General features: G+C 47.9%; 3 protein-coding genes across 11 annotated transcripts in view; 1 reads left to right on the forward strand and 2 right to left on the reverse strand.

The window, feature by feature from the left end:
* LOC144145796 (uncharacterized) overlaps nt 1–3255 on the forward strand; it is an 11572-nt gene extending 8317 nt beyond the window's left edge. The window contains exon 4 of the mRNA XM_077677536.1: nt 2283–3255. Within this exon, the coding sequence (XP_077533662.1) occupies nt 2283–2492 (210 nt within the window). The 3' untranslated portion in view covers nt 2493–3255. The remainder of the gene's footprint in view (nt 1–2282) is intronic.
* Nucleotides 3256–17244: 13989 nt separating this feature from the next.
* Nsyb (neuronal Synaptobrevin) lies at nt 17245–45759 on the reverse strand. Of its 9 annotated transcripts, none has more exons than XM_077677539.1 (7): nt 45623–45727; nt 43222–43262; nt 41527–41650; nt 36836–36914; nt 30513–30592; nt 28423–28474; nt 17245–19728 (listed from the first exon to the last, which is right to left on the reverse strand). In XM_077677539.1, exons 2-7 carry the CDS (start codon nt 43227–43229, stop codon nt 19682–19684), a joined length of 390 nt encoding a protein of 129 aa, XP_077533665.1. In that variant the 5' UTR covers nt 43230–43262; nt 45623–45727; the 3' UTR covers nt 17245–19681. The 9 variants fall into 9 exon arrangements, with proteins under 9 accessions (XP_077533665.1, XP_077533664.1, XP_077533666.1 ...); XM_077677538.1 differs by lacking the exon at nt 36836–36914 and adding an exon at nt 36037–36115 and having other exon boundaries at nt 45623–45725; XM_077677543.1 differs by lacking the exons at nt 17245–19728; nt 36836–36914 and adding exons at nt 20511–21041; nt 36037–36115 and having other exon boundaries at nt 45623–45723.
* Nucleotides 45760–70107: 24348 nt separating this feature from the next.
* The window catches only part of Tmtc2 (Transmembrane O-mannosyltransferase targeting cadherins 2), a 337657-nt gene continuing 336097 nt past the window's right edge, over nt 70108–71667 (reverse strand). Inside the window, exon 14 of the mRNA XM_077677548.1 lies at nt 70108–71667. This exon is cut by the window's right edge and continues 3938 nt beyond it. The gene's annotated coding sequence lies outside the window, so the exon portion shown is untranslated.

A 71667-nucleotide genomic window follows, 5' to 3' on the forward strand; every position in this document is an offset into this window, starting at 1 on the left:
TAATAGCAAAATTAGCGGATTTAAACTGCAGGAGACAGGTCAAACTGCTCGCCTATGCTGAAGACATTGCCGTTGTTTGTTCGAACAAAGAAAGCGTGGTGTTCGCCGTGGAAATAGCGCAGCATTTTGGTGAGGTCACGGGAAGTCTGGTTAATTGGGGAAGTTTTGGCACGCCGAATGGCTGTCAACGCCAGCGACTTCTGCTAATGTAACTTGGGTCACCACCCCAGTAAAATATTTGGGAACTCCACTGCAATATTATCGCGACAGTGAGCCCTACTTCCGGGGGCAAGTGCAAGCACTGAGGAGAGGGCGGAAAAATTGACCACAATTGGGCTCCCGGCAGCCTCGACTCGTAATCTTTTCTGTGTTGCGAAGCTTTGGTTTGTGATGCAAGTATTGCATTGTTCGCGTTTGAATGCACAGAAGCTGGATCGCGTATTTGCTCTTTTTGTGTGGGGGTGCACTTGGGAGAGGAGCAGTAAGGACGAATTTTATTTCAGCGCACTTTAAAGATCCCCATGTGGTCAAAATTAATCCGGAGTCCTCCACTACGGCGCGCCTCATCGTCTGTGTAGCGTCGGCGCATTACACCTTATAACCGATCAAGCAGGACGAATTTGTTCCGGCGAATCTGTGATCGTGGTTTAGGGCTGACTCACCTGTTTGTACGGCAGCTTGTAACGCGATTTTTGTTTTTGCTCGGCGCACTGTAATGCAAGTTCGGTTAATGCGTGCTTTTCCAGAACTTGTGGTTTCTTCAAGTTGCATGCCAGGTGGTGTTTGTGGATATTTTGAAGAAAATGTTTGGTCATTCCGATTTTTGGCAACCCGTTTTTTGATGCAATATCCGGCCAATGTAACTCGGAAGAAATTATGTAAGGATGTATGTGACATAGTCTTCCCCGTGCCACTGTATAGAACACTATACAGTAATGGTCCTGGGCAAGACGTGTTAAAACGAGAGAAGCGAATAAAGTGTCACCTGAAGCAAAGACTCAGTCAGCTCCATCTGTGAACAACCCAAAACTGTGGAGCATGTCTTTCTTCATTGCTGGGCCGCAGTGTTCCTTTGGGATGTCCTCCAAAGGACACTTGAAAAAGGTTCTCCACTCAGCCCACACGGCGTACGTTTTTTGTGCTTGATAGAGAAGACGGTGTGCCATTTAACAGTGTAATGTTGTTAGGCCTGTACAGCATTTGGCGCTCGCGCATGGCCTGGCTTCATTGTGATGTAGACGCGCGACCAACGTGACAGCATTTGCGGGGAAGTGTCGCACAGTTCGTTGAAGTTCAGAGAGCGAAAAACTCTCGACCAGAATGGTTGTCAAAAATTGCCACCCTAACTGCGCTTAGGGGACTTTAAAAGACGACACCGGCCGTTGGAGGCATGGCGGCATTGCTGCCGATTTTTCATTTTCATTGTACCTGGTGTCTTTCATTACTGTCGAAGACCGGGAATAATGAGAAAAAAAAAGGCTGTGTGGCAGCCTGGGTTCGAACCCGAATCGATACACCTTCTGTTTTTTTTTTAACTTTTTATTGCAAATTTTTTTCTAAACTCAATTCTACGCGTTGTTTTTTTGTTAATAATGGTGATTTGGTATGTTTAAAGGTTGGGGGTGCAGCTTATGAGCACGGTTAATTAACGTTCTGCATCGCGCAAAGAGACATGTCACGTGGGCCACTGTGCAGAGAAGCGTTTGGAAATACGCGGCCCGGAACATTTCAGAATGAGTAAATAGAGAGTTTTAGCAGTCCGTCTGTTCCGTCATGTACGTAGTTACCGTGTTGACCGGGACATGACTGCGCCTGCGAGCGCGGAAGGGCGAGGAGGTGCACTCCACCGTGACGAATGCGCGGACATGGCGAAGGCCCGTCCGCGGAACTAATGCCCCTCGCGACGAATGCACAAGTGCCCATACGGGTCCCGGTCAACACGGTAAATGCATACACGACGGAACAGACGGACTGCTAAAACTCTCTAATAGAGAGTTTCAGCATTCCGTATGCTGCTTCTGTTCTGTTCGTACCATGCTGGCAGGGACCCGACTGGGCGCTTACGAATTCGTTCCGGTAGGGTAGATTAGTTCCGCGGGCCGGCCCTCGCCATACTCCCAAGTTCGTTAGGTCGGGGGTTTCCTCCTCGCCGTGCCTGAGCGCGCAGGCGCAGTCGGGTCCCGGTCAACATGGTGCGAACGGCACAGACGGAGCATACGGAATGCTAAATCTAGTGAGACAGTGACCCCTTGCACGTTCTCCATCGTATATGGTATCCGCAGGGCCTGTTCCTCTTCTACGCATTCGTGTGCAACCGCAAGACGTTCTGCCTGTACCGGTCGCTGTTCTGCAACGTGCGCCAAGGTGCCCGCGCCAAACTCAGCAACTCGAGCTCCGTCAGCTCCGTCTCCACGGTCACCAGCCAGGCCAGCCTGTCCTCTGTGCACTCGACGAACTCGGCGCGCGTCCCCAGTGCCGGTGGAGGCCCGTGAAGAACGTGCTCCACTGGACGGAAATCGATGACCGTCGCTCGGGATGAATTCCGTGTTGAGTGGAGCTGTTCACAGCTAATGCAAACACGCGCCACCTGCGCGATTTCACTTGGGTAGAAAGACCCCGCACAAGGACTCTGATTCGTAAACTGCGTCCCCAACAGAAAGGTTATACTATGCGTTGTGTTTGCTGTCACAGGCAGATGTGATACTGCGAACTGATAGTGAGTTTCTATAGCCCGAGCAGCAACTGCCCCTTGTGCTCAGCCTGCACGAGTGGCTTTCGACGTACATTTTCGAAGGCGTTGGAGACGGGCGACGTGTTGAGGATTTTGCCTCAAAACTAGCAAGATGAGTGTTCGTTCGAAGCCGCCACGCGCGCCTTGAGCAAACTGGTGAAGTTTGTTTCTAGTCATTAATTAGTGGCTTGACAGGCGCCGACGTTGCCCCAATTAATGGCAGCCTGGAATGAACTATCGCGCCCGACACGAGATGATAGCAGGAAGCCTCGTGAGGCCTGTCGAGAAAAACTGCGTGTATCTAAAGCAGAAACCAGCGCCAGAAGCTTCCACGACATTTACATTTTATCTAAGTTACCAGTTGTGATGGAACACGTTCCTAGGTTTCTGTAAAAGCGGTAAGCGTCTATGTACTGCTCTTTGACTTGTGGTGCTGATAGAGACGCTGCGCTTCTTGCGGGCCGTCTCATTGTTTTGGGAAGCGCATGTATTTTTAATAAACGTTTACTGTACCTCTTTTTTTACAGAGACTTTTTTACAGCTTACTTTGCGAATCAAACAAGAACATGTGGGAGCGGATAATGGTCTCGGCCGATGCGGGATAAAGGCGCTTGGAAGTCGTGAATATACGCATACAGTGAACTGGCTCCACCGACGATAAAATTCATAATGGACCGATTTTCAGTCACGTATTACCGACCATGACGAACAAGCAGCGCGAAAGGGACATAAGAAGGATTGAGGACGACACAGCGCCGTGTCGTCGTTCATTCTTTTTATGTCCCGTCTCTTTCGCGCTGCTTGTTCGTTATGGTCACTATGAGCCAACTAGCCCAACTTACCATCCTTCTACATATCACCGCCTGCTTCAAGGTTGAAGCGAACTCACTTCGTCGCGGATCCGTTGGAGCAACGGACCTGCACACTGACAGCGAAGTCAAACCAAATCTATCTCTCAAAAAAATTAAAGCCGTTCCACTCAATGTGAAAGCTGTCGGAAGTGCATCGCAGTGATTCGCCATACTGGGCTGTGGCGCCGTTATCGGCTCACTGCTACTATATACCTAATACAATTCAAATTTCCCGCCTTCGCAGTGCTCGCGCGCCCCTGCCTGAAACTGCACCAGCGGGAGTTCTGTTCTTTTTGCGCTTGCTTTTCCTCCCGCACGTGCCGGCGTTGCACTGCCACTTTTTTTTCGCTTACGTAAAAACCAACCCAACCAGCGTTCCTGACTAAATGAACGCGGGCGCTGCGGGTTAATTACGGTTAATTCTGGCTCGAACATACCTACAGTTTTCTTTGCGCTAAACAACAGGGAGATGTATGACAAGCGCCAGCGGTACACGAGTTTCGAACGCTTATGACTATATAGACCACTTGGCTTTCGAAGCCTCTAGGTTACGCCACGACGACAGCCGCTTCGACGGAACGCCATGGGTCTCTACTTGGGTACGGCGAGCGAGCTACGCCGACAAGGCGAGCCCCTAAAGTGCTCTGAAATTAAAAATTTAGAGCCACTACGGTGAAGATGGAAGACCGGCGAATTTGTACTGGTGCAGGCGGGAGTTCCACAAGGTTTAAAACTTCGCGCTGAAGTACGTAATTACAAAAAAGGCACGAAACTTGACGCAATGTTTGAGTCGTCTTGGCGGCCCATTGTCATATAATTGGTGTCGGGATAGTTTTGATAAAACAAGAGTTATAGGCGCTTTCTGTAACCCTACTCCCTCGGTAGACGACCACGTATTTACAGCAGACGGTAATTCTGCAATGTTCACAACTTGTCTGTGAACTGCGTAGTTACGGAAAGCGGATGAAACTCGGCGTAATGTTAGAGTTGTCTTACAAACAAATTTCAGTGTAATTCTTCAGTGTAATTAGATTTAGCGCTACACTCGCATTTTGCACCAGGTCTGGAGACGAAAATTCGTGTTCTACGCGGCTCTGTATGTCGACGGACGCAGGTTTGGTCGGAACCTAGCCATACACACCTTCGCTGTAAAACAGACCGCGTTTTAACCTGGCTCGTAATTACGGCCTCCCGAGCAACGAGAAGGGGTTGCATGATGCGCGCTCAGAGGCACCGTAGGTCAGAGAGAAAGTACTGGGCTGCGACAACCTCCCCCGAAAGGCATGCCTGTCGTCTGACAGGCTGCACAGACAGGATCACAAAGAGTGTCAGCGCTCTTATTAAAGAGGGGCCCGGTGATACGCGAGAAGAGAAAACTTGAGTGGATTTTGAAGAGTTTTAGAGCGAGCTCCCTTACAATGTGGCATAGGTCAACAACTTAGCAGAGTGAATTTACCCGTGAAAGTTGGCCTCAGCAAATTACAGAAAGCTGGAGGATGGCCTTTAAAAGGGGCTCCACCGCGAGCTCAATTATAATGCAGTGAAGCTTGAAGCTAGCAAAACGGAGTTCCCAGCAAAAAAATTGCGACTAGTACGCAAAAGAAAACAAAAAAAACGATGCCTTTAAAGGGTGCTTCACGGCAGGCTCATTTGCACTGCGGTGAAGGCTGCAGGCGGCTAAGCGCAGTAAGCAAAGTTACCGAGTAGAATAAAAAATGGTTGCGGCTTAGCTCAGCAAACCTTGGATATGCAAAGCAAAAGCCTGGCTTAGTCTGGTTGAGTCTTGGTTTCGCTTGGTTAACCTTTGATGTAGCTGTATGCCGACCACGGCTCAATGTCGTTCGGTCCCTTGCAACGCTCACAGGAGGAGGCCCAGCCTCGCTTTCATTCTCGGCGAACGCGGCGTTCCTCATTCACGGCGAACGAGGCGAAAAATGAGTCACATACCCCGAGAAGACCAAGCGGCGCATGCGTGGAAGGCGACAGTTTTGATCGGCTGCCGATCAGCGCAGCGGCCGCTCGAAAAACGACTTAAAACAGGGCCTTATGCTCAGCGCCGACAGCGGGCCCGGCGAATCACGCAATCCGCTGCGAGGGCTGTGTCACCGGGGGTGTGTCTCCACTCAAAAGGTCACCTTGCGCATCCTCCACGATATAGCTGGAAGAAAGTAGTAAAGCTTTGCTTTAAAAGCAGCCTTGTTTGGTTTCAAAGGGTGCTTCACGCCATGGGCGTCGGCAGGGCGGGGGGGGGGGGGGCACTTGCCTCCCTCTCCCCCCCCCCCCCAAGCCACACCAGCACAATTTCCCCTTTCCCCGCCCTCTCTCTCTCTCTCCCTTCAGTACAATGGGCTTGCCCCCCTTAAGACAAATACCTGCAGGCGCCCATGCTTCACGGTAAGAATACTAGGCTGGGTGAAGGTTGAAGATAAAAAAACTAAGCCAGAAAAGCACATTGGGACGACTCTGAAAAGGACAAGACTTATAAGCCCAAGCACCGCCTACCAAAAAGATCATAAACTGAGCAAATAAAATGGCTTCCTTCCGTGCTGCGCCTGTATACTCATAGTCTTCAAATGATTTACGTTGACGGGTGCGTGTGTGTGCGGTAGAAAAAAGGGGGGATGGACAGGCGGTGGAAGGTCGGAACTGATACTCTCACCGGCGCGATCCGAATTCCGCATCGCTGGCATAGCATATGTTGTAGATGCAATTAAAAATAACAAATGTTGCGTCTTTGATACAGTTATAGCAAGTGCTTGGAGACAGAGAGAGAAGCGGGTTCATGTCGTGGGGGTGGCCTCGGCCCAGATGTCCGAAGCGACCTGTAGCGCCCTTTGCGTGAGGGTCCATTGATCCACGAGGCAAGAGCTGGCCAAGGCCTGCCCCCAGTGTGTGGGGGGTGGGCAGGGGGAGTAAGGATGTGCGGGGCCCTCGCACAAAGAGTGGTATAGCGTGTCGAAGATGCGGCATCTCGAACACTATGTGGAGAGGAAGAGGTGGGGGCGGGAGTGCTGTAGTTGCGTGCGATGCGGGAGGGAGTTGGTTTAGAGAGTGCGCCACATCTGTGCTTCCTCTATAGTAAGTTTGGCGTTAGGCGGGGGTAGTGCTCTGCATGTGAGGTGGTAGTGTTGTGTGATGTCTCGGCATGTGGTGAGGGCGTACCCAGTGACCTCGAGTGCTCCGTGCATAAAACCAGAGAACTGCTCGCCCAGGGTATTAACGCTAGGGCCTGCTGATTAGCCACCTCGTTGGTTCGAACGCCGGTGTGAGCCGGATCCACAACAGCATAACGGGCTGGTCGGGAGGTCTTCTTAAGAGAATTTTTAGCGCCGAGGCTGAGATGTTGCCCTTGTCATAGTTGCGTAGCGCCTGCTGCGAGTCCGATAGGACGATGGTCGCTGTTGGCGTCTTGGTTATGGCGACAGCCAAGGCTGTTTCTGCTGCAGTGGTGGGGTTTGCCGTAGAGACAGAGGCTTTGTTGGTTGCTTTGCGCGTATGACTGGCAAGGTGAGTGTTTCAACAATACTTCATAGGGCCTAATTAGTATTACCCAGCGAGCGAAAAAATGTTTTGCCCGAAAATTGGGATTTCGTGCCTCTTCCCATTTAGCATTTTACCCTTACCAAGCTTTACATCAATGTAAAGGCCGATTCGCGTAAAAAACTAAGGAGGAAGATGAGGAGGAATGTTCGTTGGCACCAGACAATACCAGCCCTTTCGGCCCTGGCGTCCTTTATGAGTGCATTACCCAATTTCCCTAGCACGTCAAGAGCAAAACCAAAAGAGCCAGTTTTTTGGGAAATGGTCCTTCAGGGATGCCTATTCTAATAAATATCAACACCTTGTTTTTTTCTGCAGCTGAACGCTAGAAAGAGGAAGGCGTTGCAGTGAAGACCAGCTAGGCTGACGCCGGGGTGACTACAAGTACCGAAGTCTTAGTTTGAAGACATGGATGTAAATCTAAAGATGCTTGCACCACGAGCTTTATTATTTGTATGTGCTCACCGCAGCTTTCTAAGATTTAGGAAAACAAGCAAATAGTTTTCTGCTTCATTTAAAAATTTTAATTACATGATGATATAATTAGATGCCCTGCCTGTAAATCGTAACTTCCTTCCACAACAAGCTCATTTTTTTAGCTTCTAAGCTCACAGCGTCCAAAAGTTAAAGGGGCCATGCAGACAAAATACAAGTTTGGTTGATTCAAAAAATTGCCTCGTTATAATAACACCGACGCCACTTTTAGGCAAACTTCACTCAAATAGGCTATATAATTAGGAAAAAAGAGGATGGCCATGCGACCCACTAGCTCATTTCCCGCAACAGAGTCTACGATGTCATATGCCCAGCTGTACGATTGGCTGAAGCTGGAAAAAGCAAACGCAAGTTTGGAAGGTCTTATTAAGCTTGCATTACGAGCTTGCATATAGCAGTAACAATGGTGAGGTAAACAACTGAAGTTACGGAAGTACACACGTAAACATAGAAGCACCAGTGCTTACTGCTGTTGGTATTGCGCGCACTATGCTTATTTTAGCTGCATTGCAGTCCGGCGCTTTGGAGTTGTCTAACACGACACTGGGCAACTGGCGTAAGCGACATGGTCTTACGTGACCCTGTTAGTCGAGCATACCCAATGTTTCACGAAACGATTACTTCCAACCGTAACAAAACAAGCCAGGTGCAAATACGGACAGGAACAAAGCGTGGGCGGAAAGCGGTCCTGCGCAGTATAATGGCGCCATTTATGAACAAGGCGTTTCGGAGTTCGCTGCAGGCTAAACAGCGCACTAATGTTCGCTTGAACCCCTGATATGGATACACCAACACACACGTCACGAGACACTCGATTTAGCGGGAGAATCAAAATTTTGGCTTGAATTGATCAACTTCTAAGTAAATAAAGCGTCGTTTAGCCGGACAAGCGCTGGGGGCACTACAAAACGCCATGATCTCTCGAATAAAACGAACTTGTGTTTCGTCTGCATGGTCCCTTCAAGAAAAACACAAACAATTTTTTTTTAAATCCAGGTCTAAAAAAAATCTAGGGCTGAAGGGGCTATAATTCTCTTATTGCTAGTCCCTGACCGTATGAGGGCCCCTTGGTCTTAGATTCCCCGGGTTGTGGCGGCCAGGCGGGCGTGGTTGACCAGGTGAAGCTGATAGGATGGGTCCGAGCTGGCCAGCATGCATGTCCACTGCTCGAGGGTAGGGTAGGGAATGGGAGTCAGCGTAGGAGTTTGGAAACATTCCCAGAACATGTCGTAGGGAGTGATGGGGATGCAGTATTTCCAGGTAGCGTAGTAGGAAGTACGGTGGATGACGTGGAGAAGTGCACCATGGGGAAAGGTGACAGGAAAAGACTGACTTTTTTTAAAGGAGGATGTTGCAAGACGGCAATCTTCACAAGCACTGATTAGAGATATCGAGGATTTTGTAATAACACATTTTATCCCTTTTCATAAACCAAGCCTTAGAATTTAAAAAAAAAGGACTACAAAGGATTCTAGCGTCTAATACTAGCGGCTTGAGAAGAGATTTGGTGAGTCAACCACTGGATCAGTACTGGTTCAGATAGGCGTAAGTTGTCCCGTTTTTAATGAAAGTACAAAAAAGAAAGAATCTGAGAATTACTTCATGCCCTAATTAAATAACAAATGAGCATATGCAATTGTTCATGGCAGTAGATTTGGTTACACCATTTTCGAGAACCAGTTTTAGGCTCTCGTATAACTAACCCTGGCTCGTATCATTCGACTCTCGGCTGGCTCTCGGAGACGTGTATGGAAAGTCCTTGCAGTTCGTTTTCTACTCCGGAATGCCGATAGATCTCCTGACTCGGGTAAGACCACTGGGAAAGGTATTCGCTCTAAGGGCTGTTACTATTCAACATGCCGCTACTGTGTGCGCGCGTGCTACAAGTTTGGTGTAGTGCGGGGAAGATTCGTTTGCCGCACGAAAGCCCACCCTCCGCAAACAAGTTACGACAAGCGGGGTCGTCTTAAGGCTTGACTCTATGAACAGACTCCGCTCGTTGAGATCTCCTTTACCCCCTCAGACTCAACGTGCACCCGCTATAACGAAACCGAGAAGGATTGTTCTTGTTTGTGTGTACTTTGTTCGAGACGTGCGCAAAACGCTGGAAGGCAGCAAAACCGTTGCCGCTTCTGTTATAAATTCTGCCCTCCCGGTGGCTCGTATCAGTCTACATTTGGGGCTGAACGAAGTGCCCCGCTCTGCACGTCGACCTCATTCTGTTCCTGTAGCGTCGCTGTTCATCTCTTGCCATGCAGTTAAGTTTTGCTCTTGACTCTTTGTCAACCCCGAGGCAGCGCTTCTGCTCGCCGCTCGTTCACCACGCTACCACCACATGACGGCGGCGACGGAGCTTGGTACGGGGATGCCCTCGTCAATGCAACAGGGACGAAATCTCCAAGTCAACGGCCGTCGCTTTAGTACGAACCATGTGTGTGTTCCTCGGTTCGGGTGTCCCGTGGAGGAGGAGAGAACACTGTAAATCACAGAACGTCCCCCTGATTTGCGCCTGCTCCAGAATCCAAAACGCCACGCAATATTGTGCGCGTCGTTTTGGGCCCCGGACCAGGCGCAGATCACTGGGACACAACTATACAGACAACAAGCTCCACACTTCATTCTTTTAGGTGCATGAAGACCCCATGAATTACCGTGAGCGCACTTATCAGTTTCCCACCGAAGCCAAATTTTTACAGCTCATTACTTATCATGCATCTTGACCTGGCCCTTTACGCCAGTCATCTTATTGCCTTTTGTTTCATTTCACGTTTATTTTTACTGAAATGCTTTATATTTACTGACACTGCACTATCGTGCAATAACATTTTTTAGTTGCGAAGCAGCTTATGGTCGAGCCTGTTCCCTCCGCCGTTGTGTGGGCGCCATTGTGCGGCGTCCACACCCCCACTGCGCATGCCTGGCCAGGCACCGCTGATGACGATTGTGGCAGGATGCCCCTAGGGATTGGCCAACCAAAGAATCCATCACGAGATAACTTCGCGTTCAACCACCGTCGTCATCTTCCTGTAGGGGAACCCTGAGTAGTATGCCAGGCATTCCTCCTCTCCTCTCCGGAATTCCTCCTCTCCTCTCCGAAGCTCCTCTCCCCTCCGGGATTGCGCAACGAATGGCAACACCTGCGGCTCCGCGCGCGATAATGCGAATCAGCTTAGGGTTAGAGACGCGACGGTAGCCGCTGCATACTCCGCTGGGGGCGCCACTGTAGCTCCGCTGTATAAATGTCGCGCGCGCTCCCCTCGTTCTCCTCCCGCAACGCCGCGATCGAACTGAAAACTAATGGGAACTTGAGTCGACCCCATGGATGCTTCGCATACTACTCAGGGTTCCCCTACGGGAAGATGGTGAAATTTTTTTTTTGCGCTCTTTGCCCTTAGTCGGTCTTGCGCCATAACAATCCGAACATCATCATCATCATCCGATCAGTGAGACGCGCTACGTAATTTCCACAATTTTCCGCCCGCACAATGGATAAATTTTAGTGTACTTGGCGCAAGTTTATAGCAGTCACGAAGCCAGCATATCAGGGACCGAAAATATCATATTTATCGGTTTCCCCAAAAAAATTCGTTCTGAATATGAAGGTTGGGTGGATTATAGTTGGTGCAGATAAGATAGTGGCTGCGATCGAGAAAATACAGTAGGCGCCTAACACTGCGCGGAGGCACGGCGCCCGCACTTTTATCGGCACAGCGAGGGAGGGAAGGCCAACACGAACAAGAACAAGACAACTGTATGAAGGGATCACGACGACAAAACACAAGTTAGCTTCCTGCAAGACTGCTTTGTCCTGATAACAATGTTGCCAATTTCAAGCAACCTGGACACTAAAAAAACAGGTGAAGCAGCGGCGATTCACTACCCACTCCCTCCAAGCTTTATAACGTCACAGAAACCTGTTCAGTAACACTTGAACTGGCCCAGTTATTGAGTCTACTGAGAACGACCAGCATTAATTTGCTTATTTTCTCTTACCCTCCCTCCCCATTCCTTTCCCCCATCGTGACCAGTGGTCATCCTTTTCTATTAAAGGTTTTCTCTCTCTCTCTCTTTGTGGTAGCACTTTGTTTGTTCAGGCCTAGAGGAATATTTACGGTACATTTACTACAGCCATATCTTCCTAGTGTTCAGATATTGGGGAGAGGAGAAAATTTTAACAGTAACATTGAGCTGGTTAATGGGCGGACCCGGGTCCTCATTCCAGGACAAGAGAGCAAGAGCAATTTTTTTCAATACATAGAAAGACACCCCGGGTAGGCCAGGATTTTTGTTCTTTATGTATGAAGGGGTTGGAACACAATAAAAAGGTGCTTGGACATATTCATCGGTTTCAATTCTTGTTATACTGGAAATACTGCGTTCGTTAGCAAGTTTATCAAGCCTTCAACACCGCAATTTCGTAATAACCATTTGAGTTAAGAGTCAATTCATTACGATAACGATGGTTACGATAGAAATTCCGGGCACAAAAGCCGCCTTCGAGTACTCTGGACAACGTCGCCTGCGCAGTTTCGGGGTATGCGTGGTACAGAGCACAAACCTTCTCATTGTATTTTCATGTTAATAAACATGCACTCTGCGGATATGCACCTTCTTGCATGCGGTCATAGCCAATTTGTGAAGGGATGGCATGTCAAACAGCCTGAAGAAAATATCCACATGAACTTTGTGAGCCTCCCAAACATCCCCAAACCTCCTAACAAGACGTTTGTGGCGGTGCAGAAAAATTAAGATGTGTTGGCCACAGAAAGAAACATTCATTTGATACAAGTAAACAAGAACAAAAGAAATAGGAGACAGCCGTTTTATTTCCTGCTGTGCACGATATGTCAAGTGTGGGGGCCCGCTGCTTGTGTAGCATATATCATAAGAGCATCTCAGGAATAGGCTCCGGACAGGCGACACGGAGCCCGCGACACCCAGCGCCCCCTTCGGCAGATATGCGCAACACTGGGTCGGTCCCCGCAAGCCGGTACGCTGCTAGCTCGGGGGCGCTCTTCTTTTTGCAGCGCGAATTTAGCATATTAGTCGCCCCTTTTGGGCTTAAAACGAAGTAAGAGATTGTAAAGTAATCCTGCCACATACTGCATGTGAAAGGAGAAGGATTTATTCGGTTGAACTCGCGTATAGGAAGGCATATATAAAGGCCGCATAGGAGTGATGCCCAGAAGAAAAACGCTTGTACAGCCTGCCTGCGGGGCAAACCTTTCTCAAGATCAGCATGTTTCGCTTCGAAAGTAAACGTAATTTATATTGTTTAATTCACAAAAGAGGAGGCTTTGTCTGCAAATATATCAGACGCTGCGCGATGTTTTCGCGCGGGGTATTCCATCCATGTGAGTGCACTTGCATGCGACTGCAGAACTATGGGAGTTACATATAGGTCTTTGATCCGAATGTGATGCTCCATACATGTAACAGTATGAAATTCACGTTTGTTGGGGTATAGCGAAACTGCGGACGTTAATAAGTGCCCGCTTCGCCGAGAAACTTTTGGGCTTCCAGTTCAGTACGTTAGTTGCATACATGTAAACACGCCCACAAAAAAGAAAATCTTCACGAGAAGGCTAGCACAAGAAATTCCTTTGGGCAGGGATGGGAAGGGGGAGGTGTAAGCAGAACATCTAATAGGCGTATCGGAATAAATTACGGAATATTCATATTCGGGTATTTTTTTCTCTCCACGCCAACGGGTTCGGCAGGAGACCTCCGTTAGGAAGGAATAGTAGCGCTTTTCCGTCAACACCTTCATAACAAAAGTCACGGGAGAAAAATTTAGTTCCCTGAGTACACCCTTCACTGGTCCAGAGTGACCGCAATAACGACAGATGGGATAAATAAAGCTTGTCCTCCTCCTCCTCCCCGAACGTGAATTTTTTTTTCCTGTGTACATACTGTTCCAAATTTTATTTCGGCACGTCTTCGCTCTATTTCTCTTTGCTTTTCAGCGGCTTAGACAACAATTTCATTGTTTCTTTTGCACGAACAGGCGGTGATTTTATGCTATCCAAAAGCTAAGTGTCCGCGCCCCATATGTGGTTATATGTATTTAATTCGGCGGTATAAGTACGTGGAATATTAGATGAAGCAGAGTAGAACCGCTGGGTGATAAAACTTTATCTGTGCGTGGGGGCCCTCTTTGTTACCACATTTAGAGCGCACTTATATGTGTATTGACCGCCTGCTAACCAGCCTGATCGTACTCCACGGCAGCATGTAATCCACTCGCTTAATGCGGGCCTTTCAAGATTCAGTAACCATGCTCGGTATCTGCGAAAAAAATTCCCCCGCATTTCCCCGAGGGGGAGAATGTGAAAGTGCGAATGCACGGTTGTCGGCCCGCTTGCGGCGCTTGCGCTCGGCCCCCGCAGCCCACCGCCTCGCCGCCTTCTCTTCCATCTCTTCCATCGGGTTTGTAGTATCACGTGTACACCACGCAGTTATCAAGCCGCTATAACGCCGCTGAGTCGCCAACGCACGCCGCTGACGACGTAGTTTGAATGCGTTAAAGATATAAGGCGCGTTACTCACACTGGTATCAGCGTGGCGTCCGTGGCTTAGTCGGTAGAGCGTCGCGCTGCGGCCGCAAAGTCCTCGGATCGAAACCTGGCGCCGGATGCTGTTTCTTTTATAAACATAGAGGAGCACTGCGGACGCCGCCGCCGCCGCCGGCGGTGGATGGTTTGGGGTCGCTTATAAAGTGCATTCGCACTTAAAAAAAAACAGAGAAGAAGAATCCGCGGGAGAATGCAAAGCCTTGAACGCATTCTTCCCAGTTGTGCTAGCCTGCGGCTCGGCAGCGAGGCGACAGTATTTTATCAATTCCCCGTTTAATTGCGAGGCTTCCCGCGACTATATAACATTTTGCACGACTTTGTTGCACTATGTAGTACATATACGTGCAAATAACGTTACAACTAACTTTTTTTTCAAAGTTGCGTTCACTGGCGCTGAAGGCGGTCGGCGCGGCGGGACCGCCCCAGAGTTGCGCGTGTCTGTCGCGGCTGGCGCTGCGCTCGCGCGGCAAACTTCGCTGTCCTGCGCATTTGAATACTTATTGAGAAGCTCCGACCACTGAACCTGGCAAATAAGCTGACAAGGATGAGTCACACACTATCTTTTGACCGATACTCTGAAGAAAGTTGTTCTCTCTCCGTGTTGCAAGCTTGTGCGGGATACAGCTTGAAATTATTCAGAGGTGTCAGAAGCTTGCAGAATAACTGAATTACTGGAAACACGCTTTTTAATGCACTAAAGCATCAAAGCGGGCGATTTCTAGTGCAGGCACTGCTGCCCCTCACAAGCGGAGTGTAGCAGACAGCGGAGCGTGACCCCAAGCTGACGTGCGGTAGAGTTCCTCTATGAAACGCTAACGTGCGGAGCCAGAGAGCGCCTCCAAAGTATCTCACCGGCAATATTTACTTATTTGTAAACTTCGATAAATGAAATTAGGCACACAGTTAGAGTCCCCTCGGCAGGTAGTTCATATAATTTTTTTCGGGATAGTTTTGATTGAACAAGTTATAGCTATTTTCTGCAACCATTGCACCATGCGTAAACAGCCCCTCATCGTCACCCACGCGCACATAAAGGTGAACCAACGTTTAAATGTTCGGTGCAACCGGTCCGTAAGTACTATGTGCGTACATAGACGGGATAACACCGGCACAAAACGTCGCTCTGAAACTCTTCAATGTGTTCATGTCTAGACAAGAAAATCACCAGACTAAACGTCCCTCCAGAAGCCCTTCAAGAAGGCAACACAAAACACTAGCGCTGGAGACAAAAACTTCAGAGCCGATCCACTCTGAAGACGGACGCCAGCGAATCTTTAGCTATGGTGGGTTTTCGAGTGCCTGCTGCATCCCCTCATGCATATCTGCACTTCCCCTTTAAATCGATGGTGAAAACCGATTACAAAATTGCTGGTTGGTCCCCCTATTCTGGGATACCGTTGGATTTTGCTGTCACTCTTGCCCTTGTGACGAGCTCCTATTGAACTTTAAAATATTTCCGTATACACATTTACATGCTGCAGTGCACGCATTGAGGCCGAATTCCCGCACTTCTTTCTCCGAGTAAATGACATACGTCATGTATCTGTTCGCTGCACGTCACAAGATGACAGCCTACTACCGCCCCGCCCCGCAAATTTATCCTTTTCCTCCCACGCTCCTCCCCACCCATTTCACTTTTCCCACAATAACACAGTGGATGTTTGCTACAGTAAATTTGATACTCCCGCGTACCACTGCTTGCGTGCCAGCTACTGGAACCTTTTAAGTGCGAATGCACTTCTTAAGCGAGCCTGAATCGTCCGCCACCGTAGTCCGCATAGCAACAGCTGCGGGTGCGCGCGCTCCTCGTCTTCCCTAGCAACGGGGGGAGATGGGCGCGCGCTGCCTGGCCGCTGACATGGCACATACCCACGTGGGGGATTGGCCAGGAATCGGGCGTGAGAAGGGCTAATGCACCCGCTTAAAGGAGTACTGACACGAAATTTCAAAGCTGAGATCCGCTCTAGCAATCAAGTACAACGACAACACAAATAGGTGTCTGTGAATAAATGCATCTTTCTTTCTTTGTAGTTGTGTGTGTGTGTGTGTGTGATCTCTCTTTCGCGAACATTACCGAACCGCGCAAATTCAACTCTTGCATTCGCACTTTCACATTCTTCCCCTCGGGGAAATGCGGGGAATTTTTCGTCACTGTTAATACTTGGAAGGCCGCAACACGGTCTTGGCTTGGGCGCAAGCCCATTTGTAGTTCTGGGTCAAAATGTTTCGAACATGTATTGATTTTTCATTTGCGGTCTTGAAAATAAAGCACATACATTTTCAATTCAAAGAACACCACTAGTGCCAGTTGTATATTGAAGTTTCACCTGAAATATGCCCATTTTCTTTTTGCTGAACACCGACAAGTATGAAATATACCAGATTTAGCAGTTTGGAAAGGTTTTCTTCTCGTTTCGCAAATTTATTGAACCTCTGGAAGAGGCGTTGGAGGTGGCGAGGAGTATAACGAGCCACCCACCATCCCTTTTGGCATGTGCTCGGGCATTATATACAACAGATTTTGTTTGCACACATTTCATGGGGAAACCAAGGCGCGCAGAGGAAGCACGAAATTGGAAGGTTTTTCAGAATGGTAAAAAGCATTCAAGGTCAAAACAGAGTTACGAAACAGAGTTACCGTATGCTGCCTTGACATCTTTAAAATTATTTAGAGGTGCGACAGAGCACTTGCAGTGGGAATTGTAAACGACTGAAAACCAAAATACCACCCCCTCCACCATTACAGAATGCAAATGTAATGCTGTGTATGCTGCAGCTGCAATTCGAATTCACATACTTACCTGGAGCCAAGTTTCAATATACACACAGAAATAGTTTAACGGGACAAACTGATTCAAGACTAGGTTTTACTGGTCCTTTCACGTCCCATTGAGCAACTCCCCATTGCAACGGCAAGGGCTTCAGAGGGGGCGGAAGTGCCATTGGCCAAGGCAATGTCATCACCCCATAAGTTCCATCCCCACCCTGTTTTTAATCAAAAACATGCAGCCTCAAAGGAGGCAAAAATTCACACACACACACACATCCGACAAATGATTCAAAGGCTAGTGCTTTTATTATTCTCTCCCAAGACTATCCTCGCAATATCTTTTAAATAATCAACGTCATCGTAACACCATGCACCAACTCTCACATTCGTCAAAGAAAAACAGAGCAAAATGGTACAACAGAGTGGTACAACAATGTTTACAAAAGGAAAAAAAAAAAGTGTGAAACGAAGAGCGTTGACACCAATCAACCGCGCGACCCTCGAAATAATCCGACCTCGTGAGGGAGAGAGAAATACGTGCATACACACGTGCGCACAAACACGCGCGCTGCATATATGCCTCTATATTTATACACATTTACATGAAATAGTTTTGTTTGTTGTTGTAATTGCAGTTAGCATACGCAGCTATACAGCGGCTGTCAGCGCTTTCAACTCGTGCCGGAGCAGAGACTCCAAAGTGACAAGCAGGTGGAGAGTATGCACAGACGCGCACAGACACACGCACACAGGGGTGAGAGCCAGTCTGAAAAGGGGAACTGCAGAGTTCGGGAACACGTTTTTTTTTTTTTTTGCCGAGGGACACGGCGCACATTAGCTCGCTAGGCAGACGCTTTCCTTTATCGTTAAAGGGGGAGGGGACTACCGACACACGGTCTCGTACCAACGCTCAAATAACAAAACCTTGACAATGCTGCTGCAGTGCGACAACTGGTTTCTCAATCTAGGCAATTAAAGTTAGTGTCCGAAGCCTCGGATTGCAAAAGCACACCACCTTCCAGCGATTTCACATCCGTGCAAGGTCAATGGGCAGGCTCGATCAAAACAGATGCTACAGCGAGCTCATCAATGTATCCTAATAGATGTTGAAACTCCACGAGGGGCGAGACGACCCAAATATGGCTGCCACCAAATGAAGGCCATTGCTCAAAAATATATGGCTCAGAGTGCTGCAACTGCCAGTGAACAAGCAGAGTGTGTTGTCTGTTGCCAAGTTTGCGTTCAAATGCAGTCAAATCTAAGCCACCAGGGTCACCTGCCCACACTGCAGCAGCCCTACTAAAGTGGCCTAACTGCAGAGCGCACACAAACTTGACGTAACCGTACAGCGACATGACCCCCCTAAAGTCGTAGCCTACACATCTGCACACGCAATCATACCCCACTGCTTGCCAAACCCCTACAACTGCGCGTACAATGCCACGCAACCTTTGCCTTCGTCTAAATCCTACTACTCTTCTCGCTGTGCTCAATTCATTGACGGTGTGTACCCTATGCACTAAACTTCACGCATTCTTAAGAAAAACAACAGAGTAAAGGAATGTGGAATGCCGTGTGAACAGCGTGCATACTGCACAGCGTGAAGTATGCAAATGAGATTGGTGAAGCGTAGCGGCCCAAGGCAGTAATTTGCAATTTCTACTACCCACTGAGCCTCCCCTGCTTTTGCAGTGTCCTGCGAATTGACACCACACCTGCTTTTTTTCCAAACTCAATCCTCTAACAAGCCACCTAATAGCATCATTTCCCAAAAGCTCGCCCACCCAGTGAAAACATTTCACGGCTTTCCAGATCTGCTGCAAGCTCAATGCTCTGGGCCTGTACACTAATACACTTTCAACAATGCATCAGGCTGTACGATAGTGCACTTTCAAAAAGGGAGAAAAAAGCGTGTTCCATTCTTTCGTGTCAAAAGTGCCAGCTGCTGAATCGAGGTCCACAGCAAATGATCCAGCCCGGTCTCGCCAAACACTACACAAACAGCAGATATGCAAGCGCGGCTCTCCAACACCCTTCCGCGCACATCCAAGCCATGGACCTCGAGAGCTCTTTGGACCAAAAACAAAATCCTCCCCTCGTAACACTCGTTGCTACATTATTTATGTACACGCAACACAGAGGGGGGGGGAGTCACAGCGCTGGCAGTCTTCGAATAAATACAACTCGGCTCGTGGGTAAACGTGCCAAATCAAGTAGCTCACCCACACACGCACGCATGCATACACACTTGCTGCAAGCAGAAAACCAAGCTCAATGTTCCCACGTCAACTGTGTACACGAAATTCATTGTAAGCCAACAACTGTAGTAGAAGCAGCGGCACAGGGGCTCAAATTTAATACCATGCACTCTAGCCACAATACCTAGTGTTGCTTAGGTGGGATAAAAAAAAAAGAAACCCATGTGGCACTGCAGTCTAGGATCCCCTTTAATTACAAGACAGGCAGCCCTACCCACACTTACAAGCGGAAAAAAAAAAAAGCTAACCACAGCGTTTGAGCTCACAAAAGTCACAAGAGGAGTGTCTGGGAGAATTTTTCAAGGTAGCGCGGTACCCACTGGAAGAAGCAGAAACGAAAAAACAAACCCTGCTGTGTGTTCCACTCCCATGTGTGTAAAGTTGGGGGGAGGGAAGAAGCAAAGAAAGACAGAAAAAAAAAAAAGTTCTGCGGCCTTGATCCATGAGGACAGCGAGGGCGTTTACTTCTTGGCCTTTGTCGACGAGGAGGAGGAGGTCGACGCGTAGACTGCAACAAAACAAAAGAGTGGGGCACAAAACCAAAGCAAGGCACACACCAAGCACACAGAAGAACCCCCTCCCAATTACCCTCGCACTGAAATACATGACTAAGTAATCGTTCATTTTTATCTGCCCCGGAAGCCGCGACATCGCAACAAACGACGGCGCACGTGGCCGCGCAAACTGCAACACACGAAAGCTTTGCAAACAACGTGGAACAAGCCCATTTCGAGGAAATATTCGGTGGGAAAAAAAGGCTTAAGAACAAACTTTGCTTGCCACAGCCAAGCTGTGGCAAGTTATGAATAAATGTGTGGGCTGCAACTATTTTACGGTCTCAAGGGGCTCGACTTCGCCACGACAGCTTGGCAGGTGTAAGCTGCACAAACGTGCAATGCAGAACGGCTCGCATCATTACTCACGTGCGGGAGAGCAGTTCAAACTAATCTCCGATGATAACCAAAGTGATGCTACCCGAGTCCAGTAACCTACAAATGGCAAATGAACTCCGAGGGCGCTAACCACGGTATGGGCAAAGCTTTCCGGGAAAACCAACAACGCAACTCGCTGCCCGGTGCAGCCAGCTTGAGACATTTCCAAAGCAGTGGAAGTTGAGACTCACAGCAACAACCTTGGTCACACAAGTGAGGCCAAATGCTCAGAACAACCACACGTGTTCACGCAATTCAGAGTAATGCCCAAGGTTTAAAACTGAGTGCCCGGCCCTTCTACTTTTTCATGATCAAGCTCTTTCGGGGGGGGGGGGGGGGGGGGGGGGGGGGGGGGGGGGGGCCTCTTTTTCTCAACACTCCAGGCCCATATTTGATGTCTTGCCAAAAATGACCGTGCAAGTGATTGCACCCGCTTGAGTTAACGTATAAGCAGAGTGCCTTATTAACATTTGTTTCGCAACACAATCATGTGACAAAAATGTTACCGAACGCAAGCTTACGGCTGCAGCCAAAGAACAGAAACACAGCTGCACAAAGGTAATGCCGCCACGCACATGAAAATAAAACAAGAAAAAATACAGCTTAACAAACGAAGCAACGCGAATGATGAGCATCATGGTGGGTCGATCCGGTGGAAGATGAATTTCTGTCTCCTCGGGCGACTCCACGGATGCTGCCAGGCAAGGGGAGTACAGGGTGTCGGCCGCACAGCCAGCCTTGTTGTGTAGAGTGCGGCACGATATAACCCGGCCAAACATTTTTTTTTGTCAGCTTTTGTGCAGTGTTGTGCCTCCTCCTCTTCTTTCCTCGGCATCCTTCACTAGTGCTCTTTCTTTCCCCCCTCTGTCTTAGCCCGTCGACGCCCAAACTATGTTTAAGAACGGGGGAGGGTTGGGGAGAACAGGGAAATGAAAAAGAAGGGGAGGAGGGATGAAGACAAAAAAGAAAAAGAACGTTGTAGCAGGAACGGTGAAACCAATGACACCCACTACAACCAATGCCACCAACACCAAACCCCACCCACACATGCTTCTAGTAAATCGTGCCCATTCGCCTGTAAAATACCCAGCTGTAAATACCACATGCACAAAAATCCTTTTAAAAATACAGCAAAGAAAGAGACTAGAGCACTACAAAGGAAATGACCAGCGATTCTTTCTTTCCTCGAGAAACGAGCTCCCAACGTTCAAGTTCCTTTCACAGCATGCACTTGTGCACAGAGAAGCAGCAGTGAATGCCCCACGGCATTTTGCTTCCTCCACTTCCTACCCTTACAGCCAACCAAGCACCCACCTGGTGCTAACAGCCAGCAGAAATTTGTTAACAGAGGATAGAAGTTAGTGGCCGCGAAAAATTATGTGTGAGCTAAGAATTCGCTTTAGCTTTACTTTAAACTGCACGGTCTAATAACGGCAAAAGTGAAAAGTAGGCTACTGAGCGTTTTGAAACAGACCCGAAATCTAATTTCAAAATGGCATCGATGTCCGCTTACTTCTGACATTTGGTTCACCCAATGAAGTCAAGTTTTTGCAACAGTTGTGATTCACTATAAGCAAAACTGCAGCAATTCCAAAAGCTCCCCCTCACAAATCTCAATTTGCCTGTTGTGTGCCATACAAAAACATACCCCATGCTCTAATTACCATTACCATTTACGGTGATAACGTCAAACAACAACAAAAAACAAGAATACACTATTAAGTCAGGCATGCAACAATTTAAGGCCAAACAAACAGACAATAGTGACTAAACAATGACCCATCCTATTCATGCATCGACGTGTATGTCTACCAAACTTCCGCAGTCCAAAAGTGCCAAGCAAAAGAAAGCCGCTGCTACAGAGAAGCTCGAAGAGAAACAGAGAGAAAGAGAATGATGACGGCTCAAATCCAGTGACACCACGGCACAGCATTTCGCGCAACGCTCTCGTCCTCACGACACCAGTCGCAATACACGTGGCTGCCTGAGGACCACGGAACAAGCGTCCATTGAAAAACAAAGCATCCTGCAAAGGCCTGCATCTCTGGGGGGAAGTAAAGACAGACACGAGCGGCAACCCAATCTGACATCCATGTTCACACATACACATGGGCATGTGTAGTATTTTGTCCACACCAACAGCACACCTGCCACAACTTCACACAGCAACGCGAAAAGATCAGCATGAACAGCCAAACATTTTCAAAGCTTGTTCACGCAACACCAAGCAGCAGTCCCGGACAAAGGCAAAAACGGGACAACGTTGTGTTCAGCCAACACGAAAGACGCACACCAAGCAGTAAGCCCACACGCACGCACGCAGGCAGGCACACCACAGGGAGTGAACACAACCAGAAAACGGCGGTTACAGACGTCACTGTCAAAACTGTTTGCGGAGAAATTTCCTCACCGCCTAAGACCTCGCAAATCATCGGAAGGTGCTCGTTACGGGGTGCAGCCACTGTGACCTCTGGTCCTGTGCTCTTTAATGTCATGCAAGACAGGCCCGTGTTACGTTCTACTGTTATACTCAAAAAGCAATGTACAGTGCTTCTCCTGGCCTCAACATCTCCGGCGGCTATCTCCTCTCCGGCCCGAGCACAACCTACACGCGTGCACACACACACCCTCTCTCGGTTGTCTTTGCGGGAACTAGATTATGCACACACTCTAGTTTCGTTATCAGCTTTACAGCTCAGAAAAACAAGGCCTGGGGGGAAAATAAAAGTAAAATGAAGTGATTGTTGCCTTTTTCCACCAGCCTTCTTTGCACAAAACAGGAAAGGTGCGAACGAGTTGAGAACTGCAGCCCGTGAGAGGTGTCGCTCTCGCAAGCTTTGCCGAAGCAAATTACCGTAAGCGAAGGGTGGGGAAACACCACCCACAGTACAGCACCATCTTTTTTTCAAGTTAAGAACTGATAAGTGCCCCCAGTTGTTACGGCTCTAATCAGCCAGGGCAGTGAACATCTCGTAAGAGGGGGGTTCCACAAGAAAATAGTTACAGGCAGCCTCCCCCTCCATTTACTGCAACTCTGCTCGCAAAAGCAGGTGGCATAATGCCCCCAACAGTCTTCATCACAAAAATCGCAACAGTAGTCCTTCCAGAAATCAGCATAGAACCCTCTCAATATGACAACATGTAGGTATAAAGCTGGTCGGAAATAAGAACAATGAAAGCTCATGCAGAAAGAAAAGGCTCCGAGGTTTCTTCATTGCTCAGTCACTTAAAAGCAGCTCAAAGAATATCAGTGAGAAAAGAAAAAGAAATAAAAAGAAAGAAAGAGTTCGAAGCTATTAAAAAAAATCCCAGCAAACGTCCGGCAAATTGAGAACACTGCAACGTACAGTCTTCTCCCCGATTACCCCCGTAGTCCTCGCGACAAACACAGACGGTACAGACTCGCAAGAACTTGACAGGTCACTCAAAGGTGAGCCTGACGCAAGATAAGACAGTCCGAGCAAAGTTTGGGGAGGAAAACAATACGACAAACAAGTTTCACAAAAGCAAGAAGCAACATCGCCCGAAGAACGCAGACCACGGAGGAGAAGGAGAAGAAGATGAAGAGGAGAAGAAAGCAGAAGAAGAGGAGGAGCTCTGTTGCGAGCTTCTCGGGGTGCTCCCTGGGCGTTGGGGAACCACCACCTCTTATGTCATGAACCACGCTGCGCGCACGGCCACAACGCGACAGAGCATTGCGAGGGGTGGTAGGGCAGCAAATGGAGGAGGGAAAGAGAGAAGAGGTGGAGAGAGAGAGACAGGTGGAGACAGTTATAGGCGCGCAGACAGGGAGAGGCGACATGTGAAAAACCTAGCATAAGTGACCGAGTGCGACTAATTTGGCTAGGCTGCAGAACTGAAAAGTAATCCAAGGTTTCCTGGCACTTATGCAGCCACTTAGAAAGAAAAATTGTTTTGGGGCAGCAATGCTTTTGCTAAAAAAAAAATTAAAGCCGTTCCAGTCAGTGTGAAAGCTGACGGAAGTGCAGAGCCGTGATTCGCCATAATGGGCTGTAGCGCCGTTATCCACTCACTGCAACCACCCAAAACATTTCGAATTTCCTGCCTTCCCAGTGCTCGCACACCCCCTGCCTGAAACTGCGCCAGTGGGAGTTGTGTTCTTTTTGTTCTTGCTTTTCCCCCCCGCACGTGCCGGCATTGCACTGCCACTTTTTTTTGCTTATTATCACAAAAATCAACCCAACGAGCGTTCCTGACTAAATGAACACGAGCGCTGCCGGTTAATTACGTATATTTTGCCTCAAATGTTCCTAGTTTTCTTTGTGCTAAGCAACAAGGAGATATATGATAAGCGCCAGCGGTTCACGAGTTTCGAACGCGTACGACTATATATAAACCGCTTGGCTTTCGAAGCCTCTGGGTTACGCCGCGACGACAGCCGCTACAACGGGACGCCGTGTGGCTCCACTTGGGTCCAGCAAGTGAGCTACGACGACAAGGCGAGCCCCTAAAGTTCTCTGCACCTAAAAAGTTGTGGGGATTTTGCCCGCCAAATCTACACGTGGGCTATGAGGCATGTCATAGCGGAGGCCTCTGGATTAATTTTGACTGCCTCGGGGTCTTTAATGTGCCCCAAAATCTCAACACAGGGCCATTTTTGTTTTTCGCTTTCCTCAGAAAACGATCGCCGTGGCCAGGATCGAACCAGCCCCAATTTGAGTCCGGTTGACATTAAAACCGGGGGGGGGGGGGGGCCTTCAGACTGAAGAGTTCCTGCTTTTAAGTAAGTGATTTCATTTAAAGTTGGGCCTTCTCGTCCTGTCTGTTGCCTTCCTTTTCCTGTGGAACACCACCGCTCTACACGAATACATGGCTTTCCCGTACTCTAGCTAGGCCATACTGCCTTCCAAATAGCAGTAGCCGAACATTAGCCCAAGCAGGGCAGCCATGCGCTCTTTTGCAGAAACACACGCACCTCAGCTCGCAAAAGATGCCGTCAAAAACCTCAACGCCGCCAGAGTGGGAAAATTTAAACTAATTCTAAAAGTGAAGTGCCTAGTCTGACCACTGGAGTGCATTAGGTGCACGAGAAACGACTACAACATGTAAAAATTGGCAATATAAAGCATTGACCATTGGCGATCGATTTGAATAGGTGTGGTAACGAAAAAGTTAAGAACGTGTCACGTTCCAAAGTTTACCTAATGCCCCACAATGTCTCCTGGTCGCCTACAACCCAGACTGCCCTCTGCACTTCTAATTTGCTCAACCCCGCCAAAACGAACCTGCATTCTGCAAAGCCGCACTGTCATTGCTTAAGAGACGTGGCTCCCTTGGTGCACTGATGCCGTGAGATTCACTGCTTCTATATGTATCTTGCAGTGAAGCAAGCAAAGATGGGGGTATCTATGTGAATACTATTTCCAGTTCACACGCAAGACTGCGCAGATAGTAGCAGAAAGCTTTTTGCATGCCCCGAAACAATGACTATCAAGTGTCAACTACAGAAATATAACATTAACTTGACCCAAGACGAATTCTAGACCACTCGGCTCTTCCCAGATCAAAAAATGCACTTGTCAAAAATCCAAAACGTGAAAATTGGTAGCCAGAATGCGAGAAACATGCAGAGTAGAAAAAGTGAAAAGGATTGGAACAGTGCTCAGTGTTGTGCAGTTCCAGTGATTAAAAAGGAGGGTACAATATGCAACTAGCATGCTCTACTCATTTCTACAGGATCCAGCTAAAGGTCTGACGCACTACTCAAGCAATGAAGAAGATGCAAAAAGACCCCACCGAAAAAACAATGAATGAATTGAGTACAGCCACAGCAGGGCCTACTTGGAAGTACGCAGAGCCAAGCTCAACTCCTAAAAAAGGATACTGCTTTTAAAACCATGCTATACTCTCGGAGAAAAAAAAAAAAAAAAAAAAGCATTCACCTTTCGCACCATAGCCAGCTAGATGTCGAAAATGCAGTCATTTTCCAGCTCTATAGCTGGTCATTGCAAAGCCGTAGTATTTTTGTACTGAGTGCTAAAATGGGCCTGCTTGTGCAAGCATACGACTATCATATTTCCTTAAATGTGAACCCCACACCCAGTTTTTCCGCTGAACTATCAGGCTATGAAGTTGCACAGAGCATTCTAGCTCTGATTATAAGCCTTAAATGAGCGCTACCTAGAGGGAACACGGTTGGTGAGACAAGACAAGCGATGTTGACAATTATTTGTTAACCCTTTGAGTGTCACGGCCGTACATGTACGGCATCGGCAAACAATTTCAAAATGGTCAATGACGTACATGTACGGCATTGCTTGTATTTTAAAAAAGTGCGCCTTATTCGCCAACTTCTCTTGCTTGGCATGTGCTGCCACACTTCGGAAATACGTGAAAATTTTTTCTTGCGCCAATAGCTCTTTTTATTTTTTTATGATTTACTTCAGCGGCGCGCCGGCTATCGCTTGCACATCCGCTAAGAGGGGGCGTGCTGGGTATTGCTCTCGCTTCTTGCGCCTGCCACAGACCAAGGTCGCCTGCGAAACTGATGAGGCTCTTTTCTCCTTTTTTTTTTTCTATTTTATGGGCGGTGCGCCGTCTATCACTCCCGCATCCGGCCGCGCGTGCCCACGCACGCAGCGGCTGGTTTCGGTATCGTCCTCCGGGCGCTTCCCGCTTTTTGCGCCCGCGAAACTGATGCCCATCCGATTTTGATTCACTTGTTACTCTTGTCACTTGTTGGCTTGTTACTCTTTCGCTTTTATTTAGAATTTTTCTTATGTTACTCATGAATAAACCACATATATGTAACAACACAAATGATTTTTTTGTCACTTTATGGTCACCCTAAAAAAATTACGATAGTTTTTTCTCGAAATAGATTCATCCGAAGAATTTAAATCAGCAATAAAAAAAAACCGACCCTGGTGGGTCGCATTTGGCAAAAAAATCGACCCTCAAAGGGTTAAGTGGTATAGCAATAAAATAGATAAAAGCTCCCTTCCCGTTAGAGTGGTGCAACTACACGCACATTTGTTTCACATCTGATGCAACAAAGCGGCGATACGCCCACTGCAATAAGCGACAGGAAGACGCACTACAGCTGTTTCGCACAGCTGTTGCGGTTGAAAATTGCGGTCGATTCATCAAGTCCAGTTGCAGTAATTGACAGCAAGGTGTCAAGTAGCAATCGTACTATGGCATGCATGCGCGCAACACTTCCACAAAACAAAGCATGCTGCAAGGCCTCACAACACGTGCGACGTGCCTAGCAAGTTGACTTTTCGCAGCCAAAACTCTCCAGACTTGTCAGCGAGGCAGCCATGTTTGTGCTGGAAATGTTCACACTTCCAGATGGGCCGAAAAACATTGGTGCTCCGTTGCATTAGTTTTATGTGATAGGAAATCGCTGATGTCGGCAACAAAGCCCACATCTGGTTAAAAGACTAGCTTGCCACAAAGTGTCCAATGAAAGCCCTAGGAGCAAACATGTTTACGAGCCTCAAGAGACTTGCAGCTAAGAGTGGCAGGAACAGAGGATGGTGTGCAATTAAATTCAAGAAAGTGTGAGATTTGTTTTACTGTGCTCTAGGATTTAATAAGAATTTGTGATTGTATGTTTGCACAAAGATGGGATGCAGCATAGTTATGGAGCTGCGTGCCATAGAGCGAAGCTCGAGAGCTTTCTTCAATAAATCAAAATGTGTGCGAAGTGCAAACTGCCAGCTGCCACCCCCTTGTTACTTGTTTTATATGAGTGAATAAAAACAGGGTGTAAATTTTAACTTACTAACTGAATACATGATATGCATAAAACAATGTGGCTTCTCGTACGCACTTGTGAAACGTAACCCCTTCAAGAGCTAACAACCCTCCCAACCCAACTTGGACACGGAATTTGTGAATGTGTGTGTGGTGTGGGGGTACTGGGAGTAAGGAAAGGTCCTCAGAGAATTCACACAGAAACATGTGGAAAGGTAAATCCTTGTTGATTTTCACTAAAAAAGGACAGCAACGGTTACCCGTAGGTAAAAACAGACAGTACACAAATTGACAGAACACAAAATAATGCCAACAGAACGCAACACAAAATGCTGAAAGCAGGTACCAGGCTCTGCCGTAGGCATTTTAACCTGGTCAACCAACATTTTGCATCGTACCTCATAAACCACAAAAAGAAGAGGTGATCAAAAACGGAAAACAAAGGGACGATATAACAGCTTTCTAGAATTCAAACAAAAAATGTCGCAGCGACAACAAATCAAGAAAGCACCAAGTAAAGGCCAACCAAAGAAAACAAAAGGGCTTACCGATAATGATAATTATAATGATCGCAATGACCCCGATTAAGATGGCCCACATCTGAAAGTCGCAAAACAGAAGGGGGAAAAAAATTCCTTTAGAACATCGCACGTGCACCCTGCCGCAACAGAGGAAACAATAGAATGTCAAATGAACAAGACGCCCTCCCCACAACACCCCACACACCTCCAGCTGCAAATCTGCTACACCTGCCTGGCAGCAAAGTGAGGAGAGTCTTGAGAGAAAAGGGACAGACATGCAAAGAAGTGCAGAGGAGGGAGGCCAGCCGGCTGGCTCATGCAGACTGATGCAAACTGGTATACTCACCAATTATAATCACTACAATGACTACGCCAATCCCCACCATAATGGCAATCATCTGCACGCATTACCCCAAAGACAGGTAGCAGCAAAGAGAGGAGGGACAGAAAGGGAAGGAGGAGGGGTAGAAGAAGACATGTTAGTCGGGTCCTCTCCCAGCCACAAGTGCGAAGGATGATGCCTGTTTGAAGCCCTCAAGCATGGGACTCAATGGCACGGACTGGCAGTTAAGGCTGAAAGTTGGGCTAGTTGGCGCTGACTTGGAAGCAAGTGTCCCGTCTACTTCTTTCTAGGTCCCTGCCTGTTTTTCGCTGGCAGAATGGTTCCAAGTTACGGACTGGCAGGCTTCACGGCCACACAGACTGTGGCACATTCCCCAAGCACGGCAGAAGGGTTAGCGGCTGCCACTCGCACTAAAAATCTGGTTTTGAACAAACTGAGGCGACCCTTGGGCTATTTACAATTTCTTGAGGTAGCTTGAAGCACAAACTGCTGTTTTTTGGCCTAGAGTATATGCAAACTGAAAACCAAATAAGAGTGAAATATGAAGTTTCAATAAAAATATTTTTTTAGGTTATATATTTTATTTATTATATTACAAATGTGATATTTTCTACAGAGGTTTACATGTTGCTTGTTTGTGAAAAGCCAAACACTGTGATGCAACAAGCTAGGATGTTGCAGTTACCTTCCGCACTCGCTCTGAGATATGGTTCGTGTGGCAACGGGCTCGAAATTGTTGTAATTGCTTCGTTTATTTTGTACAGAGCATCGTGCTCACTGTTTTAGATTGTACCAAAATCTGTGGTGCTCCATTTGCTGCGCCATTAAGAACAGGAGCATAAACAAGGAATTTAAAAAACACGCACGCACGCACGAGGTCAAGGCCTGTCCAGTCATTGCCGTTGTACCCTAGTGTCCCAAACAGGAAAGGGAGCTCTAATACGCTTTCAAGGAAGCCTAAGGCTATGCACATGACGTGAAATTTTATCTGAATGGCTGTACGCACGATGGCATTAGCTTCAAAAACAGTTTTTATGCATGCCGTGTAGACAGCAGCATTAACAGGCACCACTTCCAACCAGTCTCTAAAAATAATGCAAGTATAATAGACTGAGGGAATGCCTCGAAAAAGTGAGTCCCCTAGGTGTAGAGCAGTGCTTTATACTCCGCCCAAAACGTGCCTATCTATCGACTCCAGCTAAGACACAGAAATGTGCAGAAATGTAAGGTAAACTGAGTCGCTGTGTTTGAGAAAGATAGCCAGTGTGAAAAGATAAGTTGGGATTTGAACCCAGAGCCTCTGTACACAAGCCTTGATACCACGGAGGCATGCAGATATTTCGCATTCGTAACCGATGATGAAGTATATCTACATGTCATGCGCATAGCACTAGTCTCCAGGAAAGTTTTCGGAGCTGTTCATGTTTCTCGAAGTGCATAAGCTATATTCTTCTATCTGCTGTCCTTCTTTGCAGATGACTTTCCGAGCGTCTGCCCTTTGACCTGGTGCATGTGGGATGCGTTTCAGGCTCCCTGGAGTTCCTTTCGTGCAAGACTCTGGACAACAGGGTCCCCCCCAAGGTTCATAAGCTGAATGTGGAAAAAAAATTTCGCCATCGGCCAGCCGATTCCCTGCGCTGCACTTGAAACTTCCGTATGCAGAGCTTTGACATGAGTATTTGTCACCGAAGCGAACTCAAACTGCTCAGCTCACACTCCAGTAGAAATGCAAAAGGGCATGAAGAAGGGAACAGGCCCGTGGTTGCTCTCTCACCTTGCAGTTTTTCCACCAGAACTTCCTCTTCAGCTTTCCAGCCTGCTGCTCAAACTGTGAAGCGCCCTGCTGCAACGCATCTGTTGGCAGCAGGGACGGCAAGGGGGGAGGTACGGGACAAAAAAGGCAACATCAAAGAGGGTCACGCAAGCATAACGTCCAATCCTTTCTATTTCTATCCAAGATTAATGTACGTGCCTGTAATAATCCAATCCTAAGCCCGAAAAAAAAATAGAAATTGAGGGGGCACATTTTGCCAGCTGAAACGTGCTTATACTGTCCGAAACATTTTGATGCTCCCAGTTAGCTGCGTAGGATGTTTTGTACAGCAGCTGCAAAAAACGAAAAAAAAAAAAAAAAAAAAAGTCTACTGCCATTAATATAATTTAGTGGCTAAGCGAAACAACATTCGACAATAATGTCAGATATTAAGGTACACCTCTGGAACCCATAAAGAAAAAATTACCTGCCCGATTTTCATCAAGTAAGCAAAATATTCCCTGTGAAGCACAGCTCGACTATAGACCGTCTACAGAGCGGAGGCCTGGGCGCAGCCATGTTGGGCAATCTGACGTCACTCAGCATTGCTGGCCTTTTCGGACGCGTTTCTCACCGTGCACCCCCTCCACCGTCTACGTCGACGCTGCGAGATATAGGACCCGTGAAGCTTATGCGGTAGCGGTCATTAATGGTCCTGACGCCCCTCTGCTTGCTTCGCTTACTCTGTACACTAACTCCCCGGCGACCGCGGAAGAGGCGGCAGTAGCCCTAGCCTTCACCCTCAGGCCGCCCCCCTCCATCGTAATCTCCGATTCCAAAACGGCCGTTCAAAATTTCGCCAAAGGAATGATCTCGCCTTTGGCCCTCAAAATCCTTCTTCAAAATTCTCCCACCACCCCAGTCGAGCTGGTATGGACTCCGGCCCATACGGGTGTGGGGGGGAACGAGGCAGCACACAGGGCCGCTCGAGAGCTCACCGTCCGAGCCTTGAGCCCTTCCACGGAGTCCTATCAGCCCGCGACAGACTCGTTACCTTCAACGATATAACCTTGCACTACCGCCTCTCCCGCCGCCAACTACCCCTAGCCGCTCCGACCTTCTCCAACGAAGAGGAACGCCTATGGCGACTCACCCAGACACACGTACTCCCCTGCCGATATCGACTTCACCTAATCTACCCTTCTTTGTACCCCACCCCTTTGTGCCCCGACTGCGGGTCCCTCGATACGCAAGACCACTGCATGTGGCAGTGCCCCCAAAACCCATTCCCCCCTTTCACAGACGGAGAGCACTGGGCGAAGGCGTTGTGCAGCTCGGACTGTGAGGTCCGGGCTAAGGTCATCCAGCGAGCTGCAATGGTCACCGGCCGGTTACCACCGCCGGTCACCCACCACCCAGACTAGCCCAATGGGGCTCAAATAAAGTTTCTCTCTCTCTCTCTCTCTCTCACCGTGGCCTTCAATGGGCCAGGACACATCGGCGAGAGCCAGAGCGGCTTTATGGGTGAATTGTGCAGTTATTTTGGAGTGTCACTGAACAAGGACTGACTAGATGTGTCGATATTGTGTGCCAACCTTCACACACTACTTAGTCTCAAAAAAATGGCCCATAAAGCTTCGTAAAGTGCTGTTCTGACTCGCACCCTTTGCCAAACTCTTGTTCACACGCTTCATAGCTGTTTGACAGCATTTTTTTCTATGTCTACGTACACAGCTGCCACGTATATCGGGGGTGCCAACCTGCGGCCCATGAAACGCACGCAGGGAAGTATATTGCGCGGCCGCCCCTGGCAGGACGTCAGAACCCCCCTTCTCCTTGTCACGCCTGAAGGCTGACATGGCAATTCTAACCTCAAACGGAGTTGGACAGGAACAAAGCTAGATTGCTTCCAGTAGGGAAAGCTTCCCATCTTGTGGGGATATTAATTGGGACTACTCCCAATTACGCGAGCATGCTAGCCCGCGATTCCCTCTCCTCGAGGGGCAAGGATAGCCCCTCACGCCCTCTCCCTGTAAGGAGTACAAGTTGACCAATGTGCGCTGGTCAGTGGGCCACGTGGGGCATGACGTCGGCAGTGGGTGCGCACTTCAGTCTTACCCAGGAGAGACTGACCGGGTGCCGGCTCCGACGGGTATTATGCTCGCTTGCCTCAGTTTAAGCGGCCATCATTTTCTCACTTGCGTGAGGTTGGCGAACGTACAAAGAGTTGGATTTGCATGCGCCCTCTGGCTTCGCGTTCCCTGCTTGCGCAAGTGATTTGAGTTGTTATTGGTTGCTCGGTCAGGCTGGTGGTCGGTTCCGGTCCCATTTGGGGCCCATAACCCGCAGCGCTTCGATAGCTTACGCCACTGGACTAACAGCTGCTGATTACCTGCCCTGCGCGTCTGGCGTGTGGCTTGATGCGTACAGTCGGCCCCTCTCTGTCACAGGGCAGGAGTGTCATACAAGGGCTGGTCGCTGCACCGTGGAATACCCGGAATAAAATCCAGTTCCGAGGAGCTACTTTGTCTTCTTAAAGTGAATGTACATGCATGGGGAAGGCCGCCGCAGCCGTTTACAGCTTGGCTCGCTCGAACCCATGGTGGGCACCTCGGCAGGCTGCATTGCACTGCACAGGTGAGGCCCACAATCTTTACACCTAGCCAGATAACATCTTCACTTCCTTTCTGTGCACCGGTCCACAAAGCCCCACCTCCCCCCCGCCCTTATCTGCCATCTGGCCCTTGCCAAATTGGCTTCATTCAACTCAGCCCTCCACCTCAAAAGGACCCCCTCCGATAAAACGAAACAGCTTTGAGCCGCTGCTTGCCACACTTGTATCTCATGAGCATGTACGATTCGTTCGCACACTATTATTAACAGAGTTGGAAGTTACGTCGACGATGCAGCCTCCGGCGCAATGCAACTGCTGCTACGGCTTGGCTCTGGTTGCACCAACGTGCGTAATATAGGCCTGCAGTGTGGTGAAACACATGTACTCTTTACTGAAGCCAGGTTTCTGCACTGCTCACGAGTAGGAAGGATGGGTTAGCGGCAGCGCCTAACGGCGAGGCTCCGGGGACACTGGCAGCGCTATGAAAGGCATTAGGTGCACTTAAGGTAATGCACAACCATATATTTTACGCCGTGGAAAAGCTGATATGCGCTAGCGAAAACTAGAAAAGGATCTGGGAGCCACCGCCCCAATCGGCTAGCTTAAGCAGCCCGGCTGACTTGTTTCGCCGCGACGACACGTACGCAACGCGTAAACACAACTGGAGGCATGCTTTAGAACAAGCGTTGCGAGGCAGATTGGAGTGGACTACACTTCGCTTGCCAGCAGCCTTCCGTTACGACCTGAAAAAGTCACCCTTGCCGATGTTCTTGGAACAAAACCTTTCCATAGGAAAGTGGCGATTCAGCGCAGTATGGTCTCCGTGTTGCACTCACTGTGCGGAAAGTGGTGCATTGTGAAAGGTCGCAAACATGGACAGTCTGTGAATTAGGTTGCGGCCAGTGAGACTCGCATGGAAACACGTCCCAAACCTTCAGATCTCAATTGCAGCTGGTTCATCCTACAACGGCGAAGTTTCCCCCCTTGACTTCCAAATTTTCAAGCTTCCCACTTCGCTGAGCACCATATGGCAGCCTAGGGTGGAAAACTGAAGCTCCTTCGTGATAAAGGCCAGTCATGCCGAGTGCAGCGCTAGCATCACCTGTCGAGGGGCAGCCCAACCGCTCGCTGTAAACGGTCTAGAGAAGAGCTATGCAGATATTAAAAGGTCTGCATTATACGTAAGCCTTCATTGCAACAGTTAATGGCATCGCCAGCCCAATTTTTACTACATGCCAGGTTAATACAGTGACCTCCTACTGCAGCTGCAGTCAAATGTTTCTAGAGCGAATTCCTACAAAAAAAAAAAAAGGATCTGTAAAAGGTTCAAAAGAAAAAAAATTTGACAATATTAAGGTTTTCAATTTCTTGTTACGTGTTAATAAAATTTACATATTTGGGATGCCATTCTTTTTAAAGAAAAGAGTTGAACAGACGCAGTTTTTTTTTACACGTGTGTCATTCAAGATTTATGGCAGCCACCAGAAATTGCAATAGCCACAGCAATTTGCAAAACCAACAAAGATTTCAATATTCTTTTATGCATTACTTGAATAAATGAAACTTTGAATAAAGCCCAATCATATTTGATGTCCCAAAAAAAAAAAGAACATTTATACAGTGAGCAAGACCAGGCAAAAAATTTGGGTTTCCGTGATATGTATGGAAATGCACATTTTAATGCCTCACACACTTGCTGCCTTTGTAATACCTTTCCTAGTGAGAACCAAGTCCTACAACTGGACATAAAAAACATCTCTCGCGTTAGAGTTACCTCCGTTTCAGTAATGCTGAAAGAATACTTTCTCCATTACATACACTATCGATTCCTATTTGACCTTGAACGACTGCTTTATTTAATACAGCTGTACTAAGGGGTTCTAGCATTTGTTCGCTGTATGAGATGGGCTTCAAGACCAAGAACCAGAGGTACTATTTCCTGCCATGCTGGTATTGCACCACTCGTTAAATCTTTCCCGACAATTTTACCAGGTTCTGCTATCCCAAAAGTGTCGAATTACGAAGAATGATGCGAATAAAAGGCAATTCAAAGGCAGCACTATGGGAATACTGACATTCCTTGAAGGCACTTCTATTCACACAAAATAAGAGTGCCACGTTAAACACACTTTTGATCCAGTGGCGATTTTTTTTTTTTAATACCGAGACATATATGAAAAGACAAGCTCTGTGCGAGACAATGGAAAGAAAGGAGGACAACATAAAGGAGAAGACACAAAAAGCGAACTTAAAAGGAAACTGCTCTGTCACGGCAAACATGGAAACACACGATACAAGGGGCAGGGCTGAAGAGGGGGGAAGGGGCAAGCACTCACGAGACATGTTAAGAAAATCATGCCCAGGCACAAAAGCTGTAAACGCCTCACATGCAAACTCCCAAGAGGGTAGAAAGCTCGCGTGACTTTATCGGCCGGCACATTGGGTACTATGAGAGACTGCCACCAACATCAAGTCGTGCACAGAGAAGCAAAAACCCAACCCTCACACCCGCTGGACAAGAGTAGCGACTGTTCTGGACCCCCCTGCATGTTTATCTCTGCACAGAGTAAAAACACTAAACCCTCAGCCTTAAGTTAGAGTTAAAACACAACAAAAATTACCCGTAAGCAACTGTTACATCACCTCCCCGAACGCTGCGTAACAGAAACGGGAATTCAATGTATTAAAGAAACAGAAGCAGTGGTTTGAAAAACAAAACAAGAACAGCAAAATAACAAATGCTACGTGCAGTGACAAGGCCCTGAGCAGGAAACGGCAATCCGGGTATCAATGAATCAAAGACAATGCAAAGCAGCGACATAACGCGGCCAGTGTGCAGAGAGATGCCAATACGGAGAAGAGGAAAGAGAGTGGTGGGAGGGGGAACAGTGAGGTGACGTGCGTGGTGATGGTGTCTGGCTCGAAGTTTACCTGCGCGATCATCCAGTTCCGACAGCTTCTGATCTCTCTCCAGCACTTTCTCCACGTTTGTGCGCATGATATCCACAACCTGAACATTGGAACGGGCGCCAATGGAGCAGCAGAGACACACAAGACAGGCACGGGGAGGAAAACGCACTACGCAGCGCCGCCAGTGTACAGGGTCTAAGCAGACCGTCAGGAGAGAGGAGAAAGCACAGACGGGCTCCTTCCCACCACAGTGTGGGTGGACGAGGAGAGGGGACGAGTATAGAGCGGACAGGGCATTCGCAAGACGGGGTCGGGTTAGTACGAATGCTTGCCTGTATAAATGAACAGCGGAGGTGGCAAGGGGGAATGCCGAAGACAGTTTAAAGAGCCAGAAAGTCCTCCAGCTCACGCATAATACAACTTACCCCTCAGCAATGACCACAACAAAAGGCAAAGGACGCCCATTAGGGTGTTGCAAGCAGGCCGTCCACACCACTGGCACGTCGCAGAAAATAACAGCCAAACCGAAAGAAGCGACTGTTCAGCTGCCAATGGGCTAAAAGGAGCCACTAAAAAAAGCTGACTACTTTCTACAGCAACCTCTCCCACAACTACAGACTGCGTACGAGTCACCTCAATTCAGACTCCTCAATTTATAAATAGGAGCACTTAAAGCTTTCCATACTGTCTGGTATTGCCTCATCATTCTTTGTAGTTCAACATTTGTTTTGTGAGATCCTTTCACAGCGTGCGTGCCCCACGGTGTGGACAGCCTGCTTTCCCCGCGACTCCCTGAAAGAATGCCCCCCGGTCTCCTCACCTGCACGGTCATCCAGGTCAGACAGCTTCTGGTCCCGTTCCAACACTTTCTCAACATTGACACGCATTATTCCCACCACCTGGGCCCAGCAGAAAGAGCGCACGCGGCCCCCCCACCATGCAAACACAAGCCCTCTTTTTTTTTTTTTGCCAGCAGTAAAGGCTTTAGCGTTACGGAACAGGCAAAACAATACAATGGGCACTCAATGTGGCCACTTAAAGAAGCCATGAAGACAAGATACAAGCTTGGTTCCTTAAAAACATCACTCGGTCCTGATAACAATGATACCAAGTTTAACGTAAACCGCACACAAACAGAAGTTTAACGTAAACCGCACACAAACAGCAGAGACATTAAAGGGACCCTGCAACACTCTGAGCAGTGCAATTAAACCTGCGTGACATTTAGATTACACTGCCAGGAATACCCGAGCCAAATACTGCATGTGCACGTGAAGAGGTGAGTGCGCAAATCGCTGTGAAAGACGCTGAAAAACCAACCACACACTCTTCAATTTTCCTCGTTATGCACCCCTGGCATGGCCTAAATTTCATTGCAGCCATGGCTGTCCTATGGTCAACTTGGCGGCTTATTTCTCGCATTTCCTGCAATGACCCGCCGTTGTCGGTACTGCGTACCAACCTCTTCTATGCCTGAACCTGTACGCACAGTTTTGGAGTTTCTTTTGTGTTTTGAGTGCGCGCGGAGTTTGAGTGACGAACTCGATACTCCCCTTTTAATGAGCCCACTCGACAACAAATGTTTATTGCTTCAAAAACACCCTACCAGCATGAGCGTGCGCTTGCGAGCAGGCAGCCATGCCTGCTTTTTTGTGGCAACAGACCGGAAATAGTCCCCTCCACGTTGCGAAGGAAAGGAGAAAACTCCCTGTGATATATCCTGTGATATATCGAAGGCCACCGAAAAGAACACCGCAAGCCGCCCCCCTTTCCGGGAGAGAGCGCGCAGCTTTCGTCACGTTGTCGGCGGTCGAGTTCAGAGGGAACAATTATGCGCGGTTTCTAATCAAGTGTAGTTTCGGTGATAGTGAGCGAATCTTCATAATTCTTGCGGGAGGAGAGATTGCTGGGACAATATACTTTACCCAGAATACATTCCGAGTAGTCAATGGCAAGTGCTACAGGGTCCCTTTAAGGAAAAGAGATGGAGCAGTGGAAACTCCCCAGCCACTTCGACTTGTTTCTGCAATTGGTGGCCACCGACACAAGTCACCGCCAACAAATGCGACTGGTTGACTTTAGTAGTAGTCCCGTTTGATTGTACCACTTGTATGCCAAGGTGCAGTTGCCGCTCATTACTGTTTTTAGTCCTCTCTTTTGCATCACCGCTGACACCATATAGTGCGAAATTTGGAAGTTTAAAGATTCCTTGAGTTTTTTTTGTTGTTAAAAACAAAAATTTTCGTGGCTGTAATGGAGCCGAACTACTTACCAAAGTTTAATTGTTTCAAATTAAAACAAGGTTGTATTTTGTCTTCACGACTCCTTTAAAAACGGCAATGCGCCATCAGAAACCAGGAGGCGGGAGCAGAGGCAGGAACGGGCAAAATAGATGTCGTGCCGCATCAACGTTCTCACACTGGCAAGAATCTCCAACCCTGTTGGGCCATCATACACGCGCAAGGCCACAGCGAAAACTCTCGATGTTACCCGCTCAACTTGCTGGGGTCGCCACCAATGCTATCGCCTCCTTGCGTCATGCGGTTATTATTGGGGGTTAATTAACTGCGTAAAACGCACGGAAAAGCGAAGCAGACTTCCGTATTGAAAAAAAAAAAAAAAAAATCGGCTTCTGGAAGCTGACACTGCACAATAGGCACAGATAGGGAGACAAATATAGTGCAACAACACGACTCTTTTGCCACTGCGATGAGGGCTCTGTTTTACCATTCGCATGACTAAAATCATAGAGTAGAGGCTAGTATACTCATTTTCACTGCATACAAAGGAAACTGCAGGCTGTTGCTATGTCAATTACCACACGGAGACTGTTCCTGAACTATTAAAAATCTTTAACATGCCACAAAATAACTTAGCGCTGACTCCTATGGTTTAAAAGATTTGTTAGCAAGCGGTGATCAAGTTACATTAAGACATCTAATGTATAGAACACTAGGCTAGTAATATAGCAGGCAGTTCCCTCTGTTTACAATATCTCCCCAGTCATTTCATATTTTAGGGAACAGGGTACATGTCACACAATTAGTGCAGTTTAGAGCATGTTTTAACATTGGCAACAACATCGCTGTGTTCATCTGTTCCCATGAGTAGCTGTTTTCTGTGCTTCTTGGTATACACCCAATTTATAACACAATGAGCCACACAATTTTTCACACATGATGGAAACGGCAGAAATGTTGGAACAGTGACAATCCAAACAAAATAAAGAACAAAATGGCACCAATTCAGCTGGAGAATACTATAAAAATTCTGAGCTATCAAGCAGACCAAAATATTGGTGTAAACAAGTGTTTACTAGGGTCATTTAACTCGTTTATATTGCCATTTTCGTCGCCAAATTTTCACACAAATATTAAGCTGACTTGTCTGGCATCAAAAGCACAAACAGATTTAAGATGGTGACAAATATACTGCCAGTTTTTGCCTACCCTCTTCCCTTGGGTAGGTGGTTCAATTTATCTCATCATTAAATTCTACCTCAAGTAGTAGTAAGCTCAGGTATAGAGTTTGTGTCTGTAAAGAGTTGCCCTATGTAACTATGCCAGACATAAGCACTGTATAATCAGTATTACTAGTAACAATCAAGTCAATGCCAACATTGACCTGCCACAAATCCAAAAAAAAGAAAGAAAAATTTGCTTTCTGAAATGCCTTAAGGCAAGATTAATTAGGCAGCGCTTGTTTTACTCCTAAAATACGAATCATTATTTTGCATCTCGTACACTTCTACAAAAATAACAGCAATATTTGATGCTGGAAATGACTAATTTAATGCTGCAGACAATTAAATTGTAGTTAGACATCAAGAAAAACTTGCAATAATCAGCTAACTGCTCCTCGCTGACAATGCCAATGTTGTAACAGCTTTAGCCAACTCTCTTGGTTCCAGAAATTAAAAACGGCAAGAATGGAAAGCAGCAGCCTGTCACCCTACCCTCTCCCTCATAGCTTCCTTCTCATCATGTCATTTCAATGGCATTCCAATCCCCATAGCGCAGAGTGGCATCTGCTACATCAACTTGGAGTTGGCAGTCACAGCCACTGCTTTCACCAGAAGCCCCCATGCAAGAACGGGCCCCATAAATTCCCACAACACCTCGTAATCTGGCGCTCACACTCAGCATTACTTGCCATCCTGAGTGTTTTCCAGGCCAACAGCTGCTGTGAGGACGTACACAAATTGCTTGCAAGACTAGGTTCACAAGACCGAAGGGTGTGTGGAAGCTGAGCCAACCAACGGTCACCTTAAAGGGACACTGCACGCCATTGGCAAACTGCTTTAAAGGCAAATTTTTATAGACAGACTCGTGTCTTTGGCACTTTGACCTGAATATGAATGTAAAAAGAAAAAAAAAAAGTGGTTACCAGGTGCCCCTGCAAGTCAAAAAGTGAATGCTGCACTGACTTACTGGGTGTGAATATTGCTGTTGGTCTTATTGCACCAACGAGAAACAGAAACAGTGCTTCAAATGCGCTTTGGCTGTAGTTTTCAGCTGTGCAATCTGTACAAACAGGGAAATGCTGCACTCGCTAACTTTCCTAGTATTGTTTATTAGTATCAAGAATAACGCTTGGAGTTTATGTAATACAATGGCTGCCTGCTGTAGACGCCATGTTCCGGCATTAATCCGGGCAGGCGGCAATACCTAACGGGTCAGTTCTAAAAGGCGACAAAGTGTTGGCGATAGGATATACTACCCTAACATTGGCTCCTGAATATTTTCTTTCTTTCATGCTACAAAGCGTTATTTTAGACGCCATGGGAACATGTATGTGAATAGGTAGACTCACTGCTTGTTTGTCATTTGTTCCCAGCATCAACTGCAACTGCAGCCTCATGCTTTTCATCACAGGTGGCCACATTAGCCTTTAATTAAGCCTGAAGTCACCCGGCAAGGTTAGACAACACAGAGCCACACATAGACGTTAACATATCGGCTTCCTAATATATTTACAAGTAGGCTGGATTAAAGTTGGCAAGCTTTTCAACCTGAAAAAGGCATCTAAAATGGTGAGAAGTTTTCGGAAGTGAAGTGGTAGACTTCTACTTTCAAACAATGATTCCAAAAATGTCCAATGTTAGCTCTGGCATCCCTTTAATCACTTAAAATCCCACCCTGGAACTGCTGACGAAGTACAATTTCTACCCGTCGACAATGCAACTAAAACCACCACAAAGAGTCTGTTTCGCAAATATGCCATTACTGGCCCCTAAAGATGTACCAGCCGGGGCAAAGGCGACTTACAACCGCTCAGCTAAGCAGCAGCTTCCTAGACTGCACTCTACGAGGCACAAACTGCGCACTGTCGCATCCCTGTCAAAGAGCACACAGCAACCTGCATCCGACAACACTGGAAATGAGTTGAGTGGCCAGTGACTGCACTCTCCACAGCAATGTAGCAGATGGCACCGCGCACAACGAAGAGTCGCACGCTCACAAGGAATGCCAGCCCAAAACCGCGGCAAGCAGCAGCAGCAGCAGCACCCACCTCGTCGACCTGTGCCTGCGTCTGCTGTATCCGCTTGGAGGCCGCCTGGTGCTGGGGGTTGGGGGCCCTGGGCGCCCCCTCCTGGTCGGCCCCCGGCTGGCCTCCCGCTGCTCCTGGCTGAGACCTGCACAGGGCCGCAAGTAGCCAGTCGCGCGCGTCAAGAACCCTGCTCCTCCTCCTTCAGCCATCGTTATGCCGTTACACCATTTCACAGTCGTTACATGGGCACATCCCACATAAGGCGTAAAAAGAATACTAATTGGTGCGACTGAGTTGCCTTGCCCCATCAGTCGAATGGGAGAACAGCTGCTTTTAAAAACACCGGCGCAGAGCTATGAGCACTCGCGAAAACTGCACACTGCCGCTCCGTTCCTTGTTTCTCTGGGCCTACTACTGCACAAAACTGGAGTGCCCAGCTCTTCCCAAAATGACTAGCTGCTCCTCCATACTGGTAGAAAAAAGGATAGCTCAGTAATAAGTTCTGTAATAGCATTTGGCTCACGAAATTTCGGTATGAAAAAGAGAAACTGGGGCACACTTTTTAAATTACAATCTTGTCGCGGCAAAATTTTTCAAGTTTCATATATATGGCCTTCAATTTTAACTTACAGCTGGAATAACGGCTCTTACATGCGTATCAAGAAAGAAGTGTACCACGAACCAACACGGCCAAAGCAAGCGACAAAATCCCCATGCAATTTCCACATCTGACAAACAATGCATTCTGCTTTCAGATCTCATCAGCGCATGCTTTATTCCTATTCCCACCTGCTCAATTAACCAAGTGTGCGCCACAAGATAAATGTGTGCCGGAGGGGCCCCAAATCCACTACACGAGTAATGCCCGTCACAGGATGCAGCCCATTTGTCACATGGCGATTCGTTGCACAAATCGGTTGTCCCGCAGTAACGTGGTAATTGGTTATTTGCATCAATGAAAGGAGAGCGAAGAAAGATAGGAGCCCACTAGGGGGGTGGGGGAGGTGCAGGGAAGCAAGGGAGGAAAAGGAACAGTGGTAGCTGACATCAAAGGACAGCGCCATGGTAAAGAAGTTGACATACACATCCCTGCCCCTTCCATTTCCCGCTGACCCTGAAACCCTGTTCCTTCTCGAGCCTTGCTCCAGTTTACAGGAGTCCCTATAAAGCTCATGAACAGAGACTGTTCGCCAATGTATTTTCACTTATCAAAAACGTGCGTAACTTTAACCATGAAAGTTGTGCACAGCAATTGTACTTGCCAGTGCACTGAAAGTGAACATGATGTCCTATCACCGCTCCCGTAATGATCCAGAACCATTGCCTGTACGTTTCAGCGAAAAGCCAGCAAAAAGTTTGTTTTCAAGCCCTATTAAATTGCCCCCATGACGGACTACCCCCGAGATAAGTCGCAATAAGACTCATCTTCATACAACCACTTGGCTCCGCCCAATAGTAATGTGACAAATAGGCCTACACCCACCACCACCACCCTAGCCTGGAAATGCAGTTGGCCTTGACCACTGAAGCTAGCAGATGCGCTACATGTTGGTCAGGCCAGAACAGGCTGTCAATACCAAGAATTGTTGAGAGTGAAGGCGACATGCCAGTGCGTAACTGGGCTGCACACAGAGTAGCAAACTTGGTACAAAAGGACAAGAAGATTCCCTTTAAAGAATACATTAAACCCTTTCTCGTGAAGGGCAGGTTACTTACAAGTACATATTCAGCGCATAGGATGCACTGCGTTACAATTGCTGAAACGAGAACATTGTACAGATAAAGTAAATGAGGTCCAGTTCAAAATTCGCAAGAAACCTGCAACTCCGTACAAACTAAGGATGATTATAGCTTTTCCAGACTTAGCCATTGATTTCAAAGCATCGAAGCTGTCAGACTTATTTTTTCCCCAAGACAAGCATTTGAAGCACCAGTATCGACTACACTGACAAGAACAGTGACAATTCAGGGGCTGAACATTACAAAAGGCTTTAAGCAAACCGGTGCATATTTGCAACTTGCCTTTGAAGAAAACCAAGCACATACTGTTTTCATTTTGGCATCTTCAGCTATGGGACTTCAGGAATAAAAGAACCGCCCAATAGTGTACCTGGTACTATGCCACTCAAAATATATTGCCCGAGTTTGCTAATTTAGTAATAATGTACTGTAAAACAGCAGGTATGCCCTGAGCCTCCTGGTAGAAAGCACGTTAGAAAGCACAGTAGAAAGAATCGACTCACACCAGTCGCAGTTGTCGAAGAATTTTGCAAATCTACATCAAGGTTGCAACAAAAACTACGATATGGGGTAATAGTATGTTGTGCAAGGGAAAGAAATCAAGAAGCATGCGTCAGCCTGACTTATCAATGATGCTGTATTTTAGAAAAAGAGTTACCTGAATTTACTAACTACGAATGCATTTTAAGAAGGGGGAATCAAGCTGTACGCATTTCTGCTTTAGCGGGCATCCAGAGATCTGTCAAATCCTTTGTATTACACCGCAAGCCATTTTTGGTAGCCACGAAGCCCTCAACTGCCTCAAACTGCTTTAGCTTCTGTCGTGCCAATACCAGCCTGGAAGCTGGTTTTTCCAACCTGAGTAACATGTAATTTACCCAGGCCGCCGCTTGGGTCATGAGTCATTCAAGGCGTCCATTTAAACAAACAGATGGGGTACCGTTAAAATACTGCATGCAACACTGACGCATTACGCGCTCACACTGCTCGTTACACGGTTCCCGTCTCCGAGGCAGAAATCTATGCGGCGATGACACCACACGCAGTAGGGAGCACAGCTGGAAAAAGGCGAACTGCAGTTTGAACAGCAGACGTTCTGCGGTAATATTTTCCCCCACACGCTTTGCCGATATTTCGCAATGTCACGCACGCTATCTCCGCGGAAAAACAGCAGAGATAGAAAACAAGAAACCAACATATGGCAAAGTGGCTGTCGCAGACAACACAGGCGCGCGACTCCACGACTGTCAGCACGGTCTTCGTGAGTGGAGCAGTGTGCCAAGCCGCATGCAGTGAGTCACCGCGACCGCACGTTGACGCGACAACTTCCCCGTCTCTTCGTGACCGATGCTTTGTTCTCGCGCAGCAACACTTGTTCTCGAGCGGCGGGTGGAGGAAGCGGCGGCCGGCACGTTTATCTCTTCGCTGAATATACTGTTGATAATAAACGCGACGGAACGCGCCCTGGAGAGTTTATCGCCGAGGGAGGCGCAATCGGGACTAAAAAAAAAAAAATGGGCACACGGCTCAAATATGGCTGTGGACGTGAATTACACGGAGCTTGCGCTGCATTCCACGAACAGGCACCCGCGAGATCGCTAGGGCGGGAGGACAATTAGCGCCGTTCCGTGCCGACGCGCAAAGTCTTCCTGCAACGCCCACACACACACACGGCCGCAGGTCCATGCCGTGGACGGCGCAGCAGATAGTCGCACGAAAGAGACGGAAATCAAAACGAGTACGGGCCGGCTAAATGAAGGTCCGAGCAGATGCTAAGCACGATCCTCGGATGACCTTCTCTGAGGTACGGGCGTCACGTCAGGTGCGTCAAACGAGCGGGGCTGTACCGAAGCAAGCGCTGGCTGTCAAAACGAAAATACGGCCCAGCTGAAGGCCACTGTGGACAATACTAGTTAGAACTGCTACGCGAATTCGATCGCGGGCCGCAGCAACGACGCTGTCTGAACGCGTTAACCGGCGCTAGGAACGAAATGCGGGCAGATTTGGCCCAATTTATGCTCTGCTCTGGGTCAAAATGGAGAGCTTCGATTCCGAACAGGGTTCCGTATCCTGCGAAGCGGAGCTCGCGAGCCCTCGCGGCGTTCGGAGGCAGGGCACTCGGGCACGGGGAGGCTCTGCCAAGATGCAAGACGAACGTTTCGTCACTTTTCTCCCAAACATGTTGTGCGTACCGTACGCATCGAGTTTTGGTTCGTTACAGCGGAGGCAAAAACAAAAATTACGTTCGGGATGGGCAGCACCGGCAGTGGCTTAACCAGCTATGACAGAAAAAGAGCCTTTTACGGCCGAAACGGGTATATTTTCGCTATCGCTAAGCTGTGTAAAGGCTAAAAATAGGAACGGAAATGCGACTTACATGTTCCCGAGCCCGAGGTTGATTAAAATTAAGGCTTTAAAGGGCACTCAGGATCAATGATGGCGACAGCTTTTTCAATGACGTCACACATCCGGGGTTGAGATGCGTACGTTGTGAAGGAAACTGGCACGGCATGGCGCCTCTGTCGGTTTTAGCATCGTCTGCTGGTGCTCGAAGACATTAAAAAAATTGTAACAACACTCAGTACGTGACAAAAACAATGTTCCTCTCCACTAGCACCATGCATGAATAACCAATATAGTTCTTTTGGTAAGTATTTAAACGTACTTTTTTTAAGCAAAGTGTAATGACGTTTTCGAAACTAGATCTGGTCTCAGCTCAGAGAAGTTTGCGTCTTACATTTGAGAAACTGGGGCAGTATTTCAGGACACTGTTGAAATTGTGTCTCCAGAATCACATAGAGTCAATACTACTCAGAATCAAGCCCTTTGGCGAGGTGTGAATAAAATATTACGTAATCACCCAGCGCTGAGAAGGGATTGCTGGGAAAGCGAGACAAAGCGCGTCTCTGATTCTTAGAATAGTACTGCCAAGATATTGATTACGGCCGTACAACGTGCCGTGGCCTCTACAACAGGCAACCGATGTGGACAAAAGGTCTCGTAACGGTTCACTCAGCCACACAAATAAGTAAATGCGTGATCGATAGCAATGGCATTTGTACAGTCCTTCGGCAGATGTCGCCACGTCATCCGTCCTCAGTCACAACGGAGTTGCCTCTTCTGCCGTGGGATGGCTCAAAGAGCACGTGCATTGTGCAAAACGGTCTTGCCGCTCTTTTTATAAATACGTATTTTAGCGCTACGCACCTACGTACCAGAGTTACTCAGTACATCGAAAAACTCTGTTACGCACCACTTTTTCTGGTGCGATTTCTCCACCTCTTTTTCTAGTTGTTATTGTTATTACCAATATTTTTCAAACATGAAACCAAGAATAAGCACCTGCTGATCCTGCAGAGGCGTTTTTATCACAGGTGTAGTTTCGTAGATGACTACGAAATATTAGTACGAACCTCCATGCTTCTCGCCACCAACACACGTCACTCGGGCGCGAAGACCTATATCATAATCACATCATCAGGCTTCAAAGTACGCGCGCAGGTCTCTTCCGGTCGACCCACCTAGTGCTTCCGCACCAAAGTCGATATAAATCCCCACTTGCAGCTACAGCACGGTGCGCCAAGCGCTACAAGCTTAAAGGGAAGGTGAAGCGGTTTTAGAATTAAAAGAAAAGTTGACTAGCAGCAAGTACACATTGAATAGTTCATGTGTACGAAATATTTTCGCAATACATGCAATAGAAGCGGCGCAATGAGCAAACAAAAGTGGCCCGATGCCCCGCCCCCATCTCGCCGCGCGATGCCGGAAGACCGAAGAGCGCGGGCGAAAACCGGCTGAAAAACGTCATACTTGGACTTCCGGCCGGATCGGCCGCCTCGGCCATGCTCTTTTCGCCGTGTTTCCTTGTGAATGATACTTTTTGTTTTGGGGTTGATAGCACTCATTCGTACAATTTTCGTGTTCAAAAAGTATGCACGAACGCCAAACGAGGCATACGTTATCATGCCGTATTCCTAAGCAGAATAATGCCACGCCGGGATGCTTGATAACATACGGAAGCGACAGCCGAGGTGGCTGTGCTTGATGACAGAGAATATACTACACTACGTTAAATACTTTGTAAACCGCTCCAATGCGTTTTTTAAAGCAAAGCTTTCTACCTCTACCCCCCGGGTTCTTTCGCGACCGTTGGTGTCACCAGAAAACTCTAGCGAACAAATAAAAGAATCTACTGGCACCGCCGGGAATCGAACCTGGAACTAATAGACTAACAAAGCGAGAGCCCGTCGTTTTACCGATCTAGCTACGAGCCCACGCGAACAAGGGAAGAAAAATGGTGTACTGACCAAGCACATCTACGGGTTTACCTCCTGCCTTCTCGCTGAATGCCACGTGAAAGCGTCACACGACCACTCACGCCCGTCTAGCGGCCCTGTGCGCACCTTGCTCATATGCTAAGGGTTACAAAAATTAAAGGAAGCTCACACCAATCCATGGAATCTCACTTTTAGTACGCCAATGTGCTAAAGCCTGAGGTCTCCAGTGTTCACGTAAAAAATCACAGCTCCTTGTCGTCCGCCCTCACGCCAAATCAAGGAATACATTCAAATACTCCTTGATGACCAGGCCATCACTCCAAACCCCAGCATCAAGATCCTGGGCCTACATTTCCAGGCCAACACCAAGAGTGAACTCCCTTGCAGCGCCTCAAAAACAGCATTAATCTAATCATACACATGATCAGGCGAGTTGCCACCAAGAAGCGAGGCCTAAAAGAATCCGGTATTTTTCGATTAATTGAAGCTTTTGTCCTCTCGAGAGTTACTTACGACAAACCCCTATCTTCTTCTCGACGAGGAAGACATAGAGATGCTTTATATAATGATTAGAAAGGCGGTTGAGCAGGCCATTGGTCTTCTCAGGAGTGCGTCCACACTGAGGCTGCTTAGCACGGGCTCCACAACACGGTGGAAGAGCTGATAGAAGATAGAAGGGCATCTTTCTAACCAGAAGGTCCGACTCAGAACTGCGGTGGGTAACCGCATGCTTCACCAGATTGGCTGGGCAGCCCAGAATGTCACTCCGCTTGACGCACTGCAAGACTCTTGGCGACTAAAACTAAAGATGCTTCCTTTGCTTAGAAATATGAACCCCTCACATGACGAGGGTCAACGAAAAGCACGGGCTCAAGCGCTAAACACCACCCTCGGTGGGGCTCATGCAGTTATCTACACAGACTTCTCCAAACATCGAGGGCAGCAACACGCCATCATCATGGCTACCTCCAGAACCAACCTCCTTGCGTGTACCTCGCTTAGGACCCAACAAATGACGGCAGCAGAAGAGGCAGCCATCACCTTGGCTCTCACTCAACCAGGGGTTCGGAGGGTAGTCACCGATTCCCAGCAAGCCTACTGGAATTACCAGTCGGGTTGGGTGTCCTGACCTGCACTGTGCGTGCTAAAAAACCACTCCCCAAACGGTTCCATTCAGCTCATCTGGACACCGCCTCACGCTTCAATGGAGGGAAACAAATACGCCCACCCAACAAGCCTGCGCTTTTACCTCCCGTGCTATGGAGCTGCATGAGGACAGTCACCCGCTTGTCACGTCCAGGCAGATAATCCAGCATTATCGCCTTCTGAGACAGACCGTACCTTCACCTTACCCTGACCTTTCCAGAGAACAACAAACTACCCCACGGCTTATACAATCCGGGCTCCTTCCCACAGCCTACGCGTCTTCACGTAATGCATCCGAATGGCTACGACGCTGAATGTAAATTTTTCTCAGAAGTAGGAATACTCCGCCCCGTAATCGGGGTGTGCGACTTTAGCCCTGAGCACCCTCCTCTCTTTCCGTCAACTACCCAACAAGAGCAATGGGAGATGCTGCTGTCCAGGCCCTCTCTACCTACCCAGCTTCAGCGGGTGGACAGAACACAGGCCGCGCGGACTGCATATGGGCCCCACAGAAGGAGGAATCACTCCCAGGGCTGCACTCTGGGCCGTTCAGAAATCTTAACAGAAGTATTTCTTCCTCCTCCATCTCAGCCGCAAGTCTCGTCGCCTCCGTCCGCGGCGCAGAGACGGAGAAGTCAGATCGTCTAACACCTGGTTGGAGCTTACTTTGATTTTATAAAAAAAAGTTTCCACTCTTGCTACACCAATACAACTCAAACAAACACCGTTCATGCATCATGCATTGATTTAACCTTACCAAGAAGATCTCTTTGAAGTAATAATTGGTGTGGTTAAGTGCATTTCACTTCTCTCTGGTTTTACTATTTGTAGAGCGACGTGAGTGATTTTAAGTGACGTCGCATGAGTAATCGTTATGGGTGCCGTTTACAGCTTTGCTTTCCAACCACATTCACGGGGTGGATTGGCGCGCTTTTTTTTTATGCGACGGACGTGAACGTTCACATTAGATTCTAGATTTAGGAAGGATGGGGAATACTGCTGTACATTGGCCGGGGATGTTTCGTTCCATTCTAGAAACCAAGTCCCTATGGGCTCAGGACAGTGTTCAAAAAACAATTTTTTCGCGAAACTAAAACAAGGGGCCAATCCTGATAGAAGTTCTCTCCCGGCTAAGAGGTAAACAGTATTCCTACAAAGTAAAAGAACCAAGACAACCAGATTACTTATTTTGCAAGTATACATGTCACGATAAGGTGATGTTTGTCTGGAATTTAAAAAAAATCGCGCCAATCCACCCCGTGAATGTGGTTGGAAAGCAAAGCTGTAAACGGCACCCATACCAATTACCCATGCCACGTCACTTAAATTCACTCACATCGCTTTCCAAACAGCAAAACCAGAGAGAAGTGAAATGCACTTAACCACAACATTTATTACTTCAAAGAGATATTCTTGTTAAAGGGGCACTGACACAAAAATTTTGCATCTTGTTTTTTTTGTTGCGATAAGTAGCTAGTGACCTACTTATAACCTGTAGAAACCTCATTTGCTTCAGCGTGCGACGGTTGTTTAATTAGAGGCATTTTCAATGCGGCCAGTCGCAGTTTCGGTTTCAGCGAGTGCCGCGAAACGATGGATTTTGTGGATTTTGTGTGAACAAAGCTGACCACGTGACCGTCGGAGGGATATCACAGTTACAGAGCAGAGCCGCCGTAGCACTGTCGAATCCGCATCGACGGCAGTTTCTGCGAATGCCCCCCCGTACTGATCTCGTGAGGCGCCTAATTAAAAAGCGACCGTGGATGTGACGCAGGCGCTGCGAGTGCAAATGCTACCGCGGCTAACGAACGACGCGCGACGCTCGAGACGGTGGGTGGCAAGACGCGCGCTGGGAGCAGCCGGCCGGTCTGCCTACAGGTCCGCCTACAGATGTGTTCGGCTTAGCACTGCGGCGGATATTCGAGTGCTGCTCTCGTAAGCGGTGCAGATGACAATTTTTAATGCAACCCGCCATGGCATCATTAACTCCTTTCTCATGTAAGCCACCATGGTCGGGACTTGGGGACAATTTCGTGCAGCGGTAACAAGCTATCACTCGAGCTACCTGCGCCGGCGTGGGCCACTTCGCGGCCGTGGCCGCCGCCTGCACAGCGACCGTGCGGCTTGCTCAGTGGGCTTTTCGTGCCTCCGGCGCGTTTCCGCATTCAATGGTAATAAACAGTAATAGAAACAGAGTGCCTGGAATCGCTGTAGAACTTTGGTCGCGGCCAGCTGCCCGATGAGCTGACGAAATCACGGCGCCTCCGCCGCCAACGATCGGGTCGTTCGTTCTCGGGAGCAGAAGCTCCGCCCTCCGGCCCTCCGATTGGAGCGGCGAGCCGGCAGTGCGGAAGCGGCAAACACAAACTCGTGACGTGTTTGGATGTTGTTTATTTACACTTGCGCGTGGTCTTCTGCTGGCCGCTCGGTTGCGTTTCGCACACTTCAAAATTGATTTTAAATATGTTCTAGGCTGTATTCACCGCTGATATTTTGCAGATGATGTATATGTGTTCCCACCAATCTATCTCCGAAGTTATCTCGCCTTCAAAATTTTGTGTCAGTGCCCCTTTAAGGTTAAATCAATGCATGAAGCACGAACGGTGTTTGGTTGAGTTGTATTCGTGTAGCACAAGAGGGGAAACTTTTTTATAAAATTAAAGTAAGCTCCAACCTGGTGTTAGACGATCTGTCTTCCCCGTCTCTGCACCGCGGACGGAGGCGACGAGATTTGCGGCAGAGAAAGAGGAGCAGGAAGAAATACTTCTGTTCACATTTCTGAACGGTCCAGAGTGCAGCCCGGGGGAGTGATTCCGTCTTCTGTGGGGCCCATATGCAGTCTGCGCGGCCTGTGTTCTGTCCACCTGCTGAAGCTGGGTAGGTAGAGAGGGCCTGGACAGCAGCATCTCCCATCGCTCTTGTTGGGTAGTTGACGGAAAGAGAGGACGGTGCTCAGGGCTAAAGTCACACACCCCGATTACGGGGCGGAGTGTTCCTACTTCTGAGCAAAACTTACATTCAGCGTCGTAGCGATTCGGATACATTAAGTGAAGAAGTGCAGGCTGTGGGAAGGAGCCCGGTTTGTATGAGCGTAGGGTAATTTGTTGTTCTCTGGAAAGGCCAGGATAAGGCGAACGTACGGTCTGTCTCAGAAGGCGATAATGCTGGGTTATCTCCCTGAACGTGACAAGCGGGTGACTGTCCTCGTGCAGCTCCATAGCACGGGAGGTAAAAGCGCAGGCTTGTTGGCGGCCGTATTTGGTGCCCTCCATTGAAGCGTGAGCGCGTGTCCAGATGAGCTAAATGGAACCGCTTGGAGAGTTTTTCTAGCACACGGAGTGCAAGTCAGGACACCCAACCCTACTGGTTTTTCCAGTAGGCTTGCTGGGAATCGATGACTACCCTCCGAGCCCCAGGTTGAGCGAGAGCCAAGGTGATGGCTGCCTCTCTGCTGCCGTCATTTCTTGAGTCCTAAGCGAGGTACACGCAAGGAGGTTGGTTCTGGAGGTAGCCACGATGATGGCGTATTGCTGCCCTCGATGTGTGGAGGCGTCTGTGTAGATAACTGCATGATCCCCACCGAGGGTGGTGTTTAGCGCTTGAGCCCGCGCTTTTCCGTGACCCTTGTAATGTGAGGGGTTCATATTTCTAAGCGAAGGGAGCATCTTTAGTTTTAGTCGCCAAGAGTCTGGGAGTACGTCAACTGGAGTGACATTCTGGGTGGCCCAGCCAATCTCGTGAAGTATGCGGTTACCCGTCGCAGTTCTAAATCGGACCTTCTGGTTAAAATGATGGCCTTCTATCAGCTCTTCCACCGTGTTGTGGAACCCCGTGTTAAAAACAGCATCTGTGTGGACGCACTCATGAGAAGACCAATGGCCTGCTCGAGCGCCTTTCTTATCATTATATAAAGCATCTCTATGTCTTCCTTGTCGAGAAGAAGACAGAGGGTTGACGTAAGTAACTCTCTAGAGGACAAAAGCTTCAATTAATCGAAAGGTACCGGGTTCCTCTAGGCCTCGCTTCTTGGTGGCAACTCGCCTGATCATGTGTATGATTTGAATAATGCTGTTTTTGAGGCGCTGCAAGGAGACGTCACTCTGCGTGTTAGCCTCGAGATGTAGGCCCAGGATCTTGATGCTGGGGCTTGGAGTGATGGGCTGGCCATCAAGGAGTATTTGAATGTATTCCTTGGTTTGGGCGTGTGGCGGACGACAAGGAGCTGCGATTGTTTACGTGAACCCTGGAGGCCCCAGGCTTTAGCACATTGGCGTACTAGAAGTGAGATGCCATGCATTGACGTGAGCTTCCTTTTATTTTTATAACTCTTAGCGCATGAGCAAGGTGCGCACAGGGCCGCTAGACGTGCGTGAGTGGTCGCGTGACGCTTTCACGTGGCATTCAGCGAGAACGAAGGGGGTAAACCCGTAGATGTACTTAGTGAGTACACCACCTGCCCTCCCAGTCTTCGCGTGGGCTCGTAGCTGAATCGGTACGACAACGGGCTCTCGCTTTGTTAGTCTATCATTTCCAGGTTCGATTCCCAGCGGTGCCAGTAAATTCTTTTATTTGTTCGCTGGAGTTTTCTGGTGACACCAACGGTCGCGAAAGAACCCTCGGTGGGTAGAGGTAAAAAGCTTTGCTTTAAAAAAAAACACCACTCCGAACCACCACCGTGCCATAATTTGTGTTGACTGCGGGGGCCTAATTTTTTGCCCAAGATTCCGTGTGGCTGCATATTATAACCTGGCAAGCACTTGCTGTCACTGAACCTCAAGTGTGCTCCAGTGATAGTCGGTGATATATATATAATGATGATACTAAAAAAATTAGGAGCGAAGAGTAAATATACGGCGTCTGTCCGACTAGCGCGGTAAATGCTTAAATCTAGAAATGCTGAAACAGGCCAACGATTCATTATCACAAACGTTTGGTGATTGTTACCTAAAGTAACGTAACTACAACGTAACTGCCTTGTACGACTGGTCTGTTAATTATAACGAGGTGGCCGTAATATTGTAGCAGAATGCGCAACGCACAAGCGAAAATCAAGCCCCACTACAGCCAATAATGCTGAGCAGGCACTAGTATGCTGCAGTGTTTTCAGAACAAATGCATGTGAAGCAGTAAGACGCCACTATTCGAAGTGCAGCTAGCAATCGCGGAGGCGCCGTAGAGCCTCTGCCGAAATGGCGCGCGCGTGTGGGTCTGTGTACGGGGATGAGTAACGGGGCTGGGGTGGGCGACAACGAACAAAGGAAATACGGAAGCAGAGTCTGCTTGTTGGTTTATGCGTGTACCGGCAAGATGTGTCTCGCATATACGTTTACAGCGCATGAACGCTATTTTATCGCGCAGTGCACGTACGTGCTTTTCGCTGGTAGATTGTTTATAAAACACCCATTAATCTTCGGCATAAATGGTTTTGTGTATAATAAGAAAGAGTTAAGGCAGTACCTAATATTAACATAAGGTATAAAATCCCCCTATGCTGGTTGCCTAATTCAAAAATATTTTGATGGAACCCATTAGTCGACGTCACAGTCACTGCTATGGGGTTCTCTGTCGTGTAAAGCAAATTTAAGCTCCGAGATAATTGAACCAACAGCACGGGAAATTATAAAACAAACTTCCAGTCATGTGCGAAAATTAAACTGCAAGCTAAATTGCAGCAAAGGCAACCGTACGATCGTTCCCAATGCTTCCGACAACCCGCGCGGCTGAAGGGTGTCCTCCTTTGACGTCATGACGGGCGCAACCAATCAGGGGCGTCAAAAGACGAAAAGCGCGCGTCTTTCAAACGGGGCCGCGCTTTTTGGAAGATAAATGCCACTTGGACTCATGTACGATAAATTTCAATGTGATATTCGGAATCAGCGCACAAGAAACTATACAACTGTTAACCTAACTCAAATTTTTTGGAAAGCGCTTCAGCTTCCCTTTAAATCACTCCATTCCAAGCTTCGGGCTATCGAGTTGTATAACTAACTGGTTCCCTGGTTCTGAACCGGCCGTCCCTGGGAACCAAGCAGCTAACGTGGCTGCACAGGCGATCGACCCTTACAGCCTCCGATGGGCCTTGGCCACCCGACGCCGCCCTCCTCGGACCACCCCTGGCCCAACTGCCCCGAATATCAGCACCTCAAACGACGATGCCTCAAGACTCTCAACCTCAGTCCTCAGCTCTTTCCCCAACCCAGGGCGGGCACAAGAAATTTTACTTCCCTCCAAACCGTGGCATCCACTGCGACAAAGCGGGAATATCCTGGTCAACAGTCCTGCAGAAAGGTGAACGGCAATGGAGACTTCGACCCGGCAAGACTCGGGAGGTACCCCACCGCAGCAGCATGCCGTAACTTCCCGTGCCGGGGAATTTTCAAGGATCTGTGCTACGTAGTTGTGAGGGCTAGATGCAAAAATTCCTTTGTTTCATGGTGCGGTTAGTTTGTACAATAGTGTACAGTTATTTAAGCTTGTTATTCACAGCTGGGTTAACAGTGGGGATTTCAGGATTGTTCTTTGGTTTGTATTTTCTGCAAGGTAGCCGGCGAATACGTCAGGGTTTGTGTTCTGCCTGGATTGCAAATTGACAGGGGGCCACATTTTTACCTAGACGGGACATAAAAGTTGTTTTTTTGCCGATTCGAGACTCCGACCTTCTCTCGCACTGCGGTTGGTGAAAGCTGGGCGCCAAAGGATCGGCGGAAGATCCGCTCTTCTCATGGATACGTCCCAAAAGGGGACAGGGGCCCTCCCCGCAAACGACAGATGCCTCTTCATTCAGAGCTACTGCGTGAAGCTGGCACGGGCTGCCGCACGGTGTACGGGTTGGAGTATCCCAGAACTGACACCTTTCAGAAGACATTACAGGAAAGTTGATCGCCGCCATAACGGGCCGCAGGGTCCAGTGAGTTTTGGGATCATTGTAGGCTTTGAGCGCAAGCGAGAATTGGGCCAGCAACCCAAGAAGACACCGCCAGACTAGCGGATCCCAACTGAGGTGGAGAGGGTTGTGGTGGAAGCAGAGAACTCGAACGAAAAAAAAAAGACAAGAAAAGACGGCTGAGTGACAAATCTGGGCAAATAAAAGTTGTTCAATCAATCAATTCAACGATAAAACGATGGGAGTGTTTGCAAACTTATATAGGAGGTTCGTTGTCCTCGTTGGGACAGAAGCAGGTTGAAAATGATTACGTTGGCGATTCTTGGACAATAACGTTGATGTTCGGAAATAGCTAGGGGCAGTTCTGCTATACCAGAACTGTCTGTGTCAAACCTACCCCGGCAGTCCTTTGTGTCAGGCAAGCCACTGCTGGGCACACGGAGTCGCAGGTTCGATACCCGCCCACGGTAGAGTGTCCTGATTGAGGTTTAAATTTAGAATGCCTGTGATTGCGGCACTCGTTAAACGAGATTACAGCCCTCGTGTGAACTGATTAGTAGCCCCCCACTACGCATACGTACAGCCTAAGCGTAGCTTTGGTGTACAAAACCCCGATTCGGTTTAAACTTCTGGGTGTAAATGCGAAAATCAACTCGAATATTTATTTTATTTATAGAGGAAGCCACGCAGCTAATCTTACGCCAGTGGTTTTAAACCATGGGTGTGCCGGGGACCCCTTTAGGGATTGATAGAGGCCATAATATCAAAATATTTGCGCTTCGCAGCTAAAGTTGCCAGCTATTTTGTCCGGCTTTCTGTTGATAAGTGTCTCACTGTCAAAGTCACCCAAACGCTTATTATATACGCCTGCTCTTTGTATGGCTGGCATTTTTCACAGCTGGCATGTTGGGCAAAAAGCCGACTTTAAAAAAGCGTAGTTAAAGTACGTGCAATGCAGCAAAGCCACTTTTTTTCGTTGCCGGAGTTAAAGGTTTGGCAAAGTGAAAAAAAAATTGCCGAGGCGGGTGACATTTTCAGAAAGGGCTCTGCGGACCCCCTGGAATGCCCTTTGAGGACCGCAGACCCCTATTTCAGATCTGTGAGGCAAACGAAAATTTCGACTTAGCCGACCTTCTGGGAAGGGTGTCGACTGCGTGTGCTAACTCAGCACTTATTATGCATGTGCCCCATCTATTTTTACTGGCCCCCAGAACTTGTCTGGTTTCAGTGCGCGCACGAAAAACATTTCGGCACGGCAGCGCGAGCTTATTTAATAAGAAAGAGTATAAGAAAACGTGTTGGCCTTGCCCGTTGAACTCGATGTAATTTCAAATTTAGCAAAATCTAAAAGGCCCCAAAAAAGCGAGTCTGACATCCGTCGAACAAAATGCGCATGAAGTATCGACCAAAATCAGCTTCTCGGTGCAGCGTCTGAAAGAATCAGAGTTCACATCGCGCTAAGTTCTATCCCAGCCAGTGGCGTAACTAGATGGGACGGCGCCCATGGCAAATATATTTTCACCTTTCGCCCCCCCCCCCCCTGATGATAACGATAGTAATTACCAATATTATAATATTATCATTATTAACAGCTGTTGTACAAAATGGCAAGAAAATGCGGTCGCCGCGCGTGCCTCGCGGCGACCGCAGAGTCCCGGCTCACGCAGTGGCTTTAACAGAAAAATTCCAGCGCTGTCGTCAAGCGCCAGCGTGCATGTAATGCTTGGCATGAGGAACACGAGGATATCGATGCGTTTGATGATGACTACTACAAGCGCAGTGGAAAGTAATGACGGAACATGTAAATAAACAGTTTCAAACTTGTACAAATGCATGGTGATGTGTCCTTCAGTGCTCACGTAAAATAAAATCCTGCAACTTAAATTTGCTATGGTCCAAGTCTTGCGCGACTTACCGGTAGTTCAAGCTTCGCAAGTTGAGCTGGCAGAAGTCTGCAATGCTGAGGATGACTTTGCATCCACCACTCGCCGCGAAGAAGACGACGACTTCTTCGAAGCCTATGATGGCGACTACTAGCTAGCACCGCATCTACGCAAATAAACGATGATACTGAAACTTAACTATGTGTCCGGCAACGCTCATCTACAACAGCTTCGCCATTCCAGTCTTGCGCATGAGTGCAAGCTTTCCTGAATTTTTAATAATAATGAAAGCGCAAAAAAGGCCACCTGGCTGTTTTCGGAAAGCGAATTCTGAGCGATTTAGTGATTGATTGTTCACTATACAGTTGACTATAGCCATCTTAGAGAGAGAGAAATAGAACGATCTTTAATGAAAACTGGCGATTTTAGAGGCGCCTTACAGCATCCATGCATCGCTGGTGTAAAGCAGTCTTAGCACGTCCATGCATCGTACAATGCACCAAAAGTCCACAAGGTTAGAAAAAAAGTGAGACAAGAAATTTACATTGCCGGTCACCTGTTTTCGTCTTTTTTGGCACGAAGTATGTGCAGCTCATAAATTACGCACAACCTCACAAAAGAGAACGACCATGTGGGCATGTAAACAGCTCTTATCGTTTTTCGTTCATTACCATGAAATGTATTGCTCAAAAGTATTTAGTGCGTACTTCAAATATGCATGTTACGCCCCTATTTTTTATCAGTGCTAATGATGCGTTCAAAAACTCGTTCCGGCAATCTCTGTTGTCTCCTGGTCCGATAGTATTGCCTTCCTAAGAAAAACACGTTTTTTTAAACGCTTCATTAAAATCATTTGGTCATTAATAACCAAACGATTTAAATTAAGGGCACTCCGTCAAAGCTAGACGAGCAATTTTCTTGTTTTGAAGCAAACTGTTTTATAATGTCACAAAACTTTGTTTTTTGAGTTTCTTCTCTTTCCACGCTTACCAGAGCAAGATTAGATTCTTGCCTTCCTCCGAGAGACAGCTGCCTATCTGTACCTGTAAATAAGTTATTTTTTTGCCATTGATCATATTATCGTAAGGAAAGCCTGTTCTGGCTTATTGTGGCCGACCAATATGACAGTGTAAATTTTAGCTTGATGAAGGACATCTCACAGCCACCGACAGAAATTGCTATGGTTAACATTATCTGAATGGTGACGCGAAGTTTGGGAAATACGCTATCAATTCCATACTGTACGACAAATTTTCGGAAGTTCTTCAAATCTTGACACTGCCTTGTCAACCCGACGTGGAAGCAGCAATCGCCAATCTAAAATCTCTGATTAGAGGTCGTGCGCGTCAACGTCGGAACGGTAAATCTCGCCAAAGGTGTAGAAACCCAACCGCGAGCTCAGTAGCGGAACGCCTTCCACTTGGAATTCGAGGCGGGTATTTTTTGATGAAACATGACCATAAAGCTTTCGTAGAGCAAACAAACCAGGGTCCCTTCAATCCCCTGCCCGTGCCTCACCTCGCCTTTTACGAATGTTCAAAGGTAAGAAAGCGTTACATGGCTCGCACAAAGGCGACAGCAACTCTCCACTCGGTGCCTCCGAAAAGTGCAGCCGAAGAATCCCCACGATAAGTGCCTCCGGGCGGGTTTTTATACCCCCGGGAGTCCGTTGTGGCCCCGAGAAGTTTGAATCGCTCCAATCAGGACTCTCGCTGGCCGAAGTTTAAAATCCGACGAATGGAGGCGAAGCGGTTGCGTCAGCCGAGCCGCCCCGATGGGGAAAGGGAGGGCGACACCGTCGCCAACTCCGCGAAGCCGCCTCCAGGCAAGCAGTCGCATGTCGGTTGCCGGTCTTTCACCCGATGCATGATTCGGCCAAGTCACCGCGACGCAAAAGGAGAGGCGTGGTTTGAACGAGGCGTGAATCGGCCCCGCTGTTGGCGCGTCGCCCCGTGCAACGCATTTGGTCCGGGTGCTCTGGCACAACAATACCTGCAAAGGGTTAATAGGAATATAAGGATGAAAATTTTAAGCACCCCCCCCCCCCCGCCCACTGCTGGAATACAAACGAGAACTGATGAAAACACATGCATGCAGCACGCACGCGCGCACACTGGATATCATCTGGGGGTTCCTCCTGCAGACTCCTTGATTCCGGCGCACCCGAGTATTCACGCATGGGTGGTGGCGCTGCACGACAAGGAGAGCAGTTTAACTGGTAGCTCCAGCATACACATTTACATCACGCACATCACGCATGAATTGGTAGACGTGTACATTTGTCCTCCTTCGTCATTTGGGCATTTTTTGCGCTTTACTCGTCAACCATGAATACCGAATTTCCCAGAAGTCCGTCTTAATCCGTTTAGCTGCTTGAAGAGCGATATTGTCACAAAAGAATAGCGCTGAGGTATACAAGGACGAAGAGAGGGGGACACTCAAGGGGGGCTATTGCAAGGGGGAGGGGTGCTAGCTCCCCGTGTGCACTAAATTCACTGGAACTTGGGGAGTACCGTCTTTCTTTTCTCTCCGCTGCCGCGTGAATCCGCCGTTCAGTGATCCGTCTCGGTCACGTGGTCGGCGGCGACCACATTCCGTCCAACTGCTCGATGATGCACATCGAATTTCGTCATCGGTTTCGTGCATGTATTTTTTTATTACATTACGTGCTACGACACAGTGTAAAGGATAACTGAATTCCAGGAGCTGCATGCTTTTGGCTGCAGCCCCTGTTGTTGTTGAACGGAGTTGATTACGCAGCTTACTCAAGTTTTGTTCGAGGTGCCGTGAAGAACTTTGCGCCCGTTTTACTTCTTTTTATAATCTCCATTCATCCCCTGTCCTTTTTTTGTATTCTCGACTTCTGATGATGATGATTGATGATTGCTATTGGTTTCGATCCCCTTTGAAGCGGGGTGATGACATGCCATCTTACCAAAAAGGACTAATATAACCATGTTTTACACTCTTGGTTTAATACTAGCGCTGCTTAGGGCAGGCCCTAAAGCTTATTAGGCCCGAAATACTTTTTTTCCCCTGTTACAGGTGGTAACTGTCCTAGTTCCCTCTCTGCTTTTCGTCCACCAGCATTCTAATCTTCTTTTCGTCCCCTCGACAGCTTTCAAGTTAACTTCCTCTCTGATACCCTTAAATCCCAGGGCTTCTGGAAGCTCAATATTCCCTCCATGTAGATTTGGATGGATACCCTCACATTCTAACACTATGTGCCGCATAGTTTCTGTTTCTTTTCCGTAGACCACGCATACCCCATCATTTTGTGAATACTTCCCCACAAAACTCTTAGTCCGCAGGCAACCTGTTCTAGCCTCAAAAAGCAAAGCACTGCCCTGGGAATTATCGTAGAAATTTTCCTTTTTGATGTTCAATTTCTCAGCCCTGTACACCTCTAACGACGTTTTAGCTTCCATTTTTTCCCTCCATTTATTCGTTTCAATCTGCCTTGCCTCTTTTTTGGTTACCTTGGCTGTTTTAGATTCTCCACTGTTCTTTCCGTATTTCATAGTTAGCCTTCTGGTCTTTCTTAACCACTGCGTGTCCACGCTTTTCAAGTATAGGGATCTAAAAACCTTAGCTGCCCACCTTCGTTGATCCATTGCCCTCAACCTCATCTCAAAGCATATTTTACTCTGCGCTTCTCTAACTTCAAACGACGCCCAGCCCATATCTCCCTGAACTGCTTCGTTAGTTGTTTTTCCATGCGCGCCTAACGTCCTACCGTTCTCTGGTTCACTTGAAGGCCTGATAGAACGTCTGATTTTAAGCAGAGTACAGCATTCGCAAACGTGAGACCCGGAACCATTACTCCTTTCCACATTCCTCTTACTACTTCATATTTGTTATACCCCCACAGATCTCTATGCTTCATTATAGCTGCGTTTCGCTTTCCCTTAACCTTAAGTTGCTGTTCGTGAGTTCTTAAGTAGTTATCCCCTTCGTTTATCCACACTCCCAAATATTTATATTCATTCACTCTAGGTAATTCGCCTTGCTGGATAGACACTACATCAGTGGTAGCGTCATTGAAAACCATTATTCCTGATTTTTCTGCACTGAAATCTAACCCGAGGTCGGTGGCTTCCTGGACGCTAATATTTATTAACTGCTGCATATCAGTTTGGTTATCAGCTAAAAGAACAATGTCGTCTGCGTATAACATTCCCGGAATATGCTGTTGTACCACTTCGCCTTGCAGCATATGGGTTAGGCTAAAACCTACTTGACTTTCTTCCAGTTTCTTTTCTAACCCTGCCATGTAAAGCATGAACAGTATTGGGCTCAAAGGACATCCCTGTTTCAGTCCCAGATGGATGTTGACCTGCGCATTTCTGTCCTTCCCAAGTAAGGTGCACTCTGTTGTCTTTATAGATTGTTATAAGGAACTGTACTAACTCGTCATCTAATCCCTGGAGTTTCAGCGTTCTCCACAGCCATTCTCTGTTTACATTGTCATATGCCCCTTTAATGTCCAAGAACGTAATCCATAGTGGTCTATTCTGTGTTTTCGCAATTTCAATGGCATTGCGTTATCACGAACAAATTGTCATCCAGTCGCCTGTCTTGCCCCCCCCCCCCCCCCCCTTCCCCTAAAAAAATGCTAACGCATGATGTTGCGGTAAATATACTTCTTCAATGGGAACATTTAGATATTACTACGCTAAACTTCAGGGACGGCATGATGAAAGGGGCTGCACATTCGAAGATCGACAGAGCATATACCCCTTAATAATTCCAATGACTATAGGCGATTTCCTGCCGCAACAATTTTACAAAACGCACGCTGGAAAAATCAAAAGACGGATTGCATATTGCCACTAGTGCTGACAGAGATTTTGTTTACTATTTAAATCTAATTTCAGTAAGCTGGAACATATTGCGATGCACGATAGGCAAAGTGTGCAAACGTTCTGTAGCGGATGGGAAGGGCTGGCGCTTCCTCCCCCTCTTTCCCCATAATTATTTTGCACGGGTGTGTGGATAATCGAGGTTATATAACTTGGATCAAGGTCACTCAGACGACCTCTGAGGGATATAGCCGTTTTAAGGTTAGGACGTTAAAAGTGATTTTTAATTTAAATGGTTTCGCTTGCTCCTCCCTAGGCTTGGCAATCGTTTGGAAACCGGAAAAGTAATTCAGTGTACGACACTGCCACATACGGATAACCTTGATGTTCGCTGATATGCGTCATACGCACCACTGCATGTTCGAAAACTGTGATAAAAGTGGTGGGACAATCTTTGGCACTATTCGGTGAAAACAACCAGCTTGTGAACTCTACGGCACACGAAGTTCCGGTGACTTTACGGCGCACGGGAAAGCGTGTTCCTTGCCCTTGGCGTGAATATCGTTACCGTACGTGCAAAAACAAATACTGTTTTGTAGCCCGTTTCTTATTTTGTTCGTAAATTACACAAAATTCTCAAATAACACATCAAACAGAGCCAATCCGCCAGCAGTAGAATAGTTTTCACACGCGCAAGCGGCGATTTCTATGCGAAGCAGACGATGCCTACGTTTATAAATTATTTAAACGTTGGACTTCAGTGCATAGAATATATCCTAGGAACTGTAGTTGGGCGACACGCCCGCAACGCTGGACTTAATCTGGCAACAAAACCACAATGTTGCACGCGCGTCGCCCGCTAATGGCAGTACTTTCCTAGTTTCAGTGACTGTAGTGTGCGTACCCCGGCACGGCGCCCCTTGTCCCCCCCCCCCCTTCGTTTTTGTCTTCCTCAGCGCTGTTCGTTTGTTGCAATGTACCGACAAGTCCAAACTAGCACTCTTTTCAACGGCGACATTTGCCGCTGCGCCGCCCCGCTGCGATTTTTCTCCCTAGGGCACCAACTGGGCGTACTCGGCTCGGCGCCCACTCCCAACACCCTCTGGACTAGGCAGAGGGTGTTGCCCCTCCCAAGTGGCGCCCGGGGCACTTGTACCCCCCTGCTCCCCCTTAGTTACGCCACTGATCGCGCGCCCAATTGAATATTCCCGCTTCCTACGCCTACATGCCTCAGTTTCCCCCTAAACTCATTCAAATAATGTCTAAATACAGTGCTGGCTGCGTTAAGGGTCACCATGCCCAGTGCGTTTCATTGTCGTAACAGTGGTTCGAGGTCAGCCACTGAAAGGTCTACTAATTTCCATGCAAGGCAAATAGGCGCGAAATAACAGGTTTGAGCAAAATTCCAACGCCGCGAAGCCGCATGCGTATAAATACCCCCAGATCTCCAGCGATGTATACGGGGCCCCTAGAACCGGTCTCTTCTGGCTTTTCTATGGGGAACGGGTAAAATGGGGCCCTTTATGCCGTGGGTCAATCTGTCCCCAAGAAAGAAAGAACAATGCGAGACAACGTGGCGCCCCTAGATAAAGGGACAAACTAACGCGTCGTATACGATCGCCGTCTGCCGCCGTCGCTGCCACTACGTAATACAAAAATGAAGTGGGACATAGGGAAATCCTTCCTTCCCTGTTCTCTGATTCCGCCATTTGCGCGTCGCGCGCCTCGAAGTGGTTGACGCCTACGAGTTGTAACGTACGTCCCATTGCCTGCACTTTGACAGTCTTTGAATACTCCGTGCAAGCCGCGGTGAGTTTTGTAGACATTTCATCCTGCGTTGTGTTTTGAGCTAGGTGGTAGTACTCGGCTGTTATTCAGTCCTCTGGTATTTGCCGCGCAATTTCGGGCCGGGGTCGAGCTTAGCGTTCAGACAGCCTCCCGACACTGAGGGTTTCGCGGCAAATTCCCGACGCTCTGGCGAGCCGTTTATGTTTTTTGCGGGTAAACAATGCAGTTGCGCTTAGTAACCTCGGTCTGCAGAATCACGGAAAGCGCTAGAAATCGCGCAAAGTGCTTGTATGCGGGTTACTTGAAACTCGGACACCTTATTGCGAGGGGCCGATAGGAAAGCGAATGTCTAAAATGGCGGTACTTTGTTTCAAAAACCTGAGAAGCTAGATGGCGGTTGCTGAGTGGCCGAAGAGCTCCCTGTCATCGAGTTTCATTGAGGAATTATTGAATAAAGCGCTTTGCTCCCTGCTTTTAGCACAGGACTTCATTCGGTTCTACGTTCTGAGGTGCGTGAGTGGATTTCCTACGCCTATGGCACTCGTAAGTCATGCGTTAGCTTTCGTGACGGCTCCTGCGAGGTCGGTGCGAAGACAGGTCGGCCATTTTGTTAGCTCGCTGCCTGGGGAAGACGGGGGAGGGGGGGGGGGAGGTGACGGTTTGAGTCACCTACAGCGAGATGCGCACGCGGAAGGCGCCCGTAGTGCTAGGCTTTTCCACAAGGCAGAGAAGCATTGTGCGAAGCTTGCAGTACACGCGAAGCTTGCAGCGCGCTGAATCGTACCACTGGGAAGTCGCCAGCTGCTTCATCTGTTCTCTTCAGTATCTATCTAGATGACTTGTTTGAAATTTGCGATATAATTAGTATCATATACTATTGTCGGGGCAAAGAGGTCTTTTAATGAAGCAAATTAGTACTTCGTCTATGGTCGACGAACGCGGAGGGAAAGTTTATTGTCCTGTTGGGGTACTTAATTTTATTTTTGTTTGTCCGTAATAGAGAGTTTTAGCAGACCGTCTGTTCCGTCGTTTCCGTTGGGGCCGGGTTGACCGGTACCCGCCAGCTGGGCACTTGCGTATTCGTTCCAGTAAAGTGGATTAGTTCCGCGGGCCGGCCCTCGCCATCCCCGCGCATTCGTTACAGTGGTGGGTGTCCCCCTCGCCGTTCTCGCGTGCAGGTGCAGTCGTGTCCCGATAAACACGGTAACCACGGAACATATGGAGCATGCGGAGTGCTAAAACTCTCTGATATCGTTCTACCGGTGTAAAACCGTTTTTCCCGAGACAGGCCATCAGTTGGAACTTAAAAGCAAGGGGGTTGGAAGCTTCGTGGCAGGCGCACTCAAGGCAGAGTGACTACTCACAGTTCGTGAGTAGTCAAGTAGTCAAGTAGTCAAGTAGTGAGTAGTCAGCTCAGGGCCAACTTGAGGTCCAAACCGAGGAGTGTAGAGGGATGGGGTGCTGTGGAGGAGACTGGACAGGGAGGAAAGGAGAAGGGGGAGGAGAGGGAGCAACTCCGCTGCACATCAAATCTGCACCACAACGTGGAAAATTGCGATAAGATTGCATTGACAGGCGTCAGAGTTTTTTACTATTTCTTCGACTATTCCTGAATGTTTTGGCTATTTCTTTTCCCCTTAAAAATTCCAACTCTGCTTTGTATTCTTGCTTACGCCGCGATAAACAGCCGAATATTGAGTTAGAAGAATTTAGCTGTAGAAGATTATTTTTGACTGGAGAGTTTAGATGTGGAACTTCTTTCGCAGCTTCAAACCTCGTCGGCGGTTTCACTCGCCTCCCAGCTGGTGCGTCGCTCCCGGACTTGTGTGCGGCAGCTACCAGCTCGGTGTTTGTGCGATGTATCTTGCGAAGCAGTCTTCGGGAAGCGTGGTGTCTTCCTCCTAAATGGTACTGTGTCAGCGTGTGGATTGTTGGCACCTTAGTCATGAAAATGGCTTTGCAAGTGAGTTAGGCCGTGTTTCGATACTCGTGGACTGTGATGTGTAAGACTCGGTGACGTGTGCGCCTATGAACGTATTGAAACTCGAACACACGTGATGTGGCTAGAACTGCATGGCCAGGGATGATGGACTTTTATCGAACTTTCGCCGTGCGTCAAATCGTCGAATTGTGAGTATAGACAAGCGTTATTTTTGTGCTCTTTCTTTTTTTTGGGGGGGGGGGCCTAATTTTTTGCCCAAGATTCCGTGTGGCTGCATATTATAACCTGGCAAGCACTTGTTGTCACTGAACCTCAAGTATGCTCCAGTGATAGTCGGTGATATATATAATGATGATACTAAAAAAAAATTAGGAGCGAAGAGTAAATATACGGCCTCTGTCCGACTAGCGCGGTAAATGCTTAAATCTAGAAATGCTGAAACAGGCCAACGATTCATTATCACAAGCGTTTGGTGATTGTTACCTAAAGTAACGTAACTACAACGTAACTGCCTTGTCCGACTGGTCTGTTAATTATAACGAGGTGGCCGTAATATTGTAGCAGAATGCGCAACGCACAAGCGAAAATCAAGCCCTACTACAGCCAATAATGCTGAGCAGGCACTAGTATGCTGCAGTGTTTTCAGAATAAATGCATGTGAAGCAGTAAGACGCCACTCATCGAAGTGCAGCTAGCGATCGGGGAGGCGCCTTAGCGCCGCTGCCCAAATGCGCGCGCGCGCGTGTGGGTCGGTGTACGGGAATGAGTAACGGGCTGGGGTGGGCGACAACGAACAAAGGAAATGCGGAAGCAGAGTCTGCTTGGTGGTTTATGCGTGTACCGGCAAGATGTGTCTCGCATATACGTTTACAGCGCATGAACGCTATTTTTTCGCGCAGTGCACGTACGTGCTTTTCGCTGGTAGATTGTTTATAAAACGCCCATTAATCTTCGGCATAAATGGTTTTGTGTATAATAAGAAACAGTTAAGGCAGTACCTAATATTAACATAAGGTATAAAATCCCCCTATGCTGGTTGCCTAATTCAAAAATATTTTGATGGAACCCACTAGTCGACGTCACAGTCACTGCTTTGGGGTTCTCTGTCGTGTAAAGCAAATTTAAGCTCCAAGATAATTGAACCAACAGTACGGGAAATTATAAAACAAACTTCCAGTCATGTGCGAAAATTAAACTGCAAGCTAAATTGCCGCAAAGGCAACCGTGCGATCGTTCGCAATGCATCCGACAACCCGCGCGGCCGAAGGGTGTCCTCCTTTGACGTCATGACGGGCACAACCAATCAGGGGCGTCAAAAGGCGAAAAGCGCGCGTCTTTCAAACGGGGCCGCGCTTTTTGCAAAATAAATGCCACTTGGACTCATGTACGATAAATTTCAATGTGATATTCGGAATCAGCGCGCAAGAAACTATAAAACTGTTAATCTAACTCAATTTTTTTGGAAAGCGCTTCAGCTTCCCTTTAAAGCTGCTCGTATTATATAAGGTCCCTTTAGTATTATACGTGTAGCAGCGGCCTCTCTCTCTTTCCACGCGCGGTCCGTCTCCCCGTCTGAGAACTCATCCTCCGGCGCTGTTTCCCTTTCTGGCGCGTGCTACGATTTTTTGCATGATTCTGTGTACCTGACAACGATTTCATGTTTTCCATAAAAAAGCTGTTTTGATATTCCCCCGGTCATTAGGTGCCTTGCCGTCGTCCACTTGATAAGAAGTTTTCCGTGCATCTTCCTGCTTTGATGCAAATGACGTTAAAAGAAGAAAGCATTTTGGCGTCCTTTCTCATTTTCCCTACCACACAAACTCGTCAATGCATTAATTTGGGCTAGTTTGTGGGAGCAGTGAAACATATATGTTAAAACAGCGTGGTATACAAGGCGACAAAGAAGCGAATACACCGGACTATAGCGCTGGGCATCAACTGAATTTTTTCACTACACACAAAAAAGATATACTGAAATAGCATATGTACAAACATAGGCGTAGTAATCAGGAAAATTTCCGTGAAGTCAGGTGGTCGAGTTCTTACACACGTGGCAAGTGCGCATTCAGATAATGTTTCTTTTTTTTTTTTGACAAGCTCATAGATGCCCCGTGCTTATACAGTTATCACCTGCAGGCGTTCACGATGCACCATGGGTATCCGATTACCTCTCCGACAGATCTGTCTTTATGTCCACGAAGGACGGTGAAACAGCCTCTCACAATCTCACGTGAGGTGTGCCGCAGGGCGGTAATTTAAGCTCAACCCTATTTAAAATCATCCTCATTATAATTACGAAGGGTGTGGCACACAATGTTGAAATATCGCTCTATGCTGATGATATCTGCACCTGGAGCTCTGGCCGCAACAGGAATGTTTTACGAGCTGGCTTTGAAAAAGCCATCAGTTCAATAGCGGACTTGACGCGCGGCCTCGACATCTCGGCTGGGAAATGTTCGGCAATAGCCTTCACCAGGCGCGATGTCTCCCTCTATCATCTTTCAGCGGCAGGGGTCCCCATACCCTTCGTGGACTAGCACCGATCCCTGGGCGTAACACTTGTCAGGTCGATGAGATGGTCCCCTTACGTTCGTTTCCTGAAAGAGAAGCTGGGCTCCTTTGCTCAGGTGTTCCGCATGCTGACCAGCGGCTCAGGAGGCTGTTCTGTTGGGCCCCTCCTATGTATCAACTCAGCATTCTGCAAAGAACTGCTTCGGTACAGCCTCCCAGCCCTCGGCCCCCTTTCCAAGACCAACACAAGGCTGTTATAAAGTATGTAAACCGGAGCTCTACAGCTTTGTCTTGGGCTTCTGAAGACAACTTCTACGCTGGGGACCATGCGAGACTCTAGGCGCTTCTTCCCCAGTGTACAGGTCACAGAGGAGCAGCTTTGCATACACCCGTGGCTGGCGACTGGGGCCCCTGGACACCCATTGAATTAATTCTAGCTCCACCTTAGCAGCACAAGACACTCTTCAACCCTTGTGTCAGAAGTACCCTGCGCCGCTTCATCTGCCACCCTGGATGTACTCCCCCTGGCGAACTGTCCCCACAATACCGGGCATCAGCAGAAATCAAGGTTGTGGATTCCAGCCCTAAAGTACTTCACTGTAGAGCGCATGTGGAATGGCTATACCCTAACCACAAGCATATTTACACCGATGCATCGGTGACAGCCACAGCATCTGCGATCGGAATCTGGGTTCCATCGACGCGGACCACAATTGCGGCTAGGTTAAGCAACAAAACGTCGACCACCTCAGAACTTCCTGCCTTGCGCAGAACTTGCTGCCTTACGTGCAATTCGCTTTGTGGCAAAGCCAACCATGACCGTCGATACAGTTGAGTTAGACACGGCCACCCTTCTCTTGCCCTTGCAATTTCACCAATTACATCATTTTATTACAACAATTTTATGGCTTCAATATTAGGTGGAAGAAGGGACAATGAGTATAATGCATGTTCGCCCATTTCCCATAATTCTTGAGGCAAAAATACCACCCCATATCACAGTAGGGTTCACTCCATCTCGTAGACAATGCTGCTGCCGTAGCGGATGGTTGCTTCTAATATAAATGACCTTTTTCTAGCTTCTTGGCCAATCCCCTACAAGGCCACATGCAATATGGTAGCTGATGCGGCGTGTTCCTCTCCCGTTTCAACGCTGACATCACGGCAGGTGGTCACTTCTCATATCAACTGTTTTATGCTTCTTAGCCAATCCTCCGTAAAGGAACAATCATCCCGCATAGCTCAGTGATCTTGCGACAGACAACCCAATTTGCCTACACTATAAAATGACCATGTTTAAAGAACGTTAAAGAAAAAAGTGCACGTTAAAGAACTCCAGATGGCCTCAGTTAGCATGCACCTTGAAGCTACAACAAGCCTCACTGCTCAGCTGTAGTTGTGTGTGTGAAGCCCCTTCTTGAACACTTTCTCCTTCCAAATACATTTGATTCTTCTATGTTCAATAATGCGCTAAAATTTGTTAGTTCCTGAGATATTGCCCGGCAAATAAACCATGTTTGTCGGCCACACCACAAATTTAAGCTTGTGCTGGGGATGTCCTTACCTGTTTCGTCCATTCCTTTCAGTCTAGTAAAATGAGTAGGCAGAATGAAATGAGTAGTCAGAGTCCTTAGATTCAAAAATTTATTTGTAAATATTTTAATGTATTGTACAGAACTTTTTAGGAAAGCCTAAATCTCATTGCGCATGTGCATCATTCCCATGTTTTTATAACATTCTCATTTATTATATTTTTTTTTAACATCGGCACACGCAGGCGGTCTTCATGTGTCGGCACTCCAGGGGTCCAGCACGCACATCCAGGTGAAACAAAATACCGGCAGGGCTTTTTTTTTTAGGTTCAAGTAGACAAAACGGACATATGATGACCATTGATTCTCGTAGCTGGGAGATTGTGTCACTCAAGAGAGATTAGATTTTTTTGTCTTTTATCCAGGCGCGAATAATTAGGCAAAGGTAAGATTTCTAACAATTACAAATAAAGATCGTGGCCATTGGAAAAAAAAATAACTAAGGGAAGGTTAAAAAAAGAAAGCATGTTGGCCTGGTAGCAAATCAAACACACGCACAAAGAAATTACTGAGCATAAGAATATAAGCAAATTTGTGCATGTTGCAGTTTTAGGGCAAGGATTCAGTGCAGTGTAATTTTTGCTTTAGAGATCGTGATCAACGCTAGCTGATTTCCAAACTCTTTTACGCAGTGTCTAATTTATGGACAGTTAAAACAAGCAATTCTTTGTTCTTTCCAAGAGATCGCAACTGGGCAGCATGTATGGGAACACAGAAAACAGCACTGCGCACAAGTACTGGTAACAGCGTTTTCTCTTCCTGTCCCAGTTGGCGAAGCCTGTCACCCAACATGTGGTGCAGTGGACACGTAAGCTTTTTACAGCGCAACCAGTTTCCAGGCACAAAACACGCAGAATCATCAAATTTTCATCAAAACTCAAGTCTGCTCTCGGTATTAGATGTTCTCATGCCTCCAGCCAGCACAAGTATCAGGCCCACTTGCAATTTTTACTGCTTAGAATAACAAAAAATTGCTTCCCAGAATGTGCACACGAACCTTAAGTGTGGGAGTCACCGTGAGGGAGAACTTATAAATATAAATAAGTTAAAGGCCACCTGTTCCTCAGCGGAAGAACGGCAGCCGGCGAAAAATTGCTCACGCCCCCAACCAGCCTCTATTCGCCCCGAGCGCGAACAGAGTCGGCCCCTGGCGGCGGCGGGACGAACCGCTCCTAGTGTGGATGGCGCTCTCGCGTCGTCTGCTTTTTCACATTGCGTGCGGCGCAAGACGCGTGCTGCACACGACAAAACAACCAATATGTGTGCTCGTTTGGCAGTAAGCAATGACATAGTTACCTCTGCTTGCGCATTTCCTCTAGAAACGCAATAATCAGTGGCCGTTGAGGGTTAATGCGCTGGCTTAATTCCACGAAACATCTTCGCCGTGGTCACCGCTTGAGTGTGAACATTGCTTACACACATTGCACTTTTCCTATTGCTGAGTGCAGTCGTCTGCCGTTTCGGGAACGTCGAAGGGTGCTTATTGAAGGTGGCGTGGTGATTATTTAAAGGATAAAAGTTTAGTACGCGAAACGGGTAAGAAGCGACAAGACCTGTGTATACGCGTGCAAATTCCACTCCCTTGTAAAACTGCGCTG

This window comes from Haemaphysalis longicornis, unplaced genomic scaffold (assembly GCF_048455015.1).
Source record: "Haemaphysalis longicornis isolate Haplotype H1 unplaced genomic scaffold, Haemaphysalis longicornis Haplotype H1 scaffold_7, whole genome shotgun sequence".
NCBI classification, from domain to species: domain Eukaryota; kingdom Metazoa; phylum Arthropoda; class Arachnida; order Ixodida; family Ixodidae; genus Haemaphysalis; species Haemaphysalis longicornis.

Coding starts and splice junctions, on each gene's coding strand:
- Nsyb (XM_077677539.1), bottom strand. Junction 36,915..41,526: donor CGCAGGCACAGGTCGACGAG/GTGGGTGCTGCT, acceptor TGCTGGGCCCAG/GTGGTGGGAATAATGCGTGT. Junction 30,593..36,835: donor TGACCTGGATGACCGTGCAG/GTGAGGAGACCG, acceptor TGCTGCCAACAG/ATGCGTTGCAGCAGGGCGCT.